This window comes from Python bivittatus, unplaced genomic scaffold (assembly GCF_059951505.1).
Source record: "Python bivittatus isolate LINGU-HERP-01145 unplaced genomic scaffold, Pbiv_v1 ctg000480_np1212, whole genome shotgun sequence".
In the NCBI taxonomy this organism is placed as follows: Eukaryota; Metazoa; Chordata; class Lepidosauria; order Squamata; family Pythonidae; genus Python; species Python bivittatus.
In genome coordinates this window covers 97269293-97339047 of record NW_028277075.1, presented here as the reverse complement: position 1 = coordinate 97339047, position 69755 = coordinate 97269293, and the positions used below count along the sequence as shown (strand labels likewise).

The 69755-nt window shown below is 40.3% G+C and overlaps 1 long non-coding RNA gene across 1 annotated transcript; it reads right to left on the bottom strand.

Annotated features, from left to right (window-relative positions):
- Window positions 1–9153: 9153 nt before the first annotated feature.
- Window positions 9154–24430, bottom strand: LOC148215081 (uncharacterized). The gene is made up of 3 exons (XR_015796916.1): window positions 24368–24430; window positions 14686–14823; window positions 9154–11739 (listed from the first exon to the last, which is right to left on the bottom strand). It is a non-coding gene; the product is annotated as an uncharacterized LOC148215081 (long non-coding RNA).
- Window positions 24431–69755: the final 45325 nt, after the last annotated feature.

Below are 69755 nucleotides of genomic sequence, written 5' to 3'. Positions count from 1 at the left end.
TGTTAGTTTTCATAGTCATTATTGTATTGACTACTTTTATTATAGATACAGTCACTGGCTTCTCTAGAGAAGTTGTGAAGAAGTCCTAAGAGTCACTGCCAGTTTAATATAGACAGTACTGATCAAGAGGGATCAGTGGTATGGCTCCTGAGCTATTGTACTTGAACTGGGAAAAGAGGGAATTTCAGTCTAAAATTGTCTCAGTGCACTATAGTAAATCACATGCACAAACATGCACACACACACATTGCTTTGCTCATTGCTAGCAACATAGCAGACGTTAGCCTCTGACAGTCGTAAAGCTATAGACTACAGCATGTAGCATTTGTGATTGTATGGAAGAGTAAAGGCTGCATTTCCAGTGGCAAAGATATTGAAATTTTATTGCTGTGGAAATATTTCAGGTGCTGCAGCTGATTCATTCTCAGCAACCAAAGTAACAGAAGAAAATTACCATCTAGAAAGTCTTGATTCTAAATTGAGGATTAAGCTAGAAGTGTTGCTTAGTCAAATGCAGCTTTCTCTTTTTGTTTTCCTGCCTCCATGTTTCAAAAATGCAGCCATGAAGTCAGCAATCTTTCACATGAGTAGAAAGAGCTTATTATAAATCCTATTCCAGCAGATGTTCTGCACCTCTATTAATATGTTGCTTGGTTCTAAACAGTGGATGGAAGGCAGATTATTATGGCTTGGTGGATAGGCTCAGTTAGGTCTAAGTCCTTTGACACTATTTGAAAACCAACTGGAAAATAGCCATCAGATATTTACATTTATAGTAAATGTAACATCAAAGTAATGGACATCCTGTTTACAAGCAGTAAACTTGCTGGATGGGCAGATAGAGGTCTTTGCCCAGCTTCAGCTGTGAAGCAGTTGCGACTGTACCAGGAGCAGGAAGGTCTTGCAACAGTAACTCACGCTGTCATCATTATCCAGCTGGACTACTGCAATGCGTTCAATGTAGGGCTGCCTTTGAAAATACCTTCAAGCAAACAAGTCCATCTATTGGCACATAGGACATGTGCTTTCTCTGCTGTGGCACCCATCCTCTAGAGCAGGGATCTATATGGCTCCCACGCTGATGATATTAAAAAAATTATTGAAAACCTGGCTGATGCGCCGAGCTTTGGGCTATGGTGGGATTGAGTCTCCCTGGAAGTTTACCTGGAATTTTATTTGATTAAGTACTGTATCCCTCTTCTGGAGGCGCATGACCTTTGTTCTCACTTTTTTATTGTTTTTCTTGCTTTTAATGTTGTATGCTGCCCAGTTAAGCAACCTCCAAACTGAATGAACAAACAAAATCTCTTGGAAGCTGCAATTAGTATAAAATGCAGAAGCCCACTTCTTAACTGGCAGGAGGCACCATGATCATATTGTGCCTGCGCTGCAGACCCTGTATGGGCTGCCAAGAACTTCCAGGTGCAATTTAAAAAGTGCTGTTTTTTACCTTTAAACCTTGATATGGCCTGATGCCCATTTATTTATTTATCAAATTTGTCACCGCCCATCTCATTGAAACGACTCTGGGTGGTTTACAAAATAGTTAAAATCAATTAAAATTACAATATACAATAATCCTAACAAATAGAAAATAAATAGATCCAAGAATAGATATAAAATTGGCAGTCACTCAGGGAGCATCAGCCACCCCCAGGATTGGGTAAGATTGTTGTCACCCCATGCAAGCTGGCAGAGCCAGGTCTTTAATCCTTTCTGGAAAGCCGGGAGGGTAGGGGCCTGCAGCATCTCTGGGGGGAGGGCCCCGCCAGCCAACATTCTCTTGCAGATGGGTTTTGCAGCATGCCCTCTCTGCTTGATCGGGTGGGACAGGTTGATGTAACAGGGGTGAGACAGTCTCTCATGTAACTTGGACCCATGCCATGTAGGGGATTAAAGGTAATAACCAACACTTTGAATTGCACCCAGAAGCAGACTGGGACCCAGTGCAGCTTGTGCAGTAAAGATGTTATATGTTATATGTTATACATTCTTGGGGCACCCAAGATTGTCCATGTGGCTGCATTTTGAACCAGCTGTAGCTTCCAGGTACTCTTCAAAGGTAGCCCCATGTGAGCACATTGCAATAGTCCAGCTGAGAGATGACCAGGGCATGAATTACTGACTGGAGAGCCTCTTGATCCAGGAAAGGGCGTAACTGGTATACCACACGAAGGTGGGCAAAGACCCTCCTGGCCATGACTGCCACCTGTTCGAGCAGGAGTCATGAGTCCAGGGGGACTCCCAGAGTATGCACTGGGTCTGTCTGGGACAGTGCAACCCCATCTAAAGGTGGTAAATCCTTGGATACAGAGGGTCCTCTAATCCATAGCCACTCCATCTTACCAGGGTTCAGCTGAAGCCTGTTGCACTCCATCTAGACCCCCATAGCCTCCAGGAACTGCAAAAGGGTGGTCATGGCATCACGCACCTCACCCAGGATGGAGATGTATAACTGGGTATCATCTGCATTGATACAACATCCCATGGTGGTGGATGATCTCACCCAGTGGTTTCATGTAGATGTTAAAAAAGAGTGGAGAGAGTACCGAACCCTGGGGCACCCCACAAAGGAGGAGCTGTGAGCTGGACCTCTCTCCCCCATTCAACACTGATTGGGATTGACTTTGGAGGAAGGAAGAGAAGTAGTGCAAAACTGTGCCACCCACTACCAACTCCCCAAGTTGACCCAAAAGGATACCATGGTCAATGGTATCAAAAGCTGCCGAGAGGTCAAAAAGAGCAAGGATGGATGCACTTCCCCCATCCTGCTCCTACCAGAGATCATCCATGAATACGACCAATGCTGATTCTGTCCCATATCCGGGCCTGAAACCTGACCAAAAAGGGTCCAGATAATCTGTTTCCTCCGGGATCCTCTGGAGCTACAACGCCACCACCTTCTCAACCACTTTCCCTAAAAAGGGGAGGTAGGAGACCAGATGAAAATTGTCCAGTATGGTGGGATCCAGTGATGGCTTCTTGAGGAGGGGGTGCACCAGTGACTCTTTAAAGGCAGCTGGAAACACTCCCTCCCTCAAGGATGAATTCACCATTGCCTAGACCCACCCACATGTCACCTCCTGAATAGCTTGCAGTAGCCAGGAGGGACATGGATCTAGTTGACAGGTGGTGGCATTGACTGTCCAGAGGACCCTGTCCACTTCCTCGGGTTCAAGAGGATCAAGCTGTTCCCAGATAACAGGGTAAGAACGTACCCTGGGCATCTCTATAGACCATGCCTCATGCTTGGCATCCAACTGGAACTGGATCCGAGCGATTTTATCCTCCAGATGCCTAGAAAACTCCCCTGTAAATGGACCACTGGGTCCCCCTTTCCCAAAAGGGATCGGGTGATCTTAAACAGGGCCACTGGGTGGCGTTCTGCAGTTGCAATAAGAGCGGAGAAATATTGACATTTTGCCGCTCTTGCCACCACAAGGTAGGCCTTAACAGCAGCTCTAGCTTGTGTCCGGTCGGGTTTGGTCCTTGTTTTCCTCCAGCAGTGCTCTAGACGTCTTTTAACCCTTTTCAAAACCCTCAACTCCTCCGTAAACCATGGGGAGTGTCGGGTTCAATGGGTCAAGAGAGGTTGCACGGGTGCAATCTTGTCCAAGGCCTTGGCCGTTTTCCTATTCCAGGTAGTAGCCAAGGCCTCTGCTGGACCGTGCAGCAGACTCTTGGGTATAACCCCCAGCACCCTTTGGAACCCAACTGGGTCCATCAGTTGTTACGAGTGGACCAACTGAGTGGGTCCTGCCTCCCTGTGGAGGGGAGTAGCATAGGAAAATCTCAAGACCCCCAGGACATAATCTGATCATGACAAGGGGGACAGATGTAATTCCTCCTTCAGATCACATTGCCACTGCTCTGACAAGAAAACCAAGTCGAACATGAGACCACTCTCCAGAGTCGGATCTCGGATAATCTGGGACTGGCCCATAGCTGCTATGGTAACCAAGAACTCCCAAGCTGCTTCTGAGGCACCCCAGGGATGTCACATTGAAGTCCCCAAAACCATTAGTCTGGGGAACTCCACTGCCAGATTCTAGCAGCTCAGGCAGGGAAGTTGCTATGCAGCAGGGAGGCTGGTACAGTAACAACAATCCCAACTGTGCTCATGAACCCAGCTTCCAGCACTTGTGGAGCAGTGCCCCTGAAGGCCAACAGAGATTCTCTGATGACAACCGCTACCCTTCCTTCCCTACCCTGGGTCTCGGCTGGTGCCAAACTGTAATCTTGGTCAGGCACGTTTCCGAAAGGGGCACACACCTGCTTCAGGGCCTAGCCAGGTTTGGTGATATACGCCAGGTCAGCCCACTCCTCAGTGATCAAATCACATATAAGGGGGGCCTTGTTGTTGACTGACCTGGTGTTAAGAAGCAGCAGCCGAAAGCCAGGGTCTCCGCAGGTCTGCTGTCCACGGCTTGGGTCTGAGTCCAGCGGGCCGGAACATAAGCACCGGAGGTGTCTCCCCCAAGAGTGGCCCGCCCTCTGACTCCCGTCATAACACCCCTTTTCCATCACCACCTGAACACTGTAATCTGTCCTAACCTTCCCAGAGCTTCCATTCCCCCCCCCCATCTCAGTCTTCTGGTTTCCCTGGTTAGGGGTCCCTCCATCCAGCCAAGCACCATCAGACACACCCAGTCAGCTGAGGGGTGATGGCGGGCTCCATGGCACTTCAGCTCCTGCTCTCAGCACCATTGGAACCCTAACCATTACCCCACTCATCCACTGTACCCCCTTGCCAGCCTCTCTTACTAGTTCACTTATAAGAACATTTCCAGCCAGAGGTGATCCACCCAATACAAGCACCCCAGGAGAAACGGTTGGTTTCTGCAAACCAAGTGGGGTGCGGTGGGGTGGGACTGAAGTCAAGTAGTAGTGTTTTTCAGTGTTGGCCCCAGTGCTGTGCTTTATATAGAAATCAGGCTCACCCCTCTGTTAATGGCCTTTTACTGGGTGAGCACTATCATGACGACTGTCTGTGCATCTTCTCTGTTTGTTTTTGAGTAGATTTGATATTGAAATAATAATAATAAAAATAGTAAAAATGCTTTAATGATTTATTTGTATCGTTCTGTCAAATGCCATCAAGAGTCTTATGGCAAGGTAAAAATTTAATAGATAAATATTTTAAAAATTAAAATTATATGGTATCTACTCTAAGACATTTACAAATAATAACGTTATTAAATAACGTTATTAAAAATTCTATTTTTTTTCCAACTCTAAAAGAAATGTTTTAAGCCCCCTTAAAAAGGTAGAATTTGCTGTTAATGTTAAGGATATTTGAGGAGGGACCTGCAAGAGGTGCCCCACTGGAGATCTAACAGTGCAAGACAGCATATATAGGCATCAGGTGATGCTGCAAGTAAACTGGGTCCAAGTAGAACTAAAGAAATCAGATGATGACTTAGTTCTACAGCTTTAGAAACTGATTTCATGACATAAACTATGTAATGATGTATTCAGTGCAGATTGCACGTCTGCTCACTCTCAAAAGAAATAATTTGGAGAGTGCATGTGTCAGAGGTATATTTATATCTTAAAGATCAGCATGTCCTTGCCGAAGCTGCATGCTGATAGCTGCTGACTTGTTCTCTATTAGCAATAATAGGAGTACAATTGTGAAAAGACTGAGATTTCATCTTACATTTTTTAAAGGCACACAATGTTCAAGTTCTACATCAAGCACTGAGAAAGGTAGCTAATAAAAAAAGAAAATTGATGCTTGTTGAAAACAGTTTGCTCAGATAATTGGAAAAAAAATATTGGAAAGTTAAGCAAAATAGTAGTAAAAGGAAGGTCCTATGCCTTAAACATTTGGAACATAGTTCCAAAATTTTTCCTTGCTGATGGAGGAGATTTTGTGGGGCCAAGTTAAAGCCCCTAACTTAAAAACATCTTCCCAGAGAAAACAAAGCATGGGTTTAGCTATATAGTGTCAAATGGGGCAACTACTCCATTACAAAAACATTTCCCCAGGAAAACTACACTGTCACCTTAGCCAGAGCACTTTCAGTAGGGGAAATAATGCCGATAAGCTGGGAAAAGATCCTGGGAAGTTAGCAGAGCTCTGGGAAAGCAAAAGAGAGTAACTCCCTAGAAAGAAATTATGTTCATGGAATAACTGCCTCTTTGTTCTTTCAAAACCCCATTGTTGTTGTAGTCCTACCCCATTACCTTGTAATTACACCCTAATGGCCTCACTGACTTTACTAAGCACATGATGTGTTAGAGCCAATGAAATATGTAATTGCTCTATGCAGTCACAAGTATATTCTAATTTGCATAAGTCCATAAAGAGGGACTGTAACACCACCCCTGTTTAGCCCTGTCTTTGCCAGCAGCACTATCAATAAACCAATCTGTGCTTCAATGTGACTGTCTCCAGCTCAAATGTATCCCTAAACTATTCATTTTGTGTAGGCTGAAGTTCCCAGACCATAAAAAATTGCAGTGCAGTGTGACATGCCTTTTTTGCTGCTTTTGCATGTAGCCATATTTTTATGCAGATACCCAAACAAACACAAATAACACTTTCCTTTGGTGATCAGGAAAGTATAGATAGTTTAGTTCTCAGATGAAAAGTACTTATAAGAGACAAGGGAGGGATCACAGTTGGGCTGACTTTGAAAGTGGGATCTTAAAAAGTTGTGCCTGTTCCTGAATCAGGAGGCTCTCCTCACAGTCACCTGGCTGGACTATTGTAACGTGCTGTACATGGGGCTGAAGACCTTCAGCTGATACAAAATGTGGTGGCGCGGGCAGATATGTGTGCCCCTAGAATAGCACACATTACACCTCTGCTCTGCGAGCTACATTGGTTGCCAGTTTGCTTCCAGGTCCAATTCAAGGTGCTGGTTTTGTCCTTTAAAGCCCTTCATGTCATGGGGCTGGGTTATTTGAGGGACCGCTTGTGCCTGATTATATCTGCCTATCCCATCAGGTTTGGCAGAAGAGGTATGTTGCAGGTCCCATCTGTGAAGGAACTACATCTGGTGGGACCCAGGAGATGGGTATTTTCTGCCATGGTACCCACCCTGTGGAACTTAATTCCCCTGAGGTGAGGCTGGCCCCATCCTTGACATCTTTTCAGAAGTCCCTCAAAACATAGTTCTGTCAACAGGCTTGGGGATCTCAAGGTAATTGGGAACAAGTGAGGTGGCTGCATTGGCTATAACATCAAATCTTCTGTGCTAATCTGTTAATAGTAAATACTGATGGAAGTTTTTAATTGTAGAATGTTTTTAATATTGCTTATTTGATGGTTTGTTTTTTATTGTACACCTCCCTGAGTCACATCTTGCAAGATGGGTGGCTGTATAAAAATGATGAATGAATGAATGAATGAATGAATGAATGATCATATTGGACTGATGGAGGGGAGAAGGGTGGAGAACTGGAATGACGGTAATGATTGACAACTAAGATGGACTTGGACAGCTCTGGCTATTGGAGATCTATGGTTTTAATAAAGAGCATTGGGGGCTGGTAAACCTGAGCTGGGTTGGGTAGTGCTTACACTACTGAAGGTTTACATTATTGAAGTTAAGCTGGATAAGTTTGCTAAAGGGAATTGTTGGGCATGATCCAGAGAAGAATCTGAAGATCTGAAGAGGAGGATGCCTTGTGGTACCCTGCACAGATGATCCCTCAGTGATCAAAGAGGATGGAAGTACAAAGGTTTTACCCCCCAGAGAAAAAAAAACAACTGCTCACCTGACTCCCAGGGGGAAAATTAGCACCAATCTCTGCCAGTTGTTTAATTCTAAATTAGAAATAGAATAGCATTAGTAGTACACATATATTAAGCTTCCATCATAATATGTAAATATATATTCTTAGAGCTGCTTTAGGATGAAGTTTTCAGCACAGCTAAAAAATACTCTTGCGCTGCAGTTTAAAATGTAAACAGCTTCCTTGTGTCATTATGGCTTGGGAGGTTGGAAGAAATGCAATGTAGGAAGTTATATTTGCCCAGTGAGGCTAGGAAAATGAAAAAGTTTTGCTGCGTACATTAATATTCCTTAATAAAAGGATTAAAAAATCTGAAATGGAGCCTTGTGCTGCATTTTCTGTCACATCCTGAGAATCTGCAGGATGCTCTAGCTACGTACAGTAATCCAAAGTAGCAGTTCCGGCCATAGATACCTGTGACAAAGCTAACCTGATATCAATATGAAGAAGGTAGCCTCAAGGCCTATCTTGGTTACTTCTGTGATGGTTTCCCTCCATCTGTTTGTAAGCCCTTTTGATACACCAGGACTACGAAGCACCAGTTATACATGGCAATTTACCTGAGTCTCAGGAAAAAAAAATCTACTTTGCTGACTGCTGAGGATGTTGAAAAAACAAAAAGGCAAACTTCAATACCTATTGATGGGTTTTCTTTAGCTTCATCACAAATTGTGCAAGCCCTTAACTGTGCATATTAAGATACAGTTAAAGTAGGTTTTTAAAATTTCTTATTGCATTTAATATGCAACTCCATTTCTGATATCTCTGAGCAGTTTACAACACTAAACCATAGAAAACCAATAACATAGACATAACAAGAAGGTGGCCCTGGTGTGTCACTGTTCAGGATACCAGAGTTCACACCAGAAGATAAAGTTGAGAGAGAGTCATAGAGTTTTCCTCAAACTGAGAGGCAGATTTGTAAGACCCGCAATTTCAGGGAACATTTGGGAGAACTCCTTCTCCTATTTTTCTGACATATTATTATGGAATCATAGAGTGAAAAGGGGCCGTATAGGGCAGTGTCTTGTTCAGTACAAGCCAGGTATCCCTCTAACTGTACTGTTATTTCTTTTTCCTATGTGAAGAACTTTAGATGTGTTTATATTGAACTGCATTCTGTTATTTTCAGCCCATTCCTCTAATCTATACAGATCATGATTCATTTTTTCCTGAATTCTAGGGTATTGACTATTTTACCTAATTTTGTGTCATCTGAAAATTTGATAAATGTTCTCTTCCATCTTCTCAGCTAAATTGTTAATAAAAAGTCATTATTAGTGAAGTTGTAAAAAAACATTGTAGTTACTAAAGGAACTGAAGGAAGGGTAATTTTATTTCACATTTCAGAAATACAATTTATGGTAGTTTGGACATTAATTCCTATCCTAAACTTATTTTCTCCCAATTAATCCTCTTGAGGTTGATGGATCATATTTAAGGCTTTAGCCTTATGATTTAGTTGTAACTTGTATCTGATTAGGATATTTGCTTCTGGTACTTACAAAGATCCACCAAAATCTGGGTCTTGGAGGAGGTTGTATCTTCATCCCTTCTAATGATTTCCTCCCCCCCCCAAATCTTGTTTGCTTTTCACTACAGTGGTTCATAAAGGTTGTTTGCTGCTTTTCTTAAACACATTCTGGATCCAGCCCCTTTTTCAGCAGTGCTGCAATAAATGCTAATTTTCATATAATATTATGAAATCATAGCTGTCATCAGCAAAACATATGTTCTCCCATTCCATGCGCTTCTTTACACAGCTGCAGAATTATTCAGTTCCCCAAGAGGCATGCTGACCTTTTCCATGCTTTTTTAAAAGAATAGCTCTGTGCATTCAAAGAATAATGCAGGGCGCATTCCTTTAAATTAAGTTGTGAATGGTCAGGTCATTGATCCATAAGCAGTATTCTCTGTAGGTCTGGTACATTAAGCTTTGGTGTATATAGTAATTACGCACCAATATGTCAGAAGCTCCTTGGCACTAAGTGTGAAATTGTTTCCTCCTCCATCCGTGAATGCATCCTGCATCTGTGCTCAGATTAGATGTTTTCTACAATGTTAGAGATCCTCTCTTATAAGTCATCTGGAGAGGTACATTTCCAAACATAGTTTCAGAGTTAAAAGCAAGTAGTAATAATAACCAGGAACCAGGAACAATAATCACAGCTAAAACACAAATTAGTTGAAGTCCACTCATCTTAAACGTGCCAAGTTTGAACAACACTGACTTAATGACTGCTCCCAAGTTTGGAACGGTTCATTTCAGTATTAGAAAGTTTCAGGATAGAATGTTTCGCATATCCCTACCAAACTCATTTTAGTTTACTTTTTGCTCCAAGAAAAACATGTAGTGGACTGGTTTCATACATTCTTGCATAAAGTAAACAAAGGTAAAAAAAAAAAAGTGGCTTCTTTGGAAAACTTAAACTGGAATTTAAAAATAATGATTAGATATGTCTAAACTTAGATAATTGCCCATTCAGATCTGCAGTCTATTACAAACAGTGGAGTAGCTGAATATAAGATGCACATTTCAATGGAAATTAATAGGCTTTGTAATGCACTTGAAGCAAGGCACAGGTAGTTTCCAAATGCAAGGGTATCAAAGGCACTCTGTGGAGTTTCTGAGTTAATACGAGGGTGCAAGGTGGGGCAGAGAATATTCCACCGAAAAAAAGCTTACATCCTCCAAATTTACACTCATGGCTGTCACTCAAGATTACTAACAGGCTCTTTATTCAGCATCTACTAGAAGTCCTGTTAGAATAAACATTTTTCTTCAAATTGCATTCATTTATCCTGTTACAACCGCATAACGCTGTTTGCATTTCTCAAATGACATAATAACCAAGAAAAACCTGTTCTGTTTTTAGAAGAAACATTGGTATGTCAGCATGCCAACAACTTGAGCTAAATGTGCTTCTCCTCAGGTTGCCATGGCAAATGCAGAACCACCGTGATAGCTATCCATCATCGCAAACATTATCAGGCATTTCCTGTTAGCGTTCTTGCAGCTTTCCACTCCGTTGCCAAGCTAGATAAGAAGGCAGGAACTTATATTTCTGGTTGTAGATCAGAGGGATGGCAGGGAGTCTGCTGTAGGCAATCATGAAATGTCACTGAGGAAACTGTCACTGGAATTTCTAGGCCAGAAACCTTGCAGCCCCAGCTGGATGCTGGTGTGAGACATTAAAGTCACCTATCCCATTTGTACATTTTATTACAAAGTTCCCTCTTGGCAACCGCCACGGGATGAAGTGCAGGTGAGCGTCGTTCATTTTTGTATTGGCCAAAAAAATAATGGCTTGAAAAAGACGTGTGGAGGAGATGGGAAAAAAATATTGCTGTTTTAAAAAAAAATCAGCATAAGAAAGCAATGTGACAGGGACTATCTGATCCATAGCTTCAGTCTGTAATTATTGTCCTTGAAGAGGTAAAGATTTTCACAAATGAGTTCTGAAGGGATATTTTATTACTGCCTTAATAATCAATGGTGAATGTTTAATAATATGCAAATCTGGTGTTTACGCAGCACTACAGAATGTAAAAGAAAAGTAGATAAAAATTACACTCAAAATCCTCACAAACAATGCTTTAGCACAGACTATGCGGGGAAGTTGGTATTTACCAAAGGTTGAACCTGGCCTGTTATGGGGCATAATGGTACATTCTTTGAATTGTGTTAAGTTCCGTTCTGCTGCAGGTCACGGCTGAGCCCTAGATGATCTTAATAAACATGGCCGGTTCACCACTTGTGTCACTGCTTTCTCATAAAAGGACAATGCAGGCTAGATTGACCTCCATGAGGCAGAAAAGCCTGAAGTATTCCAGTGCACATCCAATTTATATTTGCTTTCCTGCTCTTCATCCCTTTTGTGCTGGTAAGGCTTCACTCATACAGAGGTAAAATTAGGTGCAATTGGGTGCATGATGGCAGAAAGAATTCTTCCATTATGTAGGACTCATTCTCCCCCCTCTCCCTGTGACAACCTGAAAAACAGGAAGAGAAAAACACTCCCAATATAGTCAATGAACAGCCCTGGTATTATTGCTACCTCCTCCTTTTGTCTATCTACGGCCAGGATGAATGATAAGATTCCAGCTAAATTTGCAGTCAACAAAACACTTCCAAGGATACATTAAACCCAGTCAGAGAATGCTGCTATTGTACATTGGAGGGCTTGACCCTGAGCCTCTTAAGTCATCCAGCACATAACTGTGTTGCATTGATGAAAGAGCAGTTAACTCAATTAAATCGAACCAAACTAAAGATACTTCCACATTTCCATCTCCCTGATGCTGTAGGATTTCTGTGGGGTTTGGGAAGCTGAGCGATTCACTTTCAGCTCAGCTCCTGCTATAGAGAAAACACTGCAGAGCTGAACAGCTTCTCACTGGTGGCAACCATCCTCTACTTCTGCTTCCCAGCCCTCTTTTCTCTGATGTGAAGTTAGCATGGCACCTTGGCTCTTCCCTCCACACCAATTTTCAGGAATTCTGGAGGGGAAGCTCTGCAACAGAAACTAAGTATGGTATGGTTGGTGGCTATGTGGAAGAAGTGCCTTAAAAGATGCTTGTCCTAGACAGCATCAACAATAGCCAAGAACCCCTAAACATGTGGCCATATTTAGATGCAAGATATTGTTCTCTATCCTTTAATGGGATTATTGTTTTGATAGCACGATGCTGTGTGTACCTGCTCAGAACTGAATCCTATTAAGTTCAACTGTATTTCCTACAAGTGTTTTTCATTTCTGGAGCAATGATACTTAAAAGTATACATTTCAGTACTCCATTTCACCCCATTTAGTCACTGATTGATCCATTTTCATTGTTAATCAAGGGCTGGGATGATCACATTTGTATCATAGCCAGAACTCAGAAGGGAAAGACTCTTACTCATCAGATAAGGAAATGGAATAAACATTTGATTAAATCTATATTAAATGGAGTAAAGGTTGAAAGTAACTATATTTGTGTCTAAGAAGTACTGTTCTGGATTTGCAGTTACTTAAAAATCTGTGTATAGCAAGTGGCAGAGCACGAGAAAAAACCCAAATACTAGTTGGGCAGAACAATAATGCATTTTATTTTACAGAAAGAAATTGAGAATAGAAGGGGGAGGGAGGGTTTCCCTCTAAAACTCATTTCTTAGCTTAAGGTTGAAAGTGGCACTGGACAAAAGAGACTTATTTTGTTTTTGGCCCCCAAGCAATTTGTCTATTGATTTTTAACTTACCCTCTGTATTACATTTCTTAGTTTTGAATAGACAGATGATTCTCTAATTTCGCATACTAGAATCAGATAAAATATTTTCTAAACAAAAAAATCTTCAATCTTAAAGAAAATGATTTTTTTAAAAAAATTAAAAGTACTGTACAAACTAAAAATACAAACTAAGAAGGAAAAAAAAGAGAAAAAATCTATCTTATATTTTATACTTATCAATAATAATAAAATACGCTACAGTGGAAATGAAAGGAGGTTGTTTCTGAAATGGGCATACTGGAACATTTATTTGATTATTTGGAAAAATCTGCCCCTGGATGAAGTGTGTTGTCTAGCCAGGGCTGACTGATACCCCCTCATACTGCAATAGCCACATCACAGATGAGAACTTTTCCCCAGCTAGCATCAGTCCTCTGGAATCAGAATTTACTTGAATTACATCTGGAGTTTGAGTTACCAAAATTCAAACAGGTGTAAACAATATTTCTTTTCTATGGGCCTTTGGGAAGCTGGTATAAGTATTAATTTTAGGCAGAAATGTATTGTAATTTAGATATAGGTTAGGTATAATTATTGTTTTAAATGTTATGGGCCATTCAGGTTCTTGAGGTTCTATTTTTTAGTTGTGATCTTCAAATGGATAATGATGAGTTATTGCATTAATGTTTGATGTTGCATTTTATTAATTGGTACTGTGCCTTGTTGTAGATGTATGAAAAATAAAACTACTATTACTTTATAGGAAGATAAATAGGATAGGAATGGTTCATGAATTTGAGTTGAAAAAAATATATACCCAGGTATGTTAAATGTCACCAACTATTGACTAGGGTTTATTGGTCCCTCATGACATTTAGATAGATGAAGATCACCAGATGGCTGATGCAATTAAAATAATTAATCCTGGTAATATCACCTATCTATCTACCTGTCTATCTGGGCCCAATCTATTCACATGAAATGGGAAGAAAGTTCTGGTACAATGGCTCCTGCGTAAGATAGTCCAGGAAATGGAAATAGAAATAGAAATGGAAATGCTAAATGGCTATATGAATGGGCTAAATTCTTGCTATTTTACCTCTCATCCTGAAATTATGTAGTGCAAATTTTAACAATGTGTGAATATGAAAACATTTAGGCCACTTGTTTCCTATGCAATGTCTTGCATGCCTCCCAAATTTATTCTGAAAGGGTCCTGAACCTGCTGAATCAGATTTAAAGTGCACGCTGGGATCTGCAGAGGAAGGAGGAATTCAGCCTATCAGTGAGATCAAACAGGCAAAAGGACAATGTTATAAACTATGGAGTCAGTTTTTTATATTTTATTGAATTCAATTTTGTGTATTTTATTTCTATTTTTAAAGACAGTGATTCTTTTTTCTGGTGATAATTTTAATATATACGGATGCATCTTGATGACAGTATTCAAGGTACAAATGGGCTGTATTATTTTTCAAACAGGTAAAACAAGGAAGGCAGAGACTAAAAGTTGGCCAATGCGAATCTGTGTAGAATTGGATTTATGTTATTTATGAGGCAAACTCTGTGTATGTGCCATGTTACAAATAGCAAGAATGTTATGGCCTACTCCATATACTTACAGTCTAAATAGATACAGGGACTAAGAGGTTGAACAATTCAAAGCCTTTTGAAAAAAGGTGAATTTTGAGGAGAAATAAGTAAGAAACATCAAATTTGTCCCTTACCTATTTGTACAAGACGTCCTGACATCAATTCCAGGTGTAGAAGCAATAAAGAGAACTGGTGGAGTTATTTCAGGAAATAGAATAACTGAAGATGCAGGGAATAAATGAAAGTCTCACTAAAGATCTCTTGGAGTATAACTGCAAAGAGATACAGAAAGCAAATTAATGTGACAGGTCAGAATCTGAGTTGGCTAAGAGATTACTGAAATACTGTAGCGAGAGTAAATAGCACCCTCAAGCAATTGTGAGATTAATTGCATGGGTAATAGGAGAAGGGGTTGAGAGAGGAGGAAAACAACAATAGAAATGAAAGAGAAAAAGGGTGGGCTGGTGTCAAAGTAATTAAAATAGACATTTTAAGTACCAGGAATTAAGAGTATTCCAACCCATCTGGGTACATGCTGGCTGTGCAGATTGCAGACCTTTGCTGGATTTGTACAGGTGGCACGGCCACTGAAAAGTCACTTCACCAAAAATGTCATATCCTAGTTCTGCTGGGCAAAGATCTCAACATGAGACATAACTTCTTTGAGATGTGGAGTGCTCACATAAGCAAAAAGCACCCACTATTTTTGTACATCCCCCCCCCCATCCCAGTAATTACTTCAAGCTTTAGGACACCACGTTACCTAAAAAGTAGACTGGTGCAAAGCTTTGGAAGGGTGTGCTGTGCCTAGATTATGATTTACGTAAAGTACCCTTTTGAAGCTGTTTGACAAAACAATATGACTCCCTTCCTTTTGAAGGCTAAAATGGTCACATTACTTTTTTTTTTGCTTTGCTTCTGGGACTTTCTCCACATAGCCAATTACTGGTAGAACAGGAAAATGCTTCAGCATCAACGTAATGCGCGCACAGGAGCTTCTCCCAGCTAATAGAATTGTCTTTCAAGGCTTCAAGTGATAAGAAGCACTTTGAAGAGGCAGATTGTGTTACTTCAGTACTTCCGTGTAGTGAATTGTGTTACCTCTATACTGTGAAGTCCTTGACAAGGTGAATCACAGCCGTCACACAAAACCCATATGAGCAAGGAATTTGATTTTAAATGCAAAAACCTACCTTCTTATTATTAGCAATAGCAACAACAACAAATCAAAATCAAACTCTAAACCGATGCACCGCTTTTGGTATCCTAACTGGCTAATTTAAAAATGAAGAGTGTTTAGAAGCAGATAGAAGGCCTGCGTAATATTAAGCCAGAGGGCTTGAAATGACTCACCAAGTTTATTACACGCAAGAGTGATCCAGTTGGAAATTTCCATGGAAATAAACCTATCCAAAAGATTTTAAAATCTAATCACAAAGGGAGACTTCTTTATACAGAAGCACTAATGTTCAAAAGAAACCTGGGCATGCTGTTTCTAAGTGAGTGTTTTAGGAGATCATGTTGTTGAAAGACATTGCAGAAAGGAGAACAGAAACACTCCCACTGTTGGCATATCCACCTTCTCCCTGTGTTCCAATATAGGCCTGCAGAGAACTTTTGGAATTATTACTGTCTTTAGGGACCTGCAAAAGACAAGGTCTCCCTACGTATATGTGTGCTGCAGATCTCTCTGTACACTTGCAATGGCACTAGGGCTGGTCCTGTTATTAGGTGCATTGGCAGCAGATTATGGGCATTCCTCCAGCTGTTTTCTTGATTTTTTTTTTTATTGCACACCCTCTAACTTGCAACTTCAGATACAATGGCATATGCTATCTTATTGCCAGGAAGGATGAGGAAAGTGCAGGAACCTGTTCTTTGCCTCAGGTGACAAAACGTGTTGGTCATCCCTAAGCCAGAGAATATTGGGGAGATACCCATGTAAGGTGGAAAAAAAGGAGGGTGTAATCCATCCTCATCCTCTTCATGCTAGTTTCCACTAAGAATCGAAGTCGGTTTGTTCAGTGAAAGCAGGCTTCTTATCACTGAAGCGCCATGTAAGAAATTGTATCTGTAAACAACTTGCCTCTGATTTCATACTGAAGAAGTCAGAAAAATAGCAGCAGCAGGAGTTCTGGCAGCTGCTGAAGCACATGATAAGGATGTGGCACAAGGATGGGAAGGTGGCTTTCTTTTTTTCAGTTTTGCAGGGCTAAAACAATACATACAGCCAATGTGAACAAACAGCCCCGTGTGAAATTCGAACAGCAGCAGTGATGTGCATTAAAGATCGCTCTTGATGAAAGATCAGGCCACAGCCGTTAATGAGCCAGGGTACTTATTTCTAGTTAATGAGGCGTGCAGACCAAAGTTATTACAAAACTGTTGATTAGTTTAAGCAGAGAAATTGTATAAACATAACAAAACCACCGTCATCTTCATCACGAGGGTTGTAAATCAGATTTTTATTTTTAGTGACAAGTAACTGATATGGAATTATCAACAAATAATCAGATTAAAAAAAAAAAAAAAAGATCCCCAGCACCTTTTTACATTTAGGGCTTGACATATGTGAAATCGATTACATCGAAAGGCTGTAAAAATGTAAGTCTTAGCCTTATTTTTTTGGTGCTTGGCTTGAGTTGTTGATGTTCTACCTACTCTTAAATCATTAACAAATGCTTGTGGCAATGGAATAAACTTCCACTGCTCTGCAAGATCAGGGATTTTGATCCTTAAAATGTATTAAGGATGGAAAGGCCATTTGTGTAGTGCTTTTTAAAATCATCCTGAGTCAGTTTGTTACCATTAATAGTGGAACCTTCTGAGTCTGTAAGTTACTTCAAAATGATAAAGAACTGGCTGTTTTTCCTTGCTTGACATTTTGTACGGCAAACTTTAATTGACTGATTAATCCATAGTGAACCAGATGAGCTTGATCATTTAGCTTCTGGCAGCCTTTTTACTGGATTGGCTAAATGTCAACAGAAAATTCAAATAGCCGAGTTGACAAAATTATTCCCACAGAGAGACCCAAGAAAGCACGCTCCTTCCAGGGAAAGGAACATATGTCTTTTCAGTGAATTGTTTGGTTTGTTTGTTAAAAGCATGTCCTAATAGAACAGAGAATGGAGCAATGATTGTCAGCAGAGGCTAGAATGGAAATTTGGGGGACAGGAATATTGAGAAAGATAGAGGCTTTGCTGTGTTCCCCTCTGTCCTGGAGCTGGTAGGAAATCATGGCACCCTAAATTCACCACGTGCCCTTACTGCACATCTGGAATGGGTACACGCTGGGCTGCTCTTCACACAGATGTGCAGCATTCCAAGGCCAGGATTGGTGGCTTCCTTTGCTGAAAGCTGAGCCCTGGCCAGGGTCCCCCACTCCATTACAAGCTTTCTCCACTTGGCATCCTCAGTGCAGTGGTTGTTCCTTGCATCGCTTCCCCCACTTGCCAATTTTCATTTCCTGTCATAACCCTGATTTTTTTTTTTAATCCTTATATCCATGGGATGATTGTTTAAACTTTCAGTCACTAAGTACCGACAAAAAATTAAGGTTTTTGAATCTCTTGGCTGTCATCTAGTGGTTGTCTGGATTTATGCAGCTAAGACGCATCTGCTGAAAAAGTGTTGAAGAGCTGCAGTTTGCAAAAGGGCTATTGCTGTGAGGATCAGTGTGGGAGCTCTAAAATACCCTAAGAACATAATGTGATGAAAGGAAACAAGGAGCCAGATCTTTTTTGGGGAGCAGCAGCCACCAGAAAAAGAATTTCCTACCACACAAGCTATAGCAGTACAAGAACAAGTTTTTTCAGTTACACTTTCAGTTTCATGCATTGAGCCAGAGATGGGCTAGGCAATTTCAGTGCTTTGCCCTGTCCAGGTCAACCAGTCTGCCAACCCATTTAAAAAAGCAACCAGGGTTCTGCTCTCCCTTGCAGTGAAACTAACACTGCAGAATAGGACAAGCCCAGGGACAAGATGGGAGACGGCAGCCTCACAGTAGAATAGCTATACCAATGAGAGCTGAGCAGATTGCCATCCCCAACTGCGTCGCCTGAAACATCTTCCTTCATGCGCCATGGATTGTTGGGATGGAAGGTCTTGAGTTGGGATAAGAGAGAAAACACTACTTCAGAATGGTGTCTCTAAAGCCACCTGTGGCTGCCTGAGTTGTGGCCTGACAGCGAGACTAAAGCACTGGCTTGGGGACATGGCCTCTGGAAATAGTTACTGGGGTGTCTTTACTCCAGGGCAAGAAGGTTGTCTGGATGTAGCCAAAGAGGTTATTGAGTAACTTTTGAGCACAAGGGTTACTCATATTTTTACTAGTTATGAATGGTTGAAATGCCTCTTTAAAAATATAATTCTTTTTAAGCTGTTAGTGTTCTGATCGGGGTGTATTTAAAGTTCACTACAGCTCAGCCCACATACTGATTGGGAAGAGAGTGGCAAAGATGTCAGGGGAAGTCTTTTCCAGCTCAGCAAGTGATGGCAGCTGGTCCTTCGGCAGGGCAGGGGGAAGAATTTAGCTCCGTTGTCTTCTAAGGACCTGAACCCTACAGGGAATCACCTGATACACTACACATGCTTACAAATTACTTGGGCGCAGAGGGATGGCAGACCATCTGCTGATTGTAGCAAGTAAGAAAAAGCAGAAATGAAATAAAACAGAAACACTCACAGAACTGTAAAGAAGAAACCCCAGAGCTCAGCGCTAGAGCGCTTAGTTTCAGTCAGCAGATCCCAGATTTAATCCATAGCATTTACCATTTAAAAGTATTAAAGACAGCTAGTGACGAGAAAGACAGCAGGCATTCAGGCAGACACCTTCTCAGGAATAACAACTTTCATTATTGAATAACCTCTACTCCCCATTTCCTGTCTGTGTTTTCATTAGAGTAGTATATATCCTTTGTATACTTTCTCTCATTGTTGTCTTCTGGCTTACACTACTCAGTGTCTACATCACAAGTAAATGGGGAGGGGAAGGCCTGAAGAGCAAGATGAAACAAGCTAACGCAACACAGCAAGTTTCTTCTGTAATTGGTTGTTTCCTGACAATAGGGTAAGGTCAGATACTTGTCTCTGCATTCTCTCTCGAAGCCATGGTTGTTAATGGCAGCTGGAGGGGGAATTTGATACATGCTTTTGTAAAGGATACTACTTCTCATGGGGCCGTATGAAGTGAAGTCACAAAGACTGAGGCTGGCTGACTGACATTCTGAGTGTGGCACCTCCTGAATGCATTTTCGTCTCAGCAATGTGCCATTGCCACGAGTGAGTCCCTCTTGCACAATCCTTCCACTTAACTATTTTTTTCAACAAACATTAATGCAAAATGATAAGAAAGGTTTTTACCGTAAGGTAAGCCTTTGGGAATCAGGCCAATCTTCTAAAAAATAACTGACTTGCACTAAGTCCAGTAAATGTCAGGGTTTTTTTGTTTTTGTTTTTTTTACCAAAAAAAAAAAAAAATCAAAGGTGTGTTACTGTTTGTATTTCTGAGTTTCTGCCCAGAACTGCTATTATTTTAATACTTAATGTTTTTCTGTGTGTCCTTCTAAAGAGGATAGAGAGGGAATGTGACATACAGTGCATGCGGTTATGTTTGATGGACATAATAATAGTGTCTTTTGCCTCAGTGACATGCTCTACTAACTCATATTAAGATTGGCTGCAGTGGAAAATGTTGCCATGATTCGTGCTGTGAGGATATCCTTACAAATTTAGATAGCCTTAGACTTCAAGGCTGTCAGTCTTCATTATATCAGGCAGTAATTTCCTTTTTCTTCCTTTGGGGATGATGTACTAATATTAGGAACTGAACTTGAACTTCTCTATATACTACTTAGCTCTGGCAAATACTCTACTTCCTGCTTCTAATTTAGCATAGATTTCAACTTCTGAATGAAGAATACTCACTCATTCATCAGTGCACTTTTGCAAATAGTTCATAGGAAGATTGATACAATTTGCAAGGAATCTTTTGTTGAAAACCTGTCAGCTCTTCAAGGTAGATGAGGTCAGGAAACAGACACCACAAGAAATGCTAGGACTCTATTTTATTGATATTATATAGACTACAATAACAAAATCTTGAATGCCTGTCAGTTTTTCTCCCCCCCCCCCCTTATACCATGGAGAGTCATGGCAGGGCAATCTTAGTTTCTTTCTCACACTTTCCTGCTTTCCCAGGCTAAGCTCATGTTTTACTAATGGTTGCTGCATATTTTCCTTAAGGCCATCTGTGTATGCCTCTACACCACCTTCCCAGTCAGGCTCAGTCTCCTTTCCTGCATGCAAAGAAGATGCTGTAACTATTTATGGGAACAAACTACAGATTCATTCCCCCACCCTTGCTCAGCAGTGCCCCAAGGGTCACTAGACAAGTCTTCCAGTGCAGAGGTAGATGGAGTTGGAAGGTCCTTTCTGCCGCACAATGGCCTGCTGTGGAGGTAGGTCTATTGAGGTAGGAAGCACACAGACCTCTTCAGCTTGGGGTTCACTATCTGTTGTTAGTGGTGGCATATCACAGGGACAGGGTTTGTGTGGAAATTCCAGAGGAAATTAGTATACAAAGCTTGGGATGTGGACGTATGTTGTGCTTTCTCACAATTACTCAGATACAGGGTAGCCCTTCCAGTGAATCAGATATTCCAGTTGTTTTCCCCTGCATTGAGAGTCCAGAATACATTCTACTTCATACACTTCTTCCCCATACATCAGAATTGAGGGGGCAGCTTTAGAACACAAGGGGCAAGGGGGCTGCTGTAGTACAAGCAGCACCTGATAGAAGACAGGACAAACCTTCATTGGAGCAGGCAAAAGGCCACTGGATTAATTTGATGGATAACTGGGAAGGGGCCGAAAGCCTTGAGTCCAGTTTTCTGGATGGTCAGGTGGAAGGCAAAAACGTAGTCTAAAGCCACACCAAATCCCCCATACAACCTTGCCCCCCCCTTGCCTATGTGGGTCTGCAGCCCACCTGTATGTGGCCTTTGTAAGTCTAGATGTTCCTTTAAGAGGATTTGAGCAACGTGCCTCTCTTGCAGAGAGTCCAAGGTGCAAGGAACAACAGATACAAGAAGGGTACAATGTGAAGGTGGAAACCATAGGTTGCCTGAAAGAGAGACAAGCCTATAGTGTTACAGGCAAATTCTGCAAGAGTCAACAATTCAGCCTAATTTTCCCCACATTAAGTACTTAATTTATTATTTGTTAATCCACTTGTTGTTGATGTTGTTCAGTGGACAGTGGGGTACAGGAAGATGAAGCCACAATTAATAAAAAACCACTCAGTCTCAGTAGTGGGTTCAAAGAACCTCTTGGCCCAGAGCCTGCAGAAAGAGCCAAGTCTTCAAAACTCTGGACAGCAAAGTTGGGGCTGTATAGATCTCAGGAGGAATGTTGTTACAGAAGGCAGATGCAGTGACAGAGACAGCATACTTCCTGGGTCCCACAAAATGACATTTTGATAGATGGGACACAAAGCATGCCAATCCTGCCAGATCTTACTGGATGGGCTGACGTAATTGACAATTAAAAAGTAAATATGAAAAAAAGCAAAATAATTTCAATAGTGCAGCCTCCTGACCATGTAGTGTATGGCTGGTGTGGGTCTTCCGGGCTGTATACATACATACATACATACATACATACAAGTATACATGTAGTGTATACTTGTATTACTAGAGGAATCACCCTTTCCCTCATTGGTTGCTACATTGATCTACAAGAGATAAACTAAGCTAAACTTTATTTTAAGAGAAAATATCAAAAAGCACCCCCCTTTAAAATTGTAAATATAAAGTTCCCCAGTCATGTCCAGCTACTTACAAATGTGTTAAAACAGAAATCCCAAAAGAAAATAGGACGCTTTGGGCAGACCAGAACTGGTCTGTTCCATAATGAGACAAGACAAAGAGTTCCAAGTTGATATTACTGATTATAAATGATTCTTCAGGGGAAAGCTATTTTCTGGAACCCAGCCTGCAGTATGAATAAACCTAATTCCCTAACTTATACAGAGATAAATAGAAAATTAGATTTAGCACCTCACAGAAAACAAATCAAGCCCAGCACAATATCTCTGGCTAGACAGTTTACAGTTTACCTATTTCTACAGACATAGCAATTTTCCAGAAACAAAGACCCTTTGATTCCTTTATCTGGACTGTTCCAGCTTCTTGGCACATTCTAAAATCAGAGGTTTTTGGAGAGATGGTAAAACCCACTACTCTTCTCCAGCCTTGGTCTAGCAAATTCTGCATCTTTCTTTTCGATGTTTTTTTCTATCTCCAGCAGTGGGAAAGCCTGGGAAATCTCTGTATGAGCCAGAACGTGTATCTGTCCCTTGTGGGGATGTACATTGACAACCTGGCAATGAGAGCCTGTCTGGTAAGTGAAGCTGGCTATTTTCACAACACATGCTGAACATACAGTACACCTACTTCATTTGTAGGGGAACTAATTTTGAGGAAATGGTTTCAGATATATGTTGGTGGGCCATGGGGCCTCTGCCTCAGGATAACACAATTTTACTTGGGTTGTGGGCTGCACTTAGACTTTTAGTGAGGCCACAGTCCAGAAAATAAACCACAGCAAAGGGTTAAGTATGGCCAGGAGAAAAATTAAACTTGTTTTAATTTGATTTCTGTTCATGTTGGAATTAAAAAGTCCTTATAGCTATTGTGATTGTTTCTCAAATATTTAGTAATTTTCTTCTGTTACATAAATTTTACAGTTAGCAGAGAGATTTTGGAAGCTGCACCCATGACTTGGAGCATCGTCTGTCTAATTTATTGAGAAACTGTGGTCAAATTCCAGAAAAATAACTAATTCCAGTGAAGGCGGCTGATCCTCTTGGGGGAAGAAGGGAAGGATTTTTTTTAAAAAAAGAAATTCATGGCTCTCTAAATCTTCAATTTATATATTTATATATCCCATTCTAACACAGAAAGGTTCAGTAAGTTATAACTTCCTTCCAGCACAAGCCAGTCAAAATACTGATATAGAATTTCAATTCTAGATGAAAAAGAATTTTGTCTTTAAAGATAATCTTCCTCCTTCTTTGGGTTTAAATAAAAAAGGAGGATACAGATATGGCTGGGGGATCATAGAGAAATTCAGTTTCCAATTTAGAGCTTTTCTAAGTTTTAGATAGTTCCACAATGCCACCATTTCTACTACCCAATCCCTCAGAAGCCATATGAGGATGATCCATGATTCTTTTCATTACTGCCCAATTAGCAACACTAAAAACAAAAAGCAAGAATTCCCTCTCTATCTCTCACGCACGCGCGTGTACACGTACACACACACACACACATCCTTACCCTTACTTTATATTGTGTGCATTTGTCTGGGTATAGGCAAAAAACTCAGAGTGGCTACCATGAAGGAGACTTGCTTCACACTAATCCAGTTCCCAAAGCCAACACTGTATGACTTAGGAGCTAACATAAAGGTGCCAAACTGATATCATAACTGCTGAATCCCCCCTAATTGTAAATCAATACAAATGCAACATACCAATGACATTCTGTTTCTTGGCCCTCTAAGGCCAACCTCTGAATCCTAGGATGTCAGTTTAGTCACATTTGTGGATATTGTCCTTGTTATTAATTGGCAATTATGAGTAAGCAACTGACTCACAGATTAAATACGGTGTCCATGTTGTCAGGGAAAATTCACGTTAAACACAGGAGACAGACACACCATAACATAAGTCACTTCCAAGTTCTAAAAGCTTTATTAAATGTTACTTCAATAAGCAAGTAAAATTCAACCAATAGCATACAAGGTACTTACTTAGATTCACATTGCAATGCGGACCAGCTTGACTGAGCTTTCAGGTAAGACAGCTTGACCAAATGGTACCAACCCCCTTGTTGTAATCCTTTTTATCCTCAAAAACCGCAGACCACAGACATGACTCCTAGGTTTAGCAACTGAATTATAACTTCCTTGGTGCTAATTTTACCATACTTTACCATACTTCCCTTGTCACATCTTTTCCCATCAGCAGTTTGCTTAGCCTTGCAAGTTTACTTATTTCCTGTTATTGCCCTATAGGCCACATTTTAGCTAACTTGGCTTTATTAAATGTAATCAAAATTAACATTAAAACATATAAAAGGCTACTAAAATTTTCCTCTCACAATGTTCTCAAACCTTTCTGGTGCCATCTCAACTTTTCAGAGATTGATGGGGAAAATGGTCAGAGGACCATGACAAAAACATCCAGCTCCTCATATCACCTCCATTCTTCAGTCTTTTAATTCTCTAAGCCTTTTTCCCCACTTGCACTTAACCATGGTTCAAATATACCATCAACATCTCATTTTTCTGCCATGTTCACGAGACTGCTCAATCCAGCTAAAGTAACTTTTAGCTATATTTACAGTTAAAGTAGCCTTTCCCCTTTATTTCATTGCGATACTTTGAGACTGTAGAAATATGAGATTAAAAAACTCTTCAAATAAATATATTTGTGAGGTTATGAGATTTCAGTAATGGGAAGGGACAGATTGATAAACAATGCATGTGAAAATGGTATGGATCAGAGACAGATCGATCCATACTGTTATTTCTACTGTAGTCTGAATGACCTTGTTTTTTCCAGCAGTCAATATTGATATGAAGTAGAAGAAAGAAGAATCACAATGGAGTGGTGCTGCTTAAAAAAATCTGTTGCTGATCTCCATGGGTCATATAATCTTTTAGCTCTACTTGCTCCATGGCCTTGTGTAGGGATGCACACATGCACAGAAAGCTGGGTGTTATGTAAACATTGCACTGCTGCCACAAACATAAACAACCAGATTTATTCCCAGTGTGATTATTTTCCAAAGACCAATGGTTTGTTGATGCCCAGGATATGTCATAACATTTAGCTTTCAAGCTTTCCTTAGCCACTATAAATTATGGTTTCAAGATGAGAGGAGTCTAAATATTTAATATTGCCCAGAAACTCACTCAGGTTGAATTCTTGTCTTTCCTTTTCTTGTTTGCATAGGTTCTTCTTTTTCCTGTCAGGGGCTGGCACCTTGATGGAGACAGCTGTCAGCTCCAGACTAATCATCTTTCTTCCAGCTGGGGCAACCCAGTCTGACACTTATGGGATGTCAGTCAGTGCCAGTTCTGTCATAACGCCATTCAAATCCTAGTTAACTAGAGCCAATGCAGTTAACTGTCTGACAGGGAAAGACTCATAATATGCCACCTTATTCCCTCTTTTGGAAAATAAATTATTCAGAGAGGTAACACTGTTGACAGAAGTGGCTGTGCTCCCTTTAAAAACTGTCCTCATTTCACAAATATAGTCTGATCAATAGATGTCTGACCTTGGAGGAAGATGAAATCTACAGCTCTTGGTTTTCTTTCTCTATTATCCATCAACATTATGTATTTCCCCTCCAGGCATACTGTAAGTAATGAGAAAATCTGCAAAAAATTGAAATCCATACTATTCAGACCAAAGCTTTTTGCTTGCATAAGCACTGGTTAAGCAGAGGTCACTCTTCAGCATATTCTTCAGTTGGATTACTCCACTGATTTCAAGAGGTTTCAGGCACTCTCAACCAAGGAGCTAAATTCAGAGTAGCTGCTACTTCCACTTGAAGTATCCCATTGAAGTCAGTGGAACCATATTAGCCATGCCTTGAATTCCATCAGTTGCAGTAGGAACTGCAAAGATATTAGCTTAAAACATTTCCTCAGGAATCTTTGCACCGTTCTGGAATCATCTCCAGTCCTCTGTTTTTATAGCATGCTGTGCACTGAGGAGCTGAGCTGATTTATTTCCCACTCAAATGCCGTGTAACCCAAACGAGGGGAAAAAAGGTGTCTTTCCAGTACAACAATCCTGCTCTATTCTCTTCAAAGAACTCTGAAGTGGAAAGGTGGTATACTAATTTGATGGGTCCCTCTCATATCAACCATTCAGAAGCTTCAGAATATCTCTAGACAAATGCAGAATCTGCTTTAAAATGCAGCCAGGATCGATCGGTTTGTTTTCTTTGCAGTTGCAACTGTTCCCAGGAGCAAAATAACCCAAGTAAAAGAAACAACGAAACTGAAAAAGAACTGATTTTTACTGCAGGGAGCCAGCCAGCATACAAAACGTGAGATTACTAGGTTTGGTCTTTTTTTTTTTTAGAGAATGAAGGTGTAGTTGTTTCTTTTCTTTCCCTTTTGCGGAGTGTGTGATGTGAGAATTGTTACTACTATTGGACCCTCTTTCTCCCTTCCCTTCCCCAGGCAATCTTTAGTATCCTGTTCCAGATGCCTCTCTGCAGGCATTGTTTAGAATATATCTCCTACTGTTTGTTCCAAGCACCAGGATATCTTATAAGGTACTAGGAAAAGCATCTTGTTGCAAAATTGCCAGCAGGCTATAATTCACCTAACAGGGTGTTTTACAGTGCAAAAGAGTAATGGTGGCTTGGCACTTTGCAGCTATCCCTTTAGACTAACTGTTCAGGTTTGTTTGTACTTTTTAATGAATGACCAGACACATGCATGTAAATGTTTGCTGGAAATGCATGTGTATGGGTGGAAGTGCTTACAATTTTATGATTTTTTCCTTTGTGCATGGAATAAAGCTACCAGAGCTGGGCTGCAAAAATCAGGATGAACCCTTGGATGGCAGCCAAGAGTTAGAGCTTTCTCTATTTCTTTGCTGCCATCTAGTGGCCATGCAGATCTTTGTGGCCCACCCTCTGGCCGCTGTAGCATGGAATAGCGAAAGGGGTGAGACAATGTTGGTTGCTCTCAGAATGTGACCCTGAAGGAATTGTTTTTGCATACTGCTATGGCTGCGATGAAGAGACAGCACCAATTAGTTCATGGTGCTCCTGCCCATTCTCTGCATTTCAAACTTGGCAGAAGTGAGGATGAATACAGATTGCCTTAGAGTGGGTTGCCAGGGATAGAGGTGCCATATGGAAGTGTGCTCATTCTGGATCCAGTCCCATATTCCACTGTGGTAGCCAGCAGCATTCAAAAAATGTGTTACCATAAATCATAGCAGCACAACTTTTTGGAGTTGAGGACCACACGTGGGGCTTCTGAAATGTATTAGGAGCTCAGAAGTGAGCAGGACAAGACTGGGGTGGGCGTAGTCAAAGCTGAAAATGAATATGTCTAGAATAATCTTTCTTGAATTCTGTCCATTTTCTTTCATAAACCAAATTTACTGTGGGTTCTTTTTCACGTTCTCCTCTCTGTGATATGGGCATGACCATAACTGTTACAACTGTTTATAGAGGTCATGTCCTCATGACATAACCTTTGCCACATCCCCAACAGCATGCATGGGAGATAGCCTTAATTTGTCCTTAGCTATTTCAGTTTTAAAGTAGTATTTTCCATCTTCTCCTGATACAAGCCTTGGTGTGTGAATGAGGTACATTCTTGATAATGACGTGTTGAGAGGCGGTCCTCTGCCAAGCTCCTATTGGCTGATTAAAGCTGCTGCAGGCAGCTTTAACTTTCTTCCAGTACTGGGCACTGTACGAATAGAAGAGAATTATATATAGCTCAGGGTTGAACTGTACAGTCCTTGGTGTTCTCTGGGCCTGCTTGTTTGCAGACATTTCAATATCTGACTAGATAACGTCATCAGTGCTAGTAGGTGTGGGGTTTGCTCCTTGTTTACATACAGTGGCTTGCCCTGCCAGTGTTGGTGGGGGTGTGGTTTTCTCCTTGGCAGTTCTTTGATTAGGATATTGTTTCTGCTTGTTTGTTTGTCTGGTGTTAATCTCTGCTTATCCAGGTGTAGGCTGCTGGAGAGGATGTGTTCTGGTCTTTTTGTTTCCTTCTTAGCTTTTTATTGTCTCTTTTGAATGGTGTGTAAATATGCTTTATTTCTATGTGTCTATTGATGGCTGATGTGTCTGAGTGCCAAGCTTCCAGAAATTCCCTAGCATTTTTGGATTTAGTTTGGTCTAGGATGCTCAGAGTTTCCCAGTTGAAACTATGGTTGAGTCTGTCCATCTCTTGTGAGATTAAGTAGTTTTCATGGTGTCTTCTGACTGCTAGTTGGTGTTCATGGATGTGCTCTGCTAGTCTTCTGCCTGTCTGTCCTACAGAGTGGCTGTTACAGTCCTTACACAGTATGTTGTAGATGACTCCTGTTTCTTCTTCTTGGGCTACTTTTGGTTTACTTAAGATGTTTTGGGGTTTTTTAGTTGATTTGTATGCTGCGATGATGCTGTGTGGTTGTAATAATCTGTTGGTTGTTTCTGAGATGTTTTTGATTTATGGTAGTATTATCCTTTTCATAGCTTTTGTTGGTTGTGCTATAGTGGGTTGAGTGGTCAGGCAGGTTTTGATAAACTTGTGTGGGTATCCATTTTGTTGGAAGATGCTGTGTAGGTGATCTGTTTCCTTTTCTGGTGTTCTGGGTTGCTGCAGTGCATTTGTTCTCATCTGAATAATGTTCTTACACAGCTCCTCTTGTAGGAGGTTGGGTCGTTACTTTGGTAATGGAGTACTTGGTTAGTGTGGATTGTTTTTCGATTGACTTGTGTTTCTAATTTGCCATCATTTCCTCTGCTGATGAGGATATCCAGGAAGGATAATGTGTTGTTGTTTTCTTTTTCCCTTGTGAATTTTATTCCTTTGAAGAAGATGTTGATTGTTTTATGTGTTTTCTCTAGTTGTTCCTTTTTTATTATGACAAAGGTGTTGTCTACATACCAGGTCCATACTTTTGGTTCTATGTGTGGGAGTGCTATAGTTTCTAGATGCTGCATTACAGTCTCTGCTATGAGTCCTGAGAGTGGTAATCCCACGGGTGCTCCTCTGATTTGTTGGTATATTTGTCCATCAAATTGAAAGTAGGTAGTGAAGCAGAGATTGATGAGGTCCATGATTCTGTGTATTTCGATCTTAGTGTATTTGGTTAGGTCAGGTGTATTGTTGATGAAGATTCTCAGTCATCCAGGAGGAATTGTCTGGAGGCTGAGTCATGGCAACTGGACTTCTTTTCTTTTTGGTTTGATACGTTTCACTGCTTGTCCAAACAGCTCCTTCAGTCTAGAAAGTTGGTTAGGGGGATGTATTGTGTAGTACTGCTGCCATGGCTTCTTTCGCTAGTTCTGGGTCTATGGATGTAAAGAGGTTTTATTTGCCTTCTACCTGATTCCTTCACTACTTTGGATTCAGAATTAAACATTGCCTCTGAATTCCTGAAGTTTGTCTCTTTGTGCAGACTTGGATGAGCTGCTGATGCTTCTCAACACCCTACACCGTAGCCCATTCCATTTAGAAGGGATGGGACTCTTTGGGAAGGAAATGCATTAGGGACTCAACTTTCTAAAATTCTTTTGGTCAGCACAATATTGGATTTACCACCCTTAGACTTTCAGTTCTAATTTTGATAGACATTTTCCACTTTTTTAATATTCAAAAGTATCTTCAGGGAATCTCATTTATACCTTATCATGAGGGAATAGGTGCTTTAAAGCTTTGTTCTCCGCTACATTTCCAGACTGGATCTGCTCCCTCCCCCCACCATAGAATTGCAATCCCTTTGGGGGGGGGGGCAATGTAAAAAATGTGATATATCTTTGGAAATAAAAATTGCAGGTCTTGGAAAAGGGTAGTCCAGAACTGGGACTATAATGCTGGGAGATGCTTACAGCCACCTAATCACCCAACAGGATGCCAATCTGGATTTGGTTCTCTGTAGTTACTTTTGAATTTAGAACAGAAAAAAGGTGTAATTGCTGACTGTGTCTTTAAAATAGTATGTAATTTGACCCTCTATTATTTATACAATTTATTTCCACCTCTCTCTGCAGAGGGTACACAAGGCAGCTGCAACAAATGTTACCAATCTGATACTATTCAGATCTTTTGATAGAATAAAACCCAAAATTCTCCAGTTACTATACTAGTAGGAGTTCTTGGAGCTGGAGTTACAATCAATGAATATGTTCATATGAGAGAGTTAAATTAATATGGAACTAAGACTACAGTTAAGAGTATACACATTTCTAAGTTTAAGAGTTACACTATTGTACAACTTGAGGCCACCAGTTTGGTAAAGGCTGGACTAGATTAATATAGCTTTCCATTGTATTAATTTTTAGAGAACAAAACCCCTCATCTACCAAATTTGAATGAACTCAGGGGTTCCTATTAATTTTAAAACAAATAAGCTCTGGTTTAAAAGAGAGAGAGAGAGTGTGTGTACACACATACCCTTTATATGTATTTATGAACATATGTATGTGTGTATGTGTGATATAGGCCCCTTTAAATAGGCCCCTTCAAAAGTCTTGTGTGGTCTTTCTTCAAGTCTTTTGCAATTTCCTTTAAACAAAATCTGGCACTGAGTGTGCTTCTACCGAGGTGTGTGTATGTGTGTGTGAATAGAAATGTTAATGCCTAGAGAAAAATCTCTTCCATGATTGTGAATGTAGATAGAGAAATGTATTACTACTGCTAATGAAACAACTTACAGAAACACAGATAGTTAAAACAGTATCCCACAAATGTACGATTGACTTCAGCAGTACTATGGAACTCGGTGGCAGGAATCCCTTTTACCCACCAGAGAGGTTTCTCCTAAGAACTAGAAGCCAGCCTTCTCTCCAAGTCATTCCCTTCCCAGAGTTGTCTTGGAGTTCTCCACTCACTGCTGGTTGGCAGTCTCAAAGCTATCATGCATATTAAAGGCACAGTACAAATTAAACCAGCTGTTCATTTCCCTTGGTTGAACAACTCTATACTCTTCTTGGATTGGTTCCCAAATATTTCTCCTCAGTCTCTGCATACCTCTCTCCAGTCCCAATCAGCTGGGCACCTTTTCTGCTCCTTAGTCAGTGCCAGCTGCTTTTGTCAACTGAAATGTCTGCTCCCCATAGCCCTAGGTGGCTCTGCCTCTGTATAGCTCCACAGAGGAGAATCCTTGACTGGCAGAACTGCTTCAAGGCAAAATCCTCCTGTTTCTCCTTTCTACCCAGCAGTAGCAGATGATTCCTTGCAATACTGTGTGGCTGCTGCTTTAAAGCTGCTACCCTGGGTTCAAAGCCACAGCAAGATGCACAGCAGCTTTTCCACTGTCTTCTGCCTGCTCCTGGGCTAGATCCCTTCCCTTGCCTTCCCTTCCCTTCCCTTCCCTTCAGTCCAATCCAATCCAATCCAATCCAATCCAATCCAATCCAATCCAATCCAATCCAATCCAATCCCTCTTTTTCTTCCTTGCTTTGCATCTTGGCTCTTGCAAACCTTGATCCTCCCCCAGTTAATTTACTGGGCCATTTTCTCACTAGTGAAGTTTGCAAGCCTTTCTCTCCTCTGTTGAATGAGCCTTGCTAATCAAGACATATTCCTCTACATCCCAGGCTGCACCTCTTTCCAGTTAATTGCAAGGAGTAGAACATGCGTGAAGAGGTTGTTGCAGGGAGAAATGGCCCGTGTTCTTCTTCCTCCTGGCCATGCCACTTGTGGTATCCCATGTCGTCTCTCCCCTGGCCATGTGCCTTTCTCATGCACCCTGCTCCACACTTTTATATCTTTCCTAATTCTTGAAATTTGTTTTTTTGTTTGGAAAAAGAAGCCCTCTCACTTTTGTGGTCTACTGGCTCCATCAAGATGCCAGCAGTCACCTTATCCCTTCCCTTAGTCTCTAGCCTTTGTTAGCCTTAGCAGCTCTGAGAATAGCTAGTTATAGACCCTTTCAGACAGATTTCAAGTCTCTTACTTCTCTCGGCAAACTTCCACCAGTTGCATCAAGCATGAATTCTTTTATTTATTTTCAACTTTCATGCAACCTTCTATGTTGCAGTTGGATATATCATGAAAGAACTATAAAAAGCACCCCTTTTAATGGTAATTTGCATATACTGCTGCTAAGAATAGAAATTTAAACAAGGTGTTTTAATGAGATTAAGATGATTATTTGTATAAGAAGCTGGTTTGTCATATACAGGGTTGTGTAGCACTTTGCTTCTGATCTCAAAGAAGTCATTCATAGTATCCAAAATACATTTTGGACATCAAATCCAAAGTATTGCAAAACCCTAGTATATACCTTGAAGGAGTGTGTAGTCTGCACTATTCTTAGAAAAGGAATGGAATTATATTTTAAATAGTGCTGATGTCCACATCACAGGATCTGAATGACAAAAGTATATCTCTAATATAATGGATATAATCTAACAACAGTGATTGAATGAATTCACAAACTTTTTTTGTGTGATAAATAAGATACTGTTGGTTAGACTGCATGTATCTTTTGAGGCAGGTAGCAGTTTGGAGCAAATGTTGGTATAGCTACTTATTAGATTTGGCTAAGTTGTAATCCTCTGATCCCTGGAAGAATACCCCAGGGACCAGAGTGTTTATTGGGATTCCCCCACTAAGACTGAACAGATTTCAGAGGAGAAAACCACAACTTTGGAGCCCCACATGGATTCCCTGGGTTCTCTGTATTGGATTTCCCCCTTTAGAAAGAGGAAAGGGGAAAATGTATCCCTATACTGAAGTATATTTAGATTGACATCAAGCAAATTGATGATATTTGTTCCTAAGAGAACAAAAAACTCCTACGTATACTGTATGTGCTTGGTTGTAAGGGTCACTGAGCTTGTTTCAGCTGCCTCCCGGTAAGTGTATGCAGGATTGGAGTCTACGATATTTCCTCAAATATTTACATTCTCTGTCATTTCTGAAATCACACAAGCTAAATACAACTGGAGACATATAGTTGTTCAGCCTTGTTATATTGCATTCTCTACCAAACCAAGTGGGGATAGAAGTTGGTCTGACCTAATATTATGTTGATTCCAAAATAATAACATTTGTTATTTGCAGGATCTGCCATAAATTGAGTTGTGGCAGTTATGTGGTTATTTCAGAGAAGCAATTTCAGAGCTCATTAAATAGATCATATGTTGCTTACACATTACATTAACCCCACTAGTGCTTAAAGATGGATGACATACTTTCAGTGAATAAGCAATTTTATTGCTCTTAGTGCAAAAGGCAATCCTGGGGAAATAAATTAGGCAATATATGTCTTCATTAAACAAGTCAGCTACACCTTAAGAAGCTAAGGCATACCAAATATATACAGGGGTTCAAAATTTTAGAGTGGAGAACTTTATTAAACCTTGTTCAATGTTTTAGTAGTTTTCTTAATCAATGCTATTTCTCTCCTGCATACGTAACTTTTCCCCCATACATGATCCCAACTGATCAGTAGTCAGCTAATACATAGGGTTATTGAGCTAACTGAATGCCACTGAAGGAAAATGCATCTGAAATGAAATTAAAAATTAATAATGTTTTTTCATTGAAAGACAATGGTCACTTAAAAGGGTGGGACAATTTGTGCACATTGTTGAAAATGATCATAAAAATATATTTTGTCAAAGATGGGACAATCTATCGATTTTTTATTTCATTCGGAATCTCATCTTTCCACTAAATTTCTTTTCTCCCATTAGTGAATAAAGTTTCATTTAATATATACACACACACACACACACACACACACACAAAAATAGGTACACATTTTAGAACACATTTGCCTAATGTATGTAGATTTGTACCTTTGTTTATGTCAGTGTTTACATTTTTATAAAGAATTTCCCCAATTTCCTTTGTATGTGATCTTCCTGAATGTCGTGTGCCTCTATGATTTTTGCTTTAAGATCTGCATTGAAAAATTAGGAGAAGCACAGTATTTTGAAGCATGGCCATTTTGTTTCACATGTTGATTCAGAAAATATTAATTACATAAATTCATATTAAAATATCATCTAAATGCATTTCTGCTTCCTGTCTATTTTTAATTCATTCTTAATCAAATAAGAACAACTTTAGCAGTGCTACAGAGGACCTATAGATAAGTGGCCTATAGATTCCATCATGCTACATAAGCAATTGGCAGAAGGTAGTGGGGGGTGGGTGGGGGACCAGGGGAAAATATGATAAACAGCACTGTGAAATACTATCCTACTGTTAACATTTCTTTTGCCCTTCAATTAGTGACCACCCTTGTTCCTACGGGCACAGAGCTTCATTGCCTTTTCAGATTTGTCCTGCTGAAACTAGCCTTACTAGCCTTTATTAAATTAACTAGTATTTGAGGCTTGCTACAAGAAAGATATTGATAGGATATCAAAGGGAAGCTTGTATATTTAAGAAATATCATGCTTCCAAATGAATTAAATCTCTAATATGTATACTGACCACTGCTTAATAACATTTTAAAAGGTCTTCTGAATATGCGGTAGCCGATATGAAACCTTCTTTGGAATCAGGAAAGCAGCGATGCCTTTTCCCCAGCCTGCACAGCTGCTTCAGAAGCTATTCCTGGCTGTCTCTGTATATATGTGAAGACATGCACAACTCTGGAGACAGCCAGGAGCAGAGGTGGACAATCTTATTTAGGCTGGTGACTGCACTCAGCTATTTGAGCTTTCTCAGGGCTGTAATCTTGGAAGCAGGAAACTTCCTGATGAAGAGAGAGTGGGAGTAAAGTCAGTAAGATGCTTAAATATTCAGAAGTTCTAAAGTATCCTTTAGGTTAAAAAAAAAAAAAAAAAACAGAAACAAAGAAGCATATTATTAATTCTGATATATTGTTGGTTGTCTTCCTTTGCATTGAACTTCCTAATTGTAGACTATAGATTATTTCAAATAATTAAAGGGTAAACCAGTCTAATTTTTAAGACATATTGACATGTGTTACAATACTATAAAATGCTTATGTTGTGTTGTGTGAAAGATCTACTAGAATTTAGCTGCATATTCTAAGGACACTTAAAATGGCACAGTCTGATCAGTAGCATTAAGTTGTAGAAAAGCTCTGAAATAAAATGAAAATCACTTTAGGAATTCCAGTATGAGGAAGCATCAGGTTCTGGTGATAATTTTATTAACCTGAAACCCTGGGTGATTTTTTTTTTTTTTTATGGAAATAATAGCTCCTGAACAGGTAGTGCAAATGGCAGCTATGACAGTCTTTGGCCAAGTTCTTTAGCCTAGATGCTAGATGCTAGGAGAAAAATGGAAGAAAAGAATATATATATACCACTTTGAGCTCCTGGATAAAAAGTGGTAACGTTAACAAACAAACAAACGAATAGATAAAATTATAATTAGGATGTTCTTTGTAATTTAAAGATGAAACATAAGAGCATACTAAAAGTTCACATTTAAATGGCCAGACTTTTCATCAACATGCTATTTTTACTATTTTGGCATTTTTATAAGTTATATATTTTGCCAACTAATTTTATTGATAATTTTGTTGTAATCTGTCAGGAACTAACAGTAACAACAATATACAGTATGATTGCCAAAAACAACCTTTGCCAACCCTTACAATTTGAACAGGTTACAGTCAAAATCCACCCTATCACAAACAGTAAAGCAGCAGTAAAGAGAGAGGAAATTTCAATCAGTAGCATAAATCATGCTCACAGCATCCATGTCTTCATCCATTCATAAAACGTACACCTAGGACATTTGTAATAATCCCAAATTATGGCTGGGGAACTCATGTTTCTTCTATCCCTTCTTGTCCCCTAACTTTCACCTTCTCAGTCCTAGGCTCCCCATTCACCAAGATAATGAAAAACCTATTCCACCATTGATGGTTCCCTTAACTCACATCAAATGGAGAAGCTGGCACTGTGATCATCAGAAGCAGATTTTGTAGCTGGCTTTGCTCTCCTAGCCATATAGCGACAGGGAACCATGATTTGCAGGGTTCACAGCTAGATGATATCTGCTCCTCTTCTGGTATATCAGTGCCACTAATTATCTGTCAAACAGTGTGTTTCATAGTATCACTGTAATGTATGAAGCATTGGTTCAGCTGTTAGGTAGGAAGGAGATGTGAATCCCAATGTCATTTGGAAAAACAATTGGCTTCCATGAAAAGCCCTGCTTTGATGAAAAGGCCTGAGAAACTTAGGCAAGTGCATCTAACATTAATTTGTACACTTTATATTACACGTATAATGTAGAAATTTATCAGCAACACTTATGGGGTGGTGGGTTATTTAGGAAGTTTTTGTTTGTTTCTTGAGTAGCTTATGTGGCCTATCTTAAGCTTGTTTATAAAACAGCAGCAACATACGGGGGATACAGTCAAGATAATAATGCTTTCATGGGCTGAGTATTTTCATTCATCAGAATTGGGATTTTACTAGTTCACTGCGATGCAGTGGTTGGACTCAATTCAGTGATATCTGGGTTCAGTTGTCCACTGAACTGTAAATATGACAGATGACATTTAAAACTATAAATCTTGAAATCTATATCCATAAATTTGTAGATCTGAATCCATAAACCTGTTCAGTTCATAAAAGGGATGAATGAATCTGTTACAATCGACTTAGCTCAGTTTTCATCAGTTGTCAACCTGTCTTTACATGCACTAGTATTTATAGACTGCTTTCTCCCAAATGTAACTTAGGCTGCATACAACAAATGAGGAAGACATCAATTTAAAAACAAACAAAACCATATCAAAGTATTGGAACATAGGTTCTGCATGCTCCAAAAAGAACTCGTATGAAAGGCTTCAGACCCAGCATGAGCACAGCATCTCTCTATTCATCTTTCAATTTTCAGTATTGGTTTTGCTGTTGTTTTGCTGTTGTGTCTAGTTCTGTGCTTTAGACCAAGCTTAAGCATGACCACCACACTTCTCTGCTATTCATTAAAGCATCCCTGTGAACTTGAAAAAAGGGGTAACTGCTTTAAGGAACAAACACTTAATATGACTCATAAATCAGTCGCTCAGAATATTTTTAGGTTTGCCTAGAAGCCTAAAAAAAAGTCTGTGTGTGTGTGAGTGTGTGAATACATAGGAGAAGTGCAGGGAATTAATTTTAAAAAGTACAATGAAAATAAAACTTTACACTTTTTAAATTAAAAAAGATGAAATTGCATGAACTATGCAACTTTGCATGACAGTTGATGTCGGGTGATATACAAATTGAATAAAATAAATAAATAAACACAAATTTTAAAATCATCTTAATTTTTGAAATCTTTTACATTTTTGAAAGATTGATTTATTAATGGGCTGCTTGTGACATTTTGTGGATGTATGCAGTGGTACCCACTCCCAAGAAAATATTAACCATTATCCTAAGCACTTAAAGCTTCAAACTAAACTAATTCTTTAAATTCAGCCATATAAATTAAAGGTAATGAATGGATATCTTTCAGTCTTGGTGTGATGTATTCCTAGTACCACGCACCAGTTAGTCTGACTGATATATTTTTCACCAAGTGGAGCGTCTGAATTCACCCCTAGGCAAATGTCCAGGCATGATGTATTCAGGGACAGATGATTCCTATCAAAGCCTTTTGATATCAACGGCTTTTGATAGGAATGATTAAAACTGCCTCACTAAGCATAATTGTTCAAGCATACTCTGCTTGTCAATAGAGAGTAGCTTAGATTCAAGGAAACTTTGGGAGCTATGAACCTGATCTTTTGGGGGATAGGATTCTCTTCTAGAACAGTTTCATTTCTAATCTTTGAGCCTGACATTGTACTGACCATCAGCATTTCTGGTGTTTCTGAACATAAAGGTATATTCACCTAGCCCATTGTGGAACCTAGGAAATATTCAGTGACCCAGACTGCCTTCTTGAAGGTAGGTAATAAAGACCAATAGACCTATGTTTCATGGCAATAATGGGAGTTTTCAGCTATCCTGACATCTGCTGGAGACCTAATTCTGCCAAGACTTTTGTCCAACAAATTCCAGTCTTGCTGATAACTACATTTCTCAGAAGATGGAGTGCAGTACAAGGGGTGCAGCTATTCTTGGACTTAAGCCTTACCAACAGGGAGGAAATGGTTGAAGGTTGAAGAAATGGAGGTGACTGGAAGATCCAATGGCTTGAAATCCAGTAGGAGAAAAATGTCGGAAGGATGCAAAACCCTGAGAAATGAAGTACTGAAGGTGTAACTGCAAACAATTCCTATTAGAAGGAGAAATGGGGGAATATCTCAAGAGACCAGCATGGATACACCAAGAGCTAAAGAAAAAGAAAATAAAAAGGGAGATATGTAAGAAATGGAATGAGGAGTATAAAACCAAAGAAGAATACAAATACAAATCAGTTGCCAAGAACTACAGAGATTGCATAAGAAACAGTGAAATTCAGAATGAGCTGAGTCTTGCAAGAAATGCCCCCAAACATTCAAGTACCTCAGAAACAAAAGACTAAGAGGCTTCAGGACTGTTGTATGAAAAAAGGATAATGTGAGGCGAATTGGTGATGTGTGTTGGCAAGAAAGAGAATGACACAGAATGTCTTTTTACATTCGTCTTTTCTCAGAAGGGAAACAAAGCCCTATCTGGCCTTCAGCGTGTCACCAGCAGAAGATGGGAACAGCAACTCAGAACAGACAAGGAGAGGTAAAAAAAAAAAACAACAACAAAACACTTAACTAATATAAATTCAAGTCTCTAGGGACAGATGAATTACATCCTAGGCTCTAGAGGAGGTGATTGCAGAATGACTAACTGTAATCTTTAAGAACTCCTGGCAACATGACATAGTTCCAGACAACAAGGAGGAGAATGAATGTTGCCCCTGTTATCAACAAGTAGAAGGAGGAGGACCTGGGAAATTATAGATCTGGCAGTGTGACGTCTGTACTGGGCAAGGTCCTCAAGCAGATTATTAAACAGCATGTTTATGGGCACTTAGAACAAAAGCCAGCATGGGTTTGTCACAAACACGTCATGCCGGACTAACCTTATCTCCTTCTTTGACAGAATTATTAGCTTAATAGACGGGGGGAATGCCATGGATATAGTCTACCTTGCCCTCAGCAAAGCATTCAACAAAGATTCTCATGATATCCTCATTAATAACATGATAAAATAGATAATATTATTGCTTATATGAAGTCATAATTGGCTGAATGACTTTACTGAGACAGTATTTATAAATGGTTCTGCATCAGCCTGAAGAGTAATATCAAATGGAGTGCCAAAGACCCTTATGTTGTACAACATTTTTATTAATGACCTGGATGAAAGGGTTGAGAAAAGATCATTATCAAATTTGCCTTTGACATAAAACTCATAACATAAAATGTTAGGAGTGCTAATGTTTTAGAAGTGAAAGTGAAGCCTTGAGCAGCAGTGGGCGAAACAAACAGGATGAAATACAACAGAGATAAATGTAAAGTCCTACTTACATTTTCCTTCCTCAAGGGGGGAAAAATGAAAGGCAGAGTTATAGGATGGGAAGACCTGGCTTGGCAGAAGAACATGTGAAAAAATCAGAGAGTTCTAGTAATCACAAACAAATATGAGCCAGCAGTGTGATGTAGCTACTAAAAAGCAAATGCTGTTTTGGAATGAATTAAGCACAGAATCCAGTTCACAGGAAGTAATGGTCCCTGTCTACTCTGTGCTGGTCAGACTGCAATTGGAATAATGTGTCCAGTTCTGGGCACTTACTCTAAAAAGAACACCAGCAAATTAGAACTAACTAAGAAGAGGGCTATCTAGACAGTGAGGGGATTAGAAACCAAGTTCTATGATGAAGAGTTAAAGAACTGTGTATGTTTAGCTTGCAGAAGGGAAGACTGAAAGGAGAAGAGATTTTATAGCAGTCTGTAGATATCTAATGGTGTAATAAGGGAACAAATGCCCTCAGGGTCAAACCAGCCCCTCCTCAGAGGTCCTTCAGCCCTGAGGTAACTTGTGCCTGTAGCTCACCAGCGACTGGAAATTAGGTCTCCTTTTGCCAGTGCCTCATTTCATTATTTTTCCAGTGACCTGAGGGAGTTGAAAAATGATGAAAGGTATACCAGGGGAATTGTTCAGTGGGAGGATGTGGTAGTCTGCAGTCCAGACTGAATACCTTGCAAGCTGTTACCAAAGGGTTTCACTCTGAAGACAATTTCTCAACCCTTTTTAGGATAAACCCAGCAGTTTAAGAATGCAGTACAGATATGCCTTTAAACAACATACATGTCAAAATCCAATTCTCCCAATAGTTTGTTAGGTGTTACTGAGTTGGGCCTAACTTCTGGTAACTGTATGAAGAAACCTGACAAGTCTCCAGCCATAACTTATAACCCTTCCAAGAACATTGCAGTAGTTTGTTTGGCTCCATCCATCCACCTTATTCATTGACTTCCTGGCCTTCGGTACCCTCAACCCTGCCCAGCATAGTTCTAATCCTTCACCCATTTGCATCACATGCCCAAATTATGTGAGTTTCTGCTTGCTGGTCATCATCCTGAGGGAGCAGTTAGTCTTGATTTGGTCTGGAACAAATTGATCTATTCTTCTTGCAAACTGTGGTACTCTTAGCAACTATATCTGCATCCATTAGTTGAAAGCATCCATACATTCAGTCTTTCTCAATGTCGAGCTTTCACAGCCATAAATTGCCATTAGGAGAAAAATGCTTTAATTTTTATCTCCAGTGGCAATTAGTCTGATAAAGATCGTGATTGAAATGCCATTATTCTTCATGAGCCTCTCTGAATTTGTCACTGCCTTCATCTGCAGGATTGATCTGCTCTTTACTTCTCCAGCACTTGGTTCATTTTTATTCTTGAGCCAAGAAATCAAAACTTTTTATCACCTTCCCTTCTTTGCTTTCAAATGTAAGTCCATAAAGCACACAGGCTGATATATAAATATAAAATTAAAGCATTGTTTCCAGTTACAGTATTTTCATGTGTCATCTTTCCCTTGATAAACACATTTTTTGTGCACAACTTTGGACTTGCAAACTTCATAACAATATAATTGCATGGCAAGTGGGCGGCCATATAAATTGAATGAAGAAATGAAGAAATAAATATTGGCAGATAACTTTATTCCAAGTCACAGAGGTCTGGGAAGTGAGATTTGGATAATTTTGCATATTTCCATATTTACAAGACAATGCTTTGAAAACAGACATTATCTCTCAATCTGGCCTATATCCCAGGGATGTTGTGAGAATAAGAGTCTAAGCTTCTTGAGAAAGGGTGGGTAACAATAATAGATAACTTTTTTATTGTTTGTACAACTAATGTCATTTGTAGTGAATATTATTAATCTTAAGTCAGTCGTGTGAAAGGATATTATACAGTACAGTAAAACTGATAAAAGGTTGTAGCTGCGATTCCTTAGGAAGAATGAAGATTGTGTAAAAATTGCTTCAGTTTATCATTGCTAGGTTTCTCACTATGCCCAGCCATAAGGCAAAATAAGAAATTGTTTGGGGGCATAGCTTTCAGCTTGAGAAATCACAGGCCTAATCATGCTTTACTCTAAGGTAAATACCTTCCAAATGCCTTGGACTACACATCCTATGGTCCCTTGCTGTTATCCATGCTGGTGGGATTGGGGAAGTCCAAAATATCTAGAAGGCCCTGTTCTCTTCCTACTTAGACAAATAAGCATGTCAAAAGATGCAATGAACTGACAGTTTGTGTGGGCTGCTGAGGCTGGGGTTTGTGGTAAGCTTCACTAAGGAAGAAATATGCGACCGTGTTGGCACATCTTGAAAGGAACATCTGTGTTTTGTTAGTTATTGTGGGCTTTGTTGTTGTGTTTGTCGGTGTGATACAATCAGCCTTTTGATGATGCATTTCTGATTTGTAAAACTACACCCCTTTCCAGTAAATAAATGAAACAACAGTAAGCTGGTGGGAAAATGTTATCCACTATCTTTTAGATGCTGTCACTCATACAGTCACCCCCTTCCCATGAGCCTAATATATCAATAAATTTGTTGTCTGTGAAGGCTGAGAGAAACAATCTTTGGGTTATCCAGCGCTTCCTATTTGTAATGCCATGCAAATACTGCATTCCCAGGGGATAGAACATCTGAACGATAGGTGCCAGAAATAACAACTCTCTGCACATTTGTACAAAAAAGAAGTTCATATTTCTGTGGTCATTATTTGTTTTTGTATCACTGGCACTGTTTTAAATGAGATTTTTGGAGATCACTGAATTGACCAGCTGGTTTGATTTATTTTAGTCTTCTAGTTGGTTACAAAGAGAAGAAAATTAAGATTTAGAGTAATAATGACATTTCATTCAGATTGCACTGTCTGCAGCTCTAAAAGGTATCATGTGAAACTGAATTTCATCCTGCTTACTGCTGAATAGACTGGATCAAAACAACCACAATGAAGAAAATCTTCTGTGCCAAACTTTAACATGAGGTGGGAATAAGGGTGCCAGGAAAACTGCCAAATCTTTACTACATTACTTGAAACTAAAACCCATTCATTCTAGCAGCACTTTTATGTGATTATTCCAGTCCAGGAACACAGTTTCTTACATGTGGGCAGAAGATATACCAAATAAACTGGAGAATAAATGTGTCTGTGTGATAACCAAGATCTTCCAGGCAGTGAGAAAAAACATAATTAACTTTTTTACATACGCAACGTTAATAAACTCAGAAGAACCATGGGCAGAGCAGTTTCCTCTCTTATAATCCCAGTGCTGCATGAACTGCAAATTAGGGCATGTTTTTGCAATTAACTGGTTATTTTACACAGTATTTTTTTTCTCTGAAGGATTTCTGAATACTTTTCTGTTGTTTGGTGGAAAAGCCGCTGCCCAGAGAAGAGGAAAAAATATCCCCCATTACCTACTTAGCCTTTTCACTCGACTCTGCTTGCAAGGCTGATTGATGCTAAGAAAGGTTTTTGAATGAAGGGCTTCAAATGAGTGTCCATGTGGCACAAGCAAATGATTTCATTGTCATCGATGCCACCAGCTAGCCTCTGCAACAATCACATTCAGTATGATGCTAGGAGCCACTTCTGTCTTGCATGTGCTGCTGTCTACCTGTATTGAACATTTAAATGTATTTCTCTACTGGACTCAAAGACATGATATGCTTAATCATGGCTTAGGAACAAGCCACAGTTGGTTGGTTTCACACAGAATACTAAGCCATAAACCACAGTGTTCAAGCCAGAAGGGTTGGTTTCATATGATATACTTGGCCAAACCAAATAAATCACATTATGGCCAAATGTCATAGCATTATTTTAGCATCACTACATGTCAGGCATTCATTTCACATAATTAGGTCGTCATAAGCATTGGAACTGTGCAAATCCCTTGAAAGAGCAACTTCACAATAGGGAATGGTGCAAATGAACCTCTGTTCTTTGAATCAGTAAAGCCACCACATCTTTTTCCAGACTTTGTAAGATGGATCCTGGTTGTCTCATAATGCCTGTGTGTCCGTTATGCTTTGCTACGACCCTGAAAAAAGACACTGCTGCTTTAACAGTTCCAAGAAAGGTGCTTCATATGTGTGACTATTTATAGCAAAGCAGGTCTTTCAAAGTATAGCCCTCATAAGGCTGTAAGGCATAGCCCTCATAAGCTGCAAAGCACCACAGTCTATTCAGGCACGGGAACCCTTCACCTGCAGCTACGTATATGTGGAGGAATGTGTTGATTTGAGCTGGAGCCATAGGACTAATGAGGTTGCACCTCTCTCAGAGAGAGCGGATTTATATTTTGTTTGTTTGTTTATATAGTTTATATGACCACCTATTTCACTGCAGCAACTCTAAATACAATAAAAAAGCAACAATCCAAAATAATTAAAAGCAATTACAAATTTTGGTCAATTTACAATGCCCCAGAAGTCCAAATAAATCCCCTGAATCTTACAGATCAGTAACAAACAGGCAGACAACAGACAGCTACCCAACAGGACTCACCTAATAACCTGGCTCCAATGCTTGAGAAAAAAAGCCAGGTCTCTAACACCTTTCAGAAAGCCTACAGGGTCAGGGCATCTGGATCTTGGGAAGATGCTGTTTCATAGGGCAGGTGAAGCCTCATGTGTGCAGTCTCATGCAGCCATTGAGGAAGGAATTCATCTTGTCATTCTTCCCCACTTTATATTCCAGAACAACAACATAAACACTTAAATAAGACTCAAGAACTAGACGAAAATCTCTTAATCCATATTTTCACACAGGTAGTCCTCGCTTTATGACCGTTCATTTAACGATGGTTCAAAGTTACGATGGCCTCGGAAAAAGTGCTTTACGGCCTGTACTCGCACTTATGACTGTCACAAACGGTTGTATCACCTCTCACAGTTATGTGATCGTGATTTGCACCCATTTTTATGATGGTCATTAAACTAATCATGTGGCCATTAAGTGAATCACATGGTTGTTAAGCAAATTCTGACCAAAAAACATCCATTGGGGAAGCTGGATTCGCTTAACGTCCACATGATTCACTTAACGACCATAGTAAAAATGGTAATAAAATTGGGTCCAGTCACGTGGTGACTTGCTTAATGGCTACCCCACTTAATGACTCTATTGTGGTTGTTAAGCGAGGACCACTTGTACTGATTTTGTTGAAGCATACTGGTCATTCTCTGGTTATGGCTGAACTCTAGCCATTGCAGCTATGTTGAAGAATGCTGGGAGGTGCAGTTCAGGAATATGTGGAAGATCACACTTGAGCTTGAAAGACACTCTACAAAAATAGAACCTTTATTTGAAGTACATTTCACACTTTTATCTCCAATGTATTACTTGGCAGTAGTTATCAGTTGTCTAAACCTAACCTAACTTACCAAGTTCACCATGCATAACTTTAGATGGTTAATAGTTGGAAGAAAATATATTTCTTATGCTCAAAAAGCCATCGCTATTGGTTTTGACTTTTCATTGTGTTTGTTTTCTATTTTTTCCATTGATACATCATTTGAAACTATCCTTTCCCACCTGAAGTATTTTGAGGAAGGGGGGGAAGGGGGGGGGGAAGGGAAAGGAAAAGAGCAAAAGCATCCAGCCGAACCTGAATTGTTTTAAATGAGTGGATTCTTTAAGCATGTTACGAATGCTGCTGGAAAACATAGAGCGAAGCTATTTGTCAAAACCATGCAATGAAGACGTAATGCACATGATCATGAAACCTATCTGGGAAACGTCTCTCACAAAGAGGTTTTCTGATGTACAGTATCTTTATTGGTGGCTTGGGAGGAATTTGTAAGAGGAGTGCAGGGTTTTGCAAAATGCAAAATGGCACGAGTAATCGTGATCTAAAATGAAACATGCAGCTCTCTTCTTTGATACTTCAAGGAGGAATCTGGTTTCCTGTCTTTAAAGTGTAAAATATATTTTACTTTTATCCAGTGGAGTCCTATGCTGTATCTGAGTTTCACTATCTTGTCAATACCCCTTGTCCATTAGGATTGAACTGTATATTAGAGAGATCTTATTATCAGATTTTCTGACTTTCATTCACAGAGACGAAGCTGCTAAATCACTTGCAAAGGAAGGCCGTTGGGTATTAGATTGATATTTACAACAGCAGTTCTAAATAATTTACTAAAGATTGAACCTCTTTGAACTTAGAGAAACTTATTTCTGAGTAAATAAACTTTATAGACTAATTCACTTCCTCTTTAGATAGCTGTTAGCCCTATAAGAGAAAAATATACTTTTTTTTCCTCTCCAGACCTCACAGGGTAAGTGGAAGCCTGGAATCACAGTTTTGCACAGGAAAATAGCATTATAAGAATGTTTTAAAATAATCTTCCTGTGAAACAGTTGCAGCGCTCTATAACAGCATTTTTAAAAAGTTTCCAGAGTTTTAGTTTTCTGTCTCCTGTTAAACTCCTATTGGGCCATAAAGTTCTATTTATCAATTTGTAATCCATATCCCTGTTTGTCAATTTGTAATCTATTTCAGCCCTTTAAGATGGTGCCCCAAGACTATAAAGGCCTAGATTAAGTATACCAAAACTTTCTGTGGGCCAGGAGGATAGAGGTAACAGAAGGACACATCAGGAAAAAAGATCAAGTTTGGGTGAGAAAAAGCCATTTCTCTGACTTGAAATCGTTGTCCTTTTACTAATTCTCAGGATTTAAAGGTGTGCATGGATTCTCTGGAGGTGAATTAACTTCCACTGTGGAATATGATTTTGATAAAATTGAACAGTCTAGCAGCATTTGTTTAAAAAATAAGAAAAGAAAGAAATTACCCCTAACTTTAGGTTCTGACATTCTACTGGAAAAAGGTGGATCTTGGTATCCATTTCCAAACAAACCTTGTGCAAATTCTTATTCCCTTCCAGCCATTTCTCCCTCAGAGCTTACATTTCCTGAATTTTCTCAGGTTTACCAAAGCATTTCGTTCTGTTTTGATTTCACATCTTTTTATGCACTTTCTGCTGTTAAAATCTTTTGTTAACCCAGATCTGACATGACAGCTAATGGAGGCATGTGGCCGAAGTAGTTAAATGCTGAGAGAGACCCCACAGACAGCTCAGAAGAAGCTGCTTAAATGGAAGAAATGGTTTGAGTACCAAGCCGAAAGCAGAAAATGCTTCTGGGGTAACGCTTGTAGCTTTAAAAAAAAAAAAATTCACCTTTAGAAATTAATATTAAGTATTGAAGTTCCTTCCACTAGGAAATGGGAGCAATATTCTAAAGAGTGTTTCTGTCACAGAGTTTTGCTCCTCACATAGTATATTTTATATTCAAATACATTGATTCTCTGTAAAAATTTCTCTTAATAAGCAGAAATTACATTTCTCAGAACTCCACAGCCATGTAATTAAAACTTTAACTTTACAGAAGTGAGCTGCAAAAGGGAGATTCTTTTTTAAAAGAACGCTTTGCAGCTATCAACATTTCTCTTTGGGTTGGGGTTTTTTTGCATCTTTGTGGTGACTTGGATCAGAGGATCCGATATAGGAAGCTCTTCACTGAACATTTGCAAGATGTGATCCTTGAGGAAGGAAGAATATCAAGGAACCTTTTTGTTGGATCCCTTACTCAATTTTCTGTGAAAAGAAAATAATGAAGAGAAAAGAGCTAACGGTGAGTATTTTAAATTACTACTTATTGATGAGAAAAAAGAGTCAAACGATTCTAACACGTTTAGGCTACTTTTGGCTGACATTTTTTTGATGGAGTTTTTGAGCTTCCTTTAGTGTTACCAGATGGTAGAAGCTGCTGATAGGTTTTTTCAGCTGAACAACTCCCCAGCACTCTGCAGCTTCTCTAGATGTCCCAGATCCCCAGTCTGAAAATGCCCCATTGAACCAGTTTCTCTACATTGTCTTCCCCTGGAATTGAACCCAAGTGGTCCCCCAAGGAACCTCAAGGCAGGAGACTCGCACATACCTCTTGGCCAGGACTCTCTATGGGGGGAGGGGTGCTTGTCAGCAATATAAAAATGTGACCAGGTGATTGAAGCCCTGCCCCTTCTACATTGGTACAGTGTGTACCACACGTATTAAAAAGGGGTAGGCTTTGATTGTCTGGTCCTGCCACACATTTTGGCATTGTTGCCCTCCCCCCCCCCCCCATGCCCTTGGCTCTCTTGTTGCTAATGGAACTCCAGAATTCTACAACATTTTATGAGAATTTTGTTGGATTTCTCTCCCATGGGGGAAAAATGCAGAGCCACGCATTTTCTGTCAAGTTGAAAAAATGCAGCAGAAAATTTCAGCATAGCAGTCAATGTAAATAATTAATGTAATATTTATGGCTGAGGTGAATAAATTAGGGTTGTCTGCAACCCCTGTGAATTGATTGCAGTCCCAGAATGTCTCCAAAACTGCCAACAAATGGTTATTTTTGGTGTGGCTAAAGGAGAAGATTATGAAATAGATGGGGCTGTTAAATCAAGTGCAGGTTTTGTCCTGATCCTGTCACACATTATTATTTTTTTTTCCTATCTACCAGAATGTTGGAAAGAAATTACAACAAGAAATTTGGGAGTCTGTCTGTCAGCAGAGTAACTCCTTGAAGGCAAAAAAGATAGGACCAAAGTGGGCTGGAGGGAATAAGCTGGCAAAAGATGCTTTGAATTTAAAAATTGGGCCAGGTCTGGCTGAAGGCTATGAAGGAAATAAAATCCAGAAAAATGTTCCCGAGGCACCCCTATGGGAAAGACAGTTCCGCAGTGACTCAGAATGTCGCTGGCTGTTCCATTCTAAGCACTCTCCCTCCTAGTCACAAGACCCAGAGCAGCCCCGAGTCTCCCAGGGCAGATATGTGCACATAGACACCCATACAGATACAACATAGCCAAAACATGTTACTCTGTTACCCAGGAGAAAATACAGATCCCTCCCTATGGCCACTGATGATAAAGAGGTTGGAAAGAACTACAGAAACCATGCTCTGCATGCTTCCCTTAACTTGCTTATCCTTGCGTTACCTACTTTTCAGTGGGTGGGCCCTTGCATTCCTCTGAAAGGACAAATGCAACTCTTAGCTTCTCACATGTTGTGGATTCCTAGCTTACAGCATTCACTGTATTCTATCTTCTGCAGAAAGGAGTTAAGATTCTTGCTGGAAGGTTAGATCAAAGTCCCATCACACAGCTGTATAGCTCTTGATTATTTTTAAAAACCTATTAAAACTATATTAATTTACCAGTTGCAGTATGCAAGGTTACATGGTAGAAAATCTTTCCTGCTCTGCTCCTGATACAGCCTTCTCATCACTGACTCACTTGTAGTTAAGAAGTATTGTAGACATATATGTTCCACTCAGCTGATACATTTTTATGAGAATTCAACATGTGGCTTGTAGAGATTTAACACCCAGGCAAATCATAGTGAGATTGGCAGACTCCTAGACAGGATTTTAAAGGTTAGAATCAACATCTTGGACTGGGCCTGAAAGACAAATAGCAACCACTGGGAACTTTTTATTATCATCAGTGTAATAGTACTTTACTGTACTTTATAGTACTTTATGCCAGTTAGCAGTCAACTCCACCAAAAACTTCTTGAAGATCTTCACAGCTAGCCTTATGCTGACAACACAGTTATAGTCTGAAATAATGGACTAATTTAGAATTACTTGTTTTGCAGATTTATACCCGAGTCACCTGCTTGTTTAAATTGGCATTGCCCTGTAATTTCATTGAATGTATGACATAACTGTGGTCATTATTATCTTTCTATATGATTGGAATATTAAAGGAAATGAGATCATAAATGGCAGTTTGTGAATTGCTTCAACTCTTTAAATGTGGTTATTCATCTCTGCCTCCTCATGTTCTGATTCTGATACATCATGCAGTGGGTGATTTAGCAGTAGAATTAAAGGATTGCAATGTAGACTTGAAAATGATATCTCCCTCCTGCCCAAATAGTTTCCCAGAGGCATTATACATTTTTAGACATCAAAGGAAGATGAATTCCTTCCATATTCACAGAGACCTGTGTTTTAAAGGCCAGGAGAGAACTTTATCAAATCTAATCTGACCTCTTCTGAAAACAAACCATGGAATTTTACTTTATGTTCCTAGCAGCCATCCTGTAGAACAAAGCATGTCTTTCAGAAATGCCATTTAAACATCAGTAAAACCACTTTAAATACCAAATTATTTATCTCTTTCCCTTCTGATTACTTAATTGCTTTAACTCTTAATAGATCTGTATGTCTTCTTTTCCAGACTGATTTTTTCCCCCAAATTACATTTCTATCTACTGGACTTGTGTGGCTCTGATTTCTTGAATCAGATGCAGAGAGATCAGACAAAGAGCTGGTGGTCAGGGAAACTAGATTATTTATTCTAATTGCATTACTATACTGGAGAATTCCATTGACCTGAGATATAATAAACTTTATCTGTATTCTTTATTGAGAAGTGCAAAACCAATCATTAAAGCATTGCTTCCCATCCTCTAGAACAAAGCAGAGTGTATACATCAGACTGGGGCCAAGCTCTACTCCAAACTGCTATTCTGGATCTGCTATTAAATAAGGAGGAAACATCTTGTCTGCATAAAAGCTAATAACAGCTTCAGAGGAACAATTTAGGAAATAAAGATGGGAGGAAAATGTTAACTGTCCCTTCTCCTTTTATGTGGCATGAATCCAGATTGAGTGTTCTCTCCCTACTGTGCAGCTGATTTTTGAAAACATTGATTATGAATTCTTATGAAGTCCAGAATATCATTTCATTTGGCTTTTAATCTATAGCAGAAAAAGACAATAGATCAGCTAATAGAGGACAATGTGAGTTCATGTCAGTAAATGTCCATTATATCTCATTTTAGATCAAGCTGATGTTTTTCTATCACGTTGGACTTGAGCCATTATGCTAAAAAAATACAGACAGCGCTATAATTGCATGAGAGCTTCCAGGTGTAAGGAGGGATAGATGCTTTTAATATACTAGGCAAATTGTATCCTATTATTCAACTTTGAGATAGCAATCATTTTTCAGTGGAGGACGGGCGGGGAAAATTAATGTAGGCTAACCCAAACCCTAACCCTGGAACAGCACTCCAAGGTATTTATAGGGGTGAACCTGCTCAGTAGCAATCCCATTAATTTGCCCATTATGAATTTTATGATTATTTCATGCAAATACTAGGACTTCAGTTCTCTGGTAATTTATTACTAGTTTATCCTCTGAGCAGAAAGTAGCCAAAGCCCTCAGAGCCCTCCTCATTCCCAGCTGGGAGACAGACATGATCACAATATTGTCTGCATGTAAAAGAGCTGGAACCACTTGGCTTGCTAATACAGGGAGGTGATGAGGGGGACAGAGAGGCCATGGATTATAGGGTTGACATCCCAGTTAAAAAGTAGAGGAGCTAGAATACATCCCTGCCTTATCCCTCTCTCTTTAGTGACAGCTGCAGAGATTTGTCTCCAGGGAGAACATCTAACTCTCAAAGTGGTGTTGGAATAGAGGGTCTGACAGTGAAGAAGAAGCCTTTTATTTATTGAGGATTCCCTGAGTTTTTACTACATTCTCCCTTGAAATTTAAAGAAAAGGTAGATTTGAAATCAGTGAAGGCTGCAGAAAGGGAGCCTCTAGGCTGGGAAGAGTATTTCTCAGCTAAATGGTAGAGAATCAGACGGTGGTTGGGAGTTAATAGGTCCTCTCTGAAATCTGCCTGCTCCTCAATGAGGATGTTTTTGCTTTCAGCTCAGTCCAATAGTTTTAAATAGAGATATTCAGCATACTATTGATTACTTGTATTAAGCATGCTGATAGATCTATTATTTGCAAGGTCTAATCCATTTCCTTGTTTTTGTTTTTTTACAACAGGATAGCAAGGGCATGGCTCCGTTTAATAAGAAAATGTGTTGAGATGTTAATGTAGGTGAATAGGACATCTAGTATTAAAGCCCACCCGTCCTTGTTCTCTTAATTTGGGGGGGGGGAATAAACTATTCTCCCAGGGCGTTTCCAGGTTTCAGCTGTGAGATGAGATCCTTGATGTTCGATATGGATAGACACGGGAGGCCACCTCAGAATGAGATTTCAAGAGTAAGTCACAGCTAGATTATCCAATGATTCCATTGCGAAAATACTCTGGAAACAGTTTCCCCAGAATTCTGCAGATGCTTGGCAGACTGGACCAAAACATCTATCATTAAGGGAGCTGTTAACCAAGTGTTAGAACCAAGAAGGATTCTTAAGCTTAGCCGCTGCAATTAAACTCCCCCATTCCTCTCCCATAGCTTTCCTTTTCTTTGATTTTAGAAGGGCTTTGTACCTCTTCTTTGCTCTAAGAGTGATTGGAACGTATCTGGGGAATTGTTAACATGAAGGCATTTACTGCCCTGAGCAGGGCCTTTTTGCTTTGATGCAATCAACATCCAAACAGGGGTTTGATTAAATATGAGGGAGCCTATGATGCTTTGAGGGTAATCTTGATAAGAGTAGCCTGAAAAGTAAGGATAATAGATAATTTATTATGACTTGCTTGGGGGAGCCTGCTAGGCAGGTTTGAGAGAGAAGCAGAAGGAGGGGATTTGAATTCAAGAGACCTAGCAGATCTTTTGCCACTCTGGAATACCATCTGTTCCACACATGCCCTTTCATTATGAGCTGAGAGGACAGTGGACTATCTAGGAGCGTAGTGCTTGCTTTAGGATCAAGCAGACAAATTAAAGGGAAGTGATAGCTGTTAAGGTATTTTCCAATATGAAAATGAATTATTGATATTTACCAGCCCTGGTCAGTTGCAGACCAGATGAGTTTCTCTTGTGTTATGTGGTTTGTGAGCTTGGTGGCACACTCTGACTGGATTCATATATGTATGTAATGTGCTTTGTTCTGACTTAGTGTGCTATGTAATTCTGCTTGGAGATCATGGTTTCTGGCTTAACAAAATCTATCAATCCAGTCTTTTGTGTCTTTGTCAAGTAACTATGGTTTTAAAATCATGGCTTAGGAGCTTGAGTTGGATTAGTATCCTACCTCAGATGATGATGATAATGATGATGTTGAAAAATTGTCTCACTTAATATTGTTTCTTTTGTTACAGCATTCAGTTGAAGCAATTGAGAAGACCTTGTTCTAAATGTGGTGGGCTGAGATACATTTAGAAAGAGGCCATGCTCTGTCCAAATGTTATATAACCTATAAATGCACCACTAACTGTCAGTCTCCTTTCTGTATGTTCTTCCTTCTGGGTACCTAGAGCTTCAGGGAGCAATGAACGTTTGATTTCATTGTATCTCAGTGGCAATTCCATCAAAGAGAAAGGAGGTAGATTTTCCCTGTAGTTGCAGGATTTGGATTTGCAAGCTTTTCAGATCCTTTTTCAGAAGCAGCACAAATATTTTGATTAGAGAATCTCATTTACATTAGAAGTAATTTTCTCCTTGTATGCCTGCAACAGAGAGACAATTGACCTTCTCATCGTCACACAACAAAAATCTTCTATATTCTGCTATCTCTGTTTGTGTTGGTTTCACATTTCCTTTTTCACAACCACCTGATTCAGATTGTTTTTCATTCTTAGAACAGAAGATTGTAGGGAATCAGAATATGAAAGCTATTGAATATGAATTTCTAATTGGGCTAAATTCTTGATGCCAAAATAAAACTCTATCTTCCAGCTCGGCTTCCCTTTCTTTCTTCTTTTTTGTGCCTTCGAGTCAATGTTGGCTCCTGGTGACTGCCTGGACAAGTCCCTGCAGATTTCTTGGCAAGAGTTCAGAAATGGTTTGCCCTTGCCTGCTTTCTAGGGCTCAGAGAGAATGACTGGCCCAAGGTCACTGAGCTGGCTTTGTGTCTAAGGCAAGAGTAGAGCTCTCAGTCTCCCAGTTTCTAGCCTGGTACCTTAATCACTACCCCAAACTGGCTCTCCTTCCCCTTTTTGGTACCCTCTATATCTGTTGGACTGCAACTCTCACCTTACCTAGTAGCATATCTGTGTGTGTTATGGATGACAAGAACTGTAGTGGCTATAATGCAGTGTTTCTAAAGGGTGCCAAGGTGGGAAGGCTGAACTGGATTATAGTGTACCCCTCCCCAGTTGTAATTATGCAAACATCCTAAATAAGACAACATGTATATTGTGATTGTTGGTTGATGCAGAGTATTTTGGATTGTGATTTCGGTCATACATTATATTTTCTTTGATTTTGGCTTAGCATATTGTGCAAACAACATTGTGCTGTAAACCAGGATTATCCAGTTAACTATGATTAAGCAAATTATGCCTTAGCATGGGGGATGAACTCAATCACTGTCTCCTTTCTTTCATCAAAATTTACATTAAGAATTTCATAACCACTGATCATCATTCAACACATCAGTAGTAGACAGATTTTCTTGGTGTCTGTTCACAAGCACTAAATAAGCCCAACTCTGGGAGAACAGAATATTTAGTCTGCGTGATCTATATACCTGGTTGTCTCATTTGCCCCTTCCAAGCAAAATATTCTTTGTAGAATTCTTTGTGCAAGCCATGGGACACAGACCTCCTCCTCTGTTCTATCAAGGTTGGAACTCAGATGGAAGGTTTTGTGTGTCATCTGCTACATGTGAATGCTTTATCACTGCAGATTAGCATGCTGTATTTGAAGATGGCCAATGACACAGCATGATTGTACAAAGCAGAGGAGCTCATCATTACTGCTTAGGAAGAGGGCTTTTTCAAGATTTCTCCCCTATTTCACGGAGACCACTTGCATGGCCTCAGAAATATCTTTCTCCCACATCTTCCAAATGTGCAATGCACCTCTTCAGAGTTATGACTGGTCCCAATTCTCCAAGTTCTAGGAAAAGGAATAACAGTGTTATATTCAGTTTTGTGGGTTTTTTTTTTACAGTTCTTAGGATTTCATTTGGTTTTGTTAAACCTTTTGTCATTTTGACTACACTGGTGGTTGCTGAGCAGAAAAGTGATACAGAAATTTGGAGCTACATCAAATATCAAGTCAGTTTATCAACTACACATTGGAGCTTATGACTGGGACTTCTGCACACAATTAGGTCTCAATTCTATTCCAAAAGGTCACCCAATTCTCCAAAATATATTTTGGGGCGGGGCACAGAGAATGAGATTATACAGAACATCTGTAGATACATACACAAAGGGACACGAGAAAAAAGGTATCTGTTAGAGCCAAGTGTCCATGAAATGACAGATGGGTTTTACTCATGTGTAAAATGTACGTGTCTGTCAAATGTGCAAACATTGTCTGGACTGATTTCCAAACAAATGGACTTTGTCTGTTGTTTGGGATGACATCTGAATTCAGATTTTGTCTATTGCATCTGAAGTTTGCTGAATCAAGGTTCATAAATCAAGAGTTTATTATGTATGAGGTGGGAGGGGGTGTACATCCCCCATACATATGTATGTGTGTGTTCTATAATACATTCAACACATTAGAATTTGCCTTCTTATCCAAGTGCTATATATTTATTTATGTCCCACCTTTCCTTCTTGTAAAATCAAAGTAGCATACATGGCTATCCCTACCATTGTATCCTTACAACAACCCAGCGAATTAGGTTGTGATGCAAGATAGATTAGCCCCTGGTCAGGGGCTAAGATTCATGGGTGAGAGGGGATTTGAACCCACATTTTTCAGATTGTAATCTAATAGGGTCTTCAGGCACTCTTTAATGCCTTGGTCATCTTTTGATTGGAGTACTGTAATGCACTCTACATGGGGCTGCCCTTGAAGACTTATTGGAAGCTGCAGCTGGTCCAGAATGCAAGCGGCAGTGATGGGTGTGCTGTGGCATGCACATGTGTCCCTGCTGCTTTTCAGAGCTGCACTGGTTGCCAAATGGCTTCTGGGTGCAATTCAAGGTGCTGGTTATCTATATACTACTAAAAGTCTCATGTCTGGTTGTCTGTTTGTCACCTTCAATTGGGCAAAATGGTGCATCATAGGGCAACAATTTTTCAACCAAGGTTCCTCAAGGGGGCTAGCTTACACAGTGCGTTTACAGAATGCATCCAAAACCCCATCCCAAAATTTAGGAAATTTGTGGCCATTTCAGCATTGCCATGCTGCTGCTGCAGCTTCAGCACCACTGTGCTGCCACAGTCAGCCATGGTCACGTAATCATCATTTCCAATGCTCCCTGGCAGTTACCCACAAGCCAATGGGGAAGCCAGCAGGAAGTCTAAACTCGATCGTGATTGCTGACACTCCCTGCCAGCTTCCCACAAGCAAAGCCAGTGGGGAAGCTGGCAGACAGTTGCAAGTCCAAGGCCAGCAGGCAGGTAAGTGGCTGCTGCTGGGTGGAGGATGGAGTGAGAGGGTACGCAGGGGTGTGGGGAGGATGCGCGAGGGTACAAGAGGGTGTGTGAGAGGTGCCGCACGGGTCAGGAAGAGTGCCCGGGAGTGTGGTGCAGGTTGGGAAGGGTGTGCGGGGGTGTGGCATGGGTCAGGGATGGTGTGCAGGGGTGAGTGAGAGGAAGGGAGGGAGGGAGGGAGGGAGGGAGGGAGGAAGGAAGGAAGGAAGGAAGGAAGGAAGGAAGGAAGGAAGGAAGGAAGGAAGGAAGGAAGGAAGGAAGGAAGGAAGGAAGGAAGGAAGGAAGATTTCTGACACTCCCTGCCAGCTTCCCACAAGGAAACTCAGTGGGGAAGCTGGCAGGAAGTCAGAAGTCGCTCCCACTCCCACCACCTTTTTGCCCTAGGTCATTTTGTTTCTCTGTTTAAGTAAGGAAATATCTCTGAAACATGAATCCACGGGCCATGGGTTGTCCAGTTACCTATAACACACTGTGTGTCAGAGGGTCTGTTTCCCATGCCCATCTGGTTTGGTCAGCCGGAGTGGGTATGCTCCAGTTCTCATCTATTAAACACGGTCTCTTATGGGACCTAAGAAATGTGCCTTCCCGGTGATGTGGAATAATATCTCCCTGGAGATTCGTACCGCTCCCACCAGCCTGACCTTTTGTAAACTGCTTAAGACCAGGTTGTTCTCCCAGGCCCTGGGCTAGAATGGGGGTTGAGCTCTCTGGTTGGTTATTGGCTGCTTGGCTTTTTAGGTTTTGGTTCCAGTTAGCTGTCTTCCTTTTTCCCCTTGAAATTTATTTTAATTTTTATCTGTAAGCTATCCAGAGTTGCTATGAAGTCAGATGGCATTGAAACTGATTTTTTTTTTTTTAATCCATTCAATCGTGTTCGATTCTCAAAGGCTGCCTGGACAAGTCCCTACAGTTTTCTTGGCAAGGTTTTTCAGAAGTGGTTTGCCATTGCCTCTTTCTTCCTAGGGTAGAGAGAGAGAGAGAGAGAGAGACTGGCCCAAGGTCACCCAGCTGGTTTTGTGCCTGAGGTGGGACTAGAACTCACGGTCTCCCAGTTTCTAGCCTGGTGCCTTCACCACTGCACCAAACTGGCTCTTCTGAAACTGAAATAATAAACAATACATATTCTAGCCACAATACTACACTGGTCTTCTGTCTCTATTTTTTTTGTTTTGTTTTGGTATTCTTCCCTTTAATAGCTTTACACTCTTACGCAATGTAGATAAATACTTCAAACTGTGGTCTACTTCATCCTTCTACCAGTATAGATTGTTATACATTTATCAATGGGGGAAAAAAACAAGAAAAGGAATAAAGTTATAAATGAAAAAAAATGGGGAAATGTTTGCTTTTTTTCTCAGTGTTTGCCCCACAAGGTTGCAGGGCCTGCTTGTTTTTGCGCTGTGCTCACAGCAAATCCATCAGTACATGATGCAGCAAGGGGTTTTGTGTATCATCAGCTGGCCTGTTGCAGAGCCTCTCATTGATTAACTGGCTTCAGGTCACCGAGCTGGCTGCCCTGCCTGAGAGAGGACTGGAACCTGCGTCTTCTCACTCTGAGTCCAGCACCTTCACCACCATACCACGCTGACTCTCAAGAAAGAGAAACGTGTACTCCTGTACTGAGAAAGAAAGTGAAGAATGGTGTATCTATGTATCTATGAGGAAGATGAATTACATTTCATTGGTCACATAGAAACAGGGCAAACTGGGCACAAAGCCGCATATTTGGCAAGGAACAGTGATTGGATATGAGATCTAAAGAGTTTGTATTAAGAAGATTTATGTGTACATTAGACAACTCAGAAAAGCATGGAATCAGTTCATGCTGTGGGAAACAGCAGGAACAAAGTACAGGCTTGAGACATAATTGGTGGCCATGTAACTATGTAACTTGTTGGAATTACACAAAACTATTGAAGAGATCACTAGTGAACCTAAAGCTTTAAAACCAGCATCTGAATGCTGTAAAATGAAAGGAAACAAAACAACATTTCTTTTTAATAACTACAGTAGGTTGCTGATTACAAAATGGGCAGTGATGCAAAAATGTGCAGAAAATTGGAACTCACAGTCACCAGTGATATGCGCAATGCTTTGATCATGGGATGCGTTATTTGTTTGATCAGACTCAGAAGTAACAGTTGAAAACTTTTTATGATACATTGAAATAAAATGTACCAAAAAGTATTTTAGGCATGAGCCAATTTAAAGTTTGTGATGTATGCTATATTCTATTTCAACATTAGTTTGAGTTATACATTTGGTTAAAATTTATATGAATTCTAGATAGCCCGTGACCCACTGGGTCATCATTTCAGATATATTTCCTTACCTAAAAAGAGAAACAGAATGACCAAGGGCAAAATAACAGTGGGAGTGGGAGCAACTTGTGACTTGCTGCTGGCTTCCCCATTGACTCTGCTTGTGGAAAGCTGGCAGGGAGTGCCAGAAATCAATCAATCTTCCTCCCTCCCTCTCTCCCTCCCTCCCTCTTTCCACATATAATATAGGCTTGCACCATTTGGACCCTCAGGAGAACTCCAGTGAAGCTGCCACCGCCGCCTCCTCCTCCTCTGCTGACCCATGGAATGGCCTGTCACTTTGCTTGGGGGAGGTGGAACACAGGGAGCCACGGACCATGAGGAAAACTGCATCCCTGCTCCCCAGGGGCCCCCTCCCTCGAGGGAGGAAGAGGGCTCACCCATCAACCACTGGCACCCCCAGCCAGCCCTACCTCGTCAGACTCCCTCCTCCTTCCCTCAACACCGTCTTCCATTAAGAGATATCAGATTTCTGCCTCATTTCCAAAGCAGCCAATCACCACTCGCCTGCTGGGCCTTGCCACCAGCCGATTGGGTGCAAGGGACAGAGGGAGGTGGGAAAGAGGTCAGGGATACCCCTATGATGATCATGTGACTTGAGCTGGCCATGGTGGTGCAGCAGCACAGCAGTGCTGAAGCAGCCACAAATTTCCCAACTTTCAATCCCATGGGAGTCATGGGTCCTGGATTTTGGATGCATGCTGTATCGTGCTCATTTCTTGCTTATACTTAAGAGTGGCTGCTGGCTGAAAGAAAAAAAGAAGAAAAAACAAAAAAGGAAAATTGCTGGTGTGTCATAATTGCACACGTGATATTAATATAATAAGATATGTAAGGGTGATCAGCTTCTTGGCAACTGGTGCTATACTTACCAATTTTTAGATGTACTGATGGTTCAGTGAGAATGGAGTTTGTTCTTTTGTTTATGCAATTTCTATAGCCGCCCATCTCAATCCAAGTAAACTATATTGCACAGATGTATAGGATCAGAATTTGTGGGTCTTTTGTCCAGATTTTGGCAGAGGGTGTTAGGGATTTTTCTTAAAACACATGTTAATTCTACTTTATTGCTTATGCCAGAGTTTTCAGGCCTTTGTTACTTCAAAATAGTAGAAAACAATATTGTCAGTTTTTAGCAGCTGATTGCTCAGGGAGCTAAAAGCATTTGAGTGTAAATGGGGTTAACAAGGAGGGGATATGAGAACTGGAGGGGCCATATTAATAAAAATCCCAGGATAAGTGCATAATGATGTGTGGATTAATGGTTTGGAAGGAATGTCATGTAAATCCTTAAAGACCATATACTTTTAGATGTGGTAATGAAACTGACTCATATTTGTTTCAGGGTCAATGAATTGGATTGATTTCATAGTATGCCAACATTTTGTTTAATCCTTAACATTTAAAGAGGTGTGAAAGCATACCTGCCTAAATAAACAAACAAACAAATAAATCTTGCATCTTTTGTTTACCTTACACTCTGCTTATCCTTTTCATTTGCAAATATACATATTTATACGTTGGAAGCAATGCATCAACTTCTAGCATCCACTTTACTTCCAAAAATGCCTCTGGGATCTGTGGATGACTGGAATCTAGTTCTTTATTTGGAAATGTGCCCACTTGCCCCCCAGCATGACAAAGGAACCTGGACCAAGTAGAGAGCATCTAGGAAGACTGAAGAGGGTGACAAGGACAGCCCCATCAGTTTGCCTGTTGGTCAATGATACTGGGTGGCTTTCTATCTTAGGTCTGATCTGAGCTGGGCTCCCAAGTAGATTCAGTCCTAAATATTTGTCAGACCTAGTCCCTTGTACTCTCAGTATAGTCCCTCCTCATCACAAGGATGTCCAGAAGAAAACATCCATATTGTGCTTGACTTTGTACATTAAAGAGATCTAATGGAGATATAAGGCTGTCCTAAAAATAAACCAGCCCTCCATCTCCGTCTTCTGGGTCACAAGCTGAGCAATTCAGAGGAAACATCCTGGAGTGTAACATGCACCCTCAAGAACCATGCCAGAAACCTAAAAAGCAAATGGTTTATGCCCAATTGTCTTTATTATGTGTTTTAGTTCAAATATTTCTAGGCCACTAGGCAACCAGCTTTCCCAAGGCAGCTAACAAAATAAAATATACAACAATAAATATCAACATTACTGAAATCCACTCATCACTTTCCTATGCTAAGGTTCCCAGGAGCTAATGGTTCAATGAGCTGTGCTTTGAAATCTGAATTGAGCACCTCACTGACAATGAAGATATCATACCCAGTTTGGAAAATGCACTTGAACATGGGGTAAAGCAACCCGTCCAAAGCTGTGCTGTGTGTATTTCTGCATGTCCATGTATTTCTGCATGGACATTATCAGGCATTCTTTCATGCAGATGCATTCCAGAGTTATCATATGGTACAGAATGAAGTAGAGGTGAGTTTGGCAATACGCCCATGGAGATCATCTGTCTTGAATGCTCCTGTGTTTGGCTGATAGGTTCTTGGTAGAAGGAACTGATATTTAGTCTCCTTCAACTCCTTTTCTCTTCCTCTTCTCTGTTTACTGCTTCCATCTGCTGGTCCTGGACTTATTAACTTGCCTGGATTTTCTTCAACAGCCACGTTTCTCAAAATGCAGCCCTCCAGCAAAATAAATAAATAAATAAAAATGCTGGCCCCAAACAGCAGTAAGCTGTAAGCTAGAGCAGTGAAGCAGAAATGAAGGATTTGTTGTCTATTTTCAGAAGCAGCTGCAAAATTGCAGATGAAATTGATGTTCTCTAATTCTGCTTGTGATGTTTAATATTGTTGATGAAGACTGCAGTCCTGTTATCCTTTTATCAGGGAATAGACCTCACTGAACTGAACTCATCTGAATCTGCACATATAGTATTGCACGATGCAAATAAAAGTTGATTTTTGTACAGAAGAAGTGCTTCAGCCCCTGGTTTTGTATTGGCCAAGGAGCTCCTTCAGTGATTTGGGGTCAGCCACTCTTTCTCAGCCTAACCTACCTCACACGATTGTTGTTGTGAGGATAAGATTAGGGAAAACCTTCACTTAGGCTGCCTTGAGCTCCCAGAGAAAAAGTGAGATAAAAAAATAAATAACCAATTAATGAAGAAAAAATTTCTAGTCAAGCCCCACAGTAGATACAGACAATGTGATGCCTTTGGATATTTTAATTGGTGGTAGGATGACCATATGCCCCGGTTTAATTGGGATGGTCTCAATTTTATGCTTCACTCCAAGCATTTTGGTCATTTTTTAAAAAAGACCTGGGAAATAGCTCTGTAGAGTTCTACAAAGCAGAGGTATCTGAAGCAGGTCAAGTTTTCGTTAAAATGATGAAACGTGCATTGTGATGTCATGATCTTATTTTCTTGCTTGTGACACTGCAATGCAGATGCAAAAGGGGTGGAGTTTACCTTGCAACATTGCATGGAATGTTTCACATTTGCTCCCCTCCACAGACACCCATGATGCAAAGAGGAAACAGTCGCAACTCACCATAGACAGCCAACGCCAGAAGGCAAGTGATTAAGCACATGACATCATCCAGTATACTCTTCACACTAAGACTGTGTAACCAGTTAAGCAGGAGATAATGGGCATCAGAATTTGATGGGAAAACACTCAGGCCCATGACCCCAGAAGCCTGGCTGAGGCTGTCATCTCTTACATAGGTTTTCTTTCAATGTGTTTGGCTAGCTGCTGATGTCATCTTGATTTCCTCCTGCTGTAGATGGATGCTTTGCTTGGTCCTTGACTGAGTGTTGCCACTTATCCCAACTCCTGCCTGACCTGTGATAACATTTCAGGAGAATCAGGCTGCAGGACATAGCAAAGAGACCTCAGGCATGGGCTTTGGGAGGCCCCTCAAGCTTGACACAGATCCTGTTAACACCCATTGCTCTCAATAGGGTTTAAACATAATTAATATTAGGTGACCTGTGACCCAAATGTCATTATTGTTGAAAAACCTCTGTATTTGGATAACTGGTGAAAATGTAACCCAAAGGAATGTTATTCTTGGGCAGGATATACTCATAGGAATAGATTTAGGTTAATGATGCGTTTAACTCTATTTATATTACCTCTGTGGTAAACTGTAAAATAATTTATAGACTTTGCAATGCTCTCTTCTAGTCACCATCTTGCACATGTAGTGAAGCTTGCTTTAAAGGAGGGGAAAATCAAAGTGTTTGACACACACCCCCCCATGGCCGTGTTCCCACAATTACCTTTTACTTAGCTGTGGTTTTCATACATCAACAAAATGGATTGTGTCACTTAAAACTGTTTATGTAAGTTGCAGCAATGTCTCCTGCACAGAATATAATATTGTTGCCCACCTATTTATTTTCTACTGATTAATATGGCCTATCTTCCCTGCAGTTTGCATTTATCAACCATCATGTTGGGCTTCAAGATCTGATATGATTATAATTATTATCATTCTGATCTACTGCTTATTTAAAAATTATACTGAGGCCATAGGATTGGCTAGTTTTTCCTTTCCAAGCTGGAGATAGGAAGGGGGGAACCTGAGACTGGATCTCTCCTGTGACCTCTGTCTCAATTCCCATGGTTGGTATTTTCTAAGGTGAGGAAATTCTGACCTCAGAAAGCTCCCCAAAAGTGGGGAGGAATCTGCTAGGATAAGAACCTGAAAAAATCCAAGCCTCTCTCAGCCTTCTGTCATGCCCCTGGTAGGAGAAAAAAATTAGACTTGCCATGAATAATAGGAGGGAATGTTTTTTTAGATATTACTCCCTGAAGAAGACAGAAACCACTCTGTCAGTCTATGGCTGGCAGGGTTCTGGGTGTCTTGAAACACTTTAACATTATCTTAGGACAGTGTTTCTCAACCTTGGCGACTTTAAGATGTGTGGACTTTAACTCCCAGAATTCCCCAGGCAGCATTCTGGGAGTTGAAGTCCATACATCTTAAAGTTGCCAAGGTTGAGAAAAACTGCCTTAGAATAATTTTTCTCAAGAACAGAAATCCACTGTATATACTTCAGAATTTGAATTTATTCAGGGAACATCCAATAAAGAAAATGCACGGCAAGTCTGAATGTTAAATCCATAGTGAGAGAGTAATTTGTCAGGGATAAACCGTATTATTTATAGCCAACTAATTTCCCCCCCCCCCTTCACCTATGCACACACAGGCAGGAATGTACCCATTGAGCATACTTTATAATCCAAATGGCCAGCCAGTTTGAATCATTAGAGTCAATGGAAATCATTGAAAGACTCTGTAGAATTTTTCAGTAATAGGGTTGATAGATTAGGGTCACGTAGGAAAAGTGATGCCAGCCAATATCTGCTACCTCTGAAAGCAATAATCATTCATGGGACTGGTGCAATTAATCATCCAATCTACTTATTACTTAAATGTGCACATAAAATGCAGAGTTTCTGGAAAGGGTTATTATTTAGTATGCCCCAAGATGATATACAAGTATGTAGTGAAAAAAAAAATGGATAGCTCTAATTTATTTTTTTTTTCCTGAAAACATAGTTCTGTGTTAAAGAAGTAAGCTTAGATGTTTTTAAAACTTTTGTCAGTAGAGTAGGAAAAAATCTCTCTGATAATCCACTAGCACCAGCTGTCAGCTGTCTCACTGCTGAATGCCCGCTACCCTCTGCTGGTTTTATGGCTGGGCCAGAAACTGCAGAGAAGGTGCTTGTAGAGGGTTGAGGAGATTTCCCCTTCTGCCTTTCCATGACTCCACCATACTAGCTAGCAGAAGCCCTGGGTAGTCTAAAGCTCCCATTGTCCTTTGCATGCTGGCCAGATCTTAGCCAGTGTGGCAGGATCATGGAGGCCAGGGACAAAACCAGCCTGCTTTCTCAAAACTCGCCTGTACTTTAGAGATGAGTTTTGCAGTTGCCAACTCAGACTAGAAGAATCCCATCGATATCTCTCCTCAAGATGGTTGATGTCCCAGCTGCCAAACCAAGTTCCTGAGCTGCCTCTTCTCCACCATCCCATGCTGTCTGTACTTTTAAAAAAACGACTGACCTCCAACATCTAATTTTATAACTCGCTGGTTTCTGTGTCCTGTTCAAAACCTTTCAAATCTCTAATTGTTTAATGAAGCAATTATTGGATCCCCACAGCAAAGGCCCTTTTACACTATTAACTTCTTCAAACAAAACATTACTGCATTAATGGTTGCCTTTCAGAGAAGGAACGAAGAGACTTTTTATTGAAACACATCATGCTATAGGAGCATCATTATCACAGCAGGACAATGCTAGAAATAGTCCCGGCTTGCTCTTAAGGTTAGGAGCAAAGGTAGAAAGCACTTTCATGGATACTGTGGGTGGCTGCGCCATTCATTAGCAAATTATATTCTTTTCAACTTGTTGCTCTTGAGTTGTTAGAGCTCTAGAAAATTAATAATAGGCTGGTTTCTCAGCCATCTGCTAAATATTTTATAGTGCAGAAAAATAATTCTTAGCGTGGAAATCTTTAGCATGTTCCCTCTGGCTGTTTGCAATTTATGGTGTCCCTTAATTAAATTGTCTGAGAAATATTTTATTTATAGACGGGTTTGGATTATGAAGTCATTTAGTCCTGATATCAGGGTTCGGCTTATGCATCTTCCGACAAGGTAGGACAGGCTGCCAAATCCCTTTTGTTATCTCTCTGAGATACGGAAGCTGCCACTATTTGTGATTTACAACAGTTAGTAAACCTCAGCCTGGACAAATGAGAATCTGGGCATAAAGGTTGCTCCTCTAATGAAGAACAGAACCCTTTTCCACAGCTTTCCTTTTCCTTCCTTAAGAAACATGTACAACCATAACCGGTGAGCCAAAAAGACTAAATTCCCAGTTCACTGTATTTATTAAAGAATCCAGCCAAGAGGAGTCAGAAATGGTCAATTATTGTATTGAAAAACAAACAAACAAATGTAGGCTTTATTAACTAAAATGTACCAAACTCAGCTACTAAACTTACCAGGAATTTTAATATTTGAGTCCATTTATAGAGCAATTCCATGGCAAGGACTTGTTTTTTTATTTGCTGGCTGCCTCCTTAAGACAAAACAGATTCCACCTGCAATGTTTTTGTAAGGGGGAAAAAGAGGAGCTTTGAAGGAGGTAATTCAAACTGACGTGGGATCAGAGATCTTCCAGGTGAGTCTATCCCTGTCTGTTTAGCATTAAGCTGATCAAAGGAAAATCAGCCTAAGATGTGGAATTCAGGTATGATGTGGGGATCATTCTCATGTCCTGCTTGCCAAGCCTTTGCTAGCCATTTGTGCTGGACATGCCCTTAGGATGGCACCACCATCTCATCTCCAGCCCACTGCTGGGGACACCTAGAGATGTCTTTAGTTGTTCCAGCTTGGAAACAGTACTTTCCTTCTTCTCCTAACACCAACTCCTAATTGATATGTCAGCTGTCTATGGAGATTCTGCTCTGGTCTGCTCAGCTTCAATTAGGTCTGCAAATCTGCTGAAGAAACATCCCCTCCTCATCTAGTGGCTGAGTACTGTGCCTCCATGGCCATTCTGGTTTCCAACAAGACTCCCAGATCTGTCAGAGATAGATTTCTCTGCTATTTGGGGTGTGTGTGTACACGCTCATGCATTATATGTGCATTGGTGCTGGAGAGATCGTAAAGTAAGATAGCATTTGAGATATACACAAATACATAAATATGGAGTGAAGGGATGAGAGAAAAAATAGGCTCTTTGCCTTAACAAAACCAATACGTTTCAGGAGGGAGAAGGGAAGATCCCAGGGCACAATAGTATTGAGAACTTTCTGGTTCTGAGTCCTCTACTTTGTATTTCAAATCAGCTCTCCTGATTGCTCAGGAAGACTTTTGGGGAGAGAGGGTTGATATTTGGTATATTGTTCTATTTCTCTGACTCAAGAGACAAGCTTATCACAGGAACAAAATATAATATTTATTAAGGCAGCTATTTGCATAGGGAAATAAAGTTCCTTGTCAGCTGGAAGGATGAGTATGATTAAATGCTAGTTCTTTAGATTAACTATTCTTAGCTATGATGATTAAGGTGAGAAGCAGTTTGATCTAGTGGTTGAGATGTGAAGAGTGAAGAGTCTGTGAGTTCTAGGTCCTGCCTTAAGCATGGAGACCAGCTGAGTGACTTTGGGCCAGTCACTCTCAGCCCTAGGAAGAAGGCAATGGCAAACCACTTCCAAAAATATTACCGAGGAAACTTCATGAATTTGTCCATGTAGTCATCAGGAGCCAAGACTGACTTGAAGGCCACAAAAAAATAAAAACACCTCCCCCACAAAAATAGTGAGGATGATTAACACATAAGAAAGTCTTCCCCAACTAAATAAGACTTTAACACTATTCCACCCAATCTTAAACACAAAAGATCAAGTGTCAACCCTTCAACGTAGACCAGATTAGGACACCAAAGTTATGCATGCTAATACTACTTTTATTATAAGGTTATAGTAACAGAATCTTGCAAGTCTGAATGCGCTTCCTGCCTCCCTCCCTCCCTCCCTTTATCTTCATAAGAACTAGAGAGGGGCTTGTCTGAGACGTTTTCTCGAGTTACACTTCTGCCCTCGATTCAGTTTTTTTTTTCCTTTTAATCTGACAGTTGTCTTGGTAGCAGCTCTTCCTCCTGTGCCTCAAGGCCATTCCCTCTTTCCACTACACACAATTTATTTCTATTGCTACTGGTTTCCTGAATGATTTCGCCATTTCAACGGTTACTTCAGAAATATTACCTAGGCAGCAACTGGTTCCTGAGCAGATAAGGGGCAGGGTAAATTGAGTGGGAACTGAGACTTCCTCCTGCTCAGCTCTCTGGGCATAGGGTGGCTACACCCCATCTTGTGCCTAGTCTGGGTCTAGTCTGGGTCTGTCCTGGCATCACCAGGCAACTTCTGTGGGACTGTGTCCCTGTTCTTCATAAGGACTGTCTGCCATGTCCTGCTGAAGACTGAGCAGAGCAGTACCTTACATTAGGGAAACAAAAATAAAAGTCAGTTAATTGGACCAAACCAGTGGGATTACACTTCTAGCCTATTCTGTTTTCTAGCTGAGATCTAACCAGAAGAACATCTCCTGAGGTTGGTTCTGCTGTCACTTGAAAATGCCCCACAATTTCACAGTGGTCTCTGCTCTGTTCAGTTATCTCAGCAATGTTCTTTCAAAGTTTAAAGCTTATTTTTTCTCAACTCTTGAGTTGTGTCATGGGTGACTGTGCTCCATTCCAGCTGTCAATTGAAACCTTCTTCCCATGGCAACCACAATAAAAGCAGCCCCCACAGATTTAAAGCAATATACAACAAGGCCAGGCTTTGTTAAAGTATAGCTCCACACAGAATATAAATACTATAAAATGTAGATCATTAACATTTTGTCACAAGGATGGAACTATCTATCAGTATCTACAAAATGAGATAATATAGTGGCCTATTTTTCAGGGATACTTGCACACATTATTGAATTAAATTAGCTGTATTTTTTGCTTGTTTTTTTGTTCATCACATTCTACTTTGGGATCTACTAATATCGTGTGGGCCATAAGTATTTCAACAAACATATAAAACATACTTTGAACACTTGAAAGGTTTATATAAAGTGAAAACTGGATCAGTGCTTCGCTGCTTGAAAATTTATTACAGTACCAAGAAAGTAACTTGAGACCACTTCTAAACCAATTTTTCCATCTTCCATATCTGTCTGTGTCCACCTGAAACTGAGCTGGACTTTGGACTATTTTCAGCTGTATTTGGATGTCGCGACACTATGAGTTTAAGTCAATTTACCATTTATCAATCTATGGAGCTCTCTCAGAATGACCAATAAACGCGTACCTTTTCTGGCTGATAGCCGCACATGGAGAATTGATAGTCAGCCACTAATGGACTGCCCTATCCTGCCTTCTCAGCATCTTGACTAAATTCACATGCTTTTCTCGGCAAAGATGATACATTTCAGGCATTTCCTTATCTCTCAGTGTTTGTTATGGGGGGGGGGGGAATGGCATTTCCTCCCACACTGATAATGCTGGTGTGCTAGCAATTTTTCACTTGGGCTCCTTTACTTGATCATGCTAGCATGGCATTATGATGGGATCCTGCTGGGAGACAGGATGAGTCAAGAATCCAATCAAAGCACAAATTACCTTATGGCAGTTTCTGGAACAACTTTTATAGTACTTCTGGCACAAGGATATATCAACTGGGCTCACAATTGGAAGCCTTCAGTTAGATAACATGTTGTCATCTTGCATGAACAATGGGACTGCATCTTCCTCTGGAATCAGTAGGTTGCCTCTTTGTTCAATCTGTTGCTCCAGATAGCTAGTGACTGAGGCATCAGAAAAAAGAAAGTGAGGCTCTGTACTGAAATAGCAATAGGCACTGGCTTTTCTTCTATATAGAGTTGACGGTCTTTCTAACAATTTGTCCATGACTAGACTCAAAAGGTTAACTGCAGGCATGCTATATATCTGGGATCAAGCTTCAAAACAAATCTACTGATCAGAATCCTGGATGATGGGAAAAACTCTTGGAGTGCCACACAAGTGATGTATTTAATACCTTCTCTTCACCACTTACTTTCTCCTGAACCAAGGCTGCAATTCTATGACACCCAGGAAGGTATCTCTGGAGCACTGAGTACATCAAAGCAATCCCTCCAAGGGAGGTGAATGAGGTGTCTGACTTTGATGAATGGGATTGTGACCTTGGCATCCCCTTCTATTGGCTGCTGAAGGTTCTGCATTACTTATCTCCTTACTATTGAAGTTTTGGTCTCCAGAAGAGTAAATAAGGGAGAATGGATTGTGGTATGCTTGGGTGGATAGAGAAAGGATGAGACAAAGCTCTCCTGCCTCAAGCAATTAATGTATAACTGACCTAAATTTTTTTCAAAGCTCCTGTAAATCATGAAGGGATGTAGTGTTCAACCCTCCCTCAACCCCCCACCCGTCAGACAAGGAAAGGGAGGCTTTAGCTATGCTGCGGTTCTTATGTCAGTGCTCTCTGATAGAGCAGATAGGGTTGTTCTGCCCATAATTTAGAAATTGCTGTTAACTGAAGTTACAATTGAATTTTTTCCCCTGACAACCACAATGGTTAAAACATGCTCAGTCTTCTAAATGCAGAAGCCTGTACAGTGGTACCTCGGGTTACGAACGTCTCTGCTTATGAACTTTTCGGGTTGCGACCAGCTCCAGCCGCAAAAATTTACCTCGGTTTGCGAACTCTGCCTCGGGGTACGAACCGGATCCGCGGGCATTTTCCGCCCGTGCCACGTGGTCCGCGGCCATTTTTCCGCCCGTGCCACATGGTCTGTGGCCATTTTCCACCCGGGCCACATGGTCCGCAGCCATT